Raw genomic sequence first — 72089 nt, 5'->3', positions numbered from 1 at the left:
AATTGTGGCAATCTGACACATCGCAGGAAGCCGCCACTAACAGTGAATCTGACGGCACCACTGACCTAACAGACCCTACTCGACATACCCCTTTAGGGGTTGGCAACCGTCGCAACCGTGGCGATCACGACACAGAACCCGCCGCGGGGGGGAGAAAGCGAGGCAGAGGACGCGGACGCGGACAATCCGGGCCACCCGGGAGGCCTCCACTACATCGGAAGGTGAAAGCCTAATATTTAATTTGTCTAACCATCCTCTGACTGACACGGAGGTTCGTGTATTACAACGGGGACTATCCTTTGTACCAACGGTACACACTGACAACATGCAATGGAATATTGAGAAATACAAACTAAATCGACAGCTCAAACTGCATGAATATTTCCGTGGTAACAAGGCCATTATCCGCACCCCCACACCCCCTGAGACCAGTGCACCCTTGCCCACAGCACTGCAAAAACTCCAAAAGAGATCAAGCTTTGACCCAACTTCTGCCAATCCCTCGATCAGGACATTCAATCGTCTCTTGGACAATCGTGTTGGGAGCCTGCTCCAGACTTCTGAGTATGGTAAGCACCCCAACCTCAGTAAAATGGAACTACTAGCCTTGAAAGATCTGTCTACTTATACAGATATAACCATCCGCCCCGCCGACAAAGGTGGGGCGATTGTTGTACAGAACTTGTGTGATTATCGCTCTGAAATACAGAGACAATTAAGTGATTCCTTGGTTTATCGCAAACTTGATTCTGACCCCACTGTATGTTTTGCCAAGAAATTGTCTGACCGCCTCAAACGGGCCGTCACGGAGGGACTTATCAGTGACACGCTTATGACAGCGTTGATACAGGAGATGCCGGTCATACCGGTTCTATACTCATTACCTAAAATACACAAGTCACTGGTAAGTCCTCCGGGGCGTCCTATAATCTCAGCCCGCAATGGTTTATTCCAAAAATTGTCTACCTATTTGGACGCGATATTACAACCGTGTATAGTCCAACACAGTAGACACCTTCTTGACACCACCAGTTTTCTTAATAAACTTAATGGAATCTCTGAGGTTCCTCCCAACACTCTGCTATGCAGTCTTGATATATCAAGCTTATACACTGTTATACCCAACCATGATGGTCTGACGGCAGTCAGGCGTTTAGTTACTGACAATCCATTGTATACGGGTCCTGATGTTAATCTGATCATTGACTTACTTGAGTTGGTACTCACATGTAATTATTTTATTTTTGATGGTATCTTCTACTTGCAGATGGCGGGGTGTGCGATGGGGTCCAATGTGGCCCCATCGTATGCCAATGCCTACATGTATATGGTGGAAGACGACATCATGTTGACTGATGACATGTTTCGTCAACATGCACTTTTTTACGTCAGATATATCGACGATTTGTTTGTCCTATGGACTGGTACACGTGACTCTCTTGAGACCTTTATCCTCACACATAACAACTCTGGACACCCTGTCCAATTTACATATGACATTAGTGAGGATACCGTCCACTATCTTGACGTAAGGGTAAAATTGACTGACGGGACTATCTCCACTGAATTGTTTCGCAAGGAAACTGACCAGAACACCTCGCTCCATGCCACCAGTTTTCATCCCCCCAAATTAAAATTTTCTCTCCCCTACTCGCAATTTTTACGGGCCATTAGGATTTGCTCTGACCGTAGTACAGCCATTGAGCACATTGACAGGATGCTCCACGACTTCATGATCAGGGGCTACGATGAGAAAGAACTCCTTAAAGCCAAACAAAAGGCATTATGCCAGGACCGTGCTGACACCCTCAAACCCGCTGGGACCAAACAACAAAGTAAAACCATGACGTGGGTCAACCACTACAATGTAGCAAGCGAAGGTATCCGCAAGATTAGCAAGCAACTTTGGACAGTAGTGAGTTCTGACCCTGAATTACAACTGCAAGACACCAGACTCATGCCCTGTTACAGTAGGGGTAAAAACATCCGGGACTGGGTGGTTAAGACGGACATTAGTGGACTTGACAAAAAACAGTCAGTTCAGGGAAACTTTCTACAACGCCGAAATGGCTGCTATCGGTGCATTAATTGTGCCGTATGCAGATCTCTTAATACGGGCAGTGATTTCCCGCATCCACACTCTGGTGTCCGCATTCCCATTAAGCATGTATTGACCTGTACCACCAGGTACATTATTTACTTAATTATCTGCCCATGTGGCTTAGGATATGTGGGTAAAACCACCCGCACCCTCAGGGAAAGGATAGCTGGCCATAAATCTGTCATTCGGGCTGCACTCATCAGTGGCAGCAGTGACCAACCGGTTGCTCGCCACTGGGTCACACATGGACACAGCATTGCTCAATTAAGATACACACTCATTGACCATGAACCTCAGAGGCTACGAGGAGGTGACAGGGGACTTAAACTTCTACAACGTGAGGCACGTTGGATCAATAAACTGAATACTTTAGCGCCTAAGGGCCTTAATGAGACTGCAGGACTCTACTGCTTTTTGTAGCATGTTTTCTGTTTTCCGTTTACTCTTTGTTTGATCCCATAGTCGACACAATGTGTCGACTACCATTCACTCTGACTTGGTACTTACGTCCGCTGACATACATACCCTTATTCTGACTTCGTATCTTATGTATTTACCCTACAGATCTTGCTAAATCCACGTGTGGTCTTTATGATTTTGCTATGGGTATGTGTGGATTGTTGCAATCCTTTTTGTAAATATTGTATATATAGTCCATTGTTACATTGTACTTGTTATGTATTCACCTTGTATCTATGTTGTTCCACTTGCCATGTCCATTTTTTATGTTTATTTTGGACTTGTCTTATATTACTTTCACTCTGTTTTCAAACATTGTCTTGTATTTACTTTGTCGGTTACCCTGACAACCTGTAACGGGACGATGACGTCATTCTAGGGCGCATCGCCCGTTCTGGGAGTGTGTGGGCACCTTCACCTGGTTTGACTCATGTATAAAGGTACGTTTTGTTCTGATGTGCACCATCCTGATGACGATGTAATAAACATCGAAAACGTTTGATCACGCCAACCTGCAGTTGTCACTTTATTTACTAAGCCTCCGGGTGCCGCCGTACTTGTCTATATTATTTGTGGGGTTCTCTCCCCTCTAGGAAGGCACCGGAGCCAGTTACTGAACTAAATGGACGTGCTGCTCTCCAAGAACTGTGTATATATATATATATATATATATATATATATATATATATATATATATTGTTAAAGAATGTTTAGAACACGGCGACTATAGTAAAAAAAAATAGACTTAATGATATAAAAAAAGAGAGAATTTATTTTTATATAAATAAAAATAAAAGTACAATGAATGAGGATAGGTCATAATAGTGATAGGAATGGGGATAGGAACACCTCCAAGGTCCCAAAAATTGGGAAAATAAATACTTTGGGAGACAAAAAACATGGTATAATGGACTACTATACTGTATGTATAAAAAATTAGCTGATCTCACTCCTTGACAACGGTCACTGCTGTGATCGAAACGTTGGAGATTGGAGATTGAACCAGCAAACAGGTTTTTTTTCTTTTTTTCACATACATAGTCTTTTCCTGTGGAGAGTGCTTTTTCCTAATTTTGATATTAGGATATTGTTTGTATTTTTTGGCCACAGGTTGTTACCTGTGTGCCAATAAGGCACCCCACCCATTGCATAGGTTGAAGGTGTGAGTGCAAGCTCTGTGGATCTTTATATATATATATATATAGATATATATATATATATATATATATATATATATATATATATATCTATATATATATATATATAGATATATATATATCTATAGATATATATATATATATCTATAGATATATATATATCTATAGATATATATATCTATATCTATAGATATATATATATATATATATAGATGATAGATAGATAGATAGATAGATAGATTTACATTTTGTTTGTGTATATTTTAAGATATGATTGCACATGAACCAAGATACTCATCTCACACAAAAACAAAGGTGTTAGATTTTAGGAAGGTTGATTTTGTAGAGATGGGAAACTCTGTAAGGAATTCTTTGGCAGAGTGGAGGAACTTGGAAGGGGTGCAGGAGAAGTGGGAAAAAATGAAAAAAGTGCAATACTGAAAGCAACAGAACTTTGTGTCAAAAGAGTTAGGAAAAACACAAGGAAAAGGAAGCCATTGTGGTTTGCGAAAGATGTAGCAAGTATTGTGAAAGCAAAAGAGTTGGCCTCTCTCCCATGCTTCGCACTTCAGTTATGACACAAAGTAGAACAATATTATGCTACACAATAATACCACATAAACCTTTTTTACTACACAATAGTGTCCCTTAAACACAAATCCACAGTAGTCTTGCCCCTAACACAAAATGCCCACAGTAGTAGTGCCCCTTTCACAAAATGTCACAGTGGTGCCCTGTATGAACATAATTACCAAAGTAATAGTGCCCTTTATACACATAATGCCCACAGTAGTGCCCTTTATGTACATATCTGTCTCTGTCACTCAATCATCTTACCACCTGTTTATCCCCAAGAGCTTTCCCTCCTCTTTGTGTCCCTACAACCTGCTCTCACTTTTTTCAGCATGCACAGAGCTTGCTTCTCTTGGTGACTAGGTGTTAGATTTTAGGGAGGTTGATTTTGTAGAGATGGGAAACTCTGTAAGGAATTCTTTGGCATAGTGGAGGAACTTGGAAGGAGTGCAGGAGAAGTGGGAAAAATGAAAAAGTGCAATACTGAAAGCAACAGAACTTTGTGTCAAAAGAGTTAGGAAAAACACAAGGAAAAGGAAGCCATTGTGGTTTCCGAAAGATGTAGCAAGTATTGTGAAAGCAAAAGAGTTGGCCTTTAAGAAATGTAAGCAGACGCAGAATAATGAGGACAAAGAGGTGTATCTTGTTAGACAGAAGGAGGCTAAGAAGGTAATCAGATGTGCAAAAGCACAGGCTGAAGAGAAAATGGCCCAGACAGTGGGTAAATGGGGGAAAACTTTTTTCAGGTATATAAGTGAAAGGAGAAAATTAAAAAGTGGAATAATAAGACTAAAGACAGAGAGTGGAAGTCTTCTTGAGAGGGACAATGTAATAGCAGATAATATTAATAATTATTTCTGCTCAGTATTCACTGCTGAAAGAGAGGGGAAGGGGCTACAGTTAAGTTGCAAGTATAGTCAGAAAACTGTGGGAGAAGCAAGTACATTTACATAGGAGAAAGTCCTCACAGAACTCTCAAAACTGAAATTGGATTAATCAATGGGGCCAGATGGGATACATCCAAGGATACTAAAAGAGCTTAAAGGGGAGCTGGTAAAACCAATAACAGAATTATTCAACCAGTCACTAGCTACTGGAGTAATCCTAGAGGAATGGAAAACAGCGAATGTAGTCCCACTGCACAACAGTGGAAGAAAGGAAGAGGTAAGCAACTATCGACCAGTGAGCCTTACATCAGTAGTAGGGAAATTGATGGAAACACTCTTAAAACAAAGAGTTGTAAAATATCTCAAAACCAGCAATTTACAGGATCCGAAACAGCATGGGTTTACTGGGGGAAGATCATGTCAAACAAATCTTATTGACTTTTTTGACTGGGTGACTAAAGTATTAGATCAAGGTGGGGCTGTAGATGTAGCTTATTTAGACTTTAGTAAGGCTTTTGACACTGTCCCACATTGCAGACTGTTGAAAAAACTTGAAAGCTTGGGATTGGATTTTAAGATAGTTGAATGGATAAGATCTTGTTTGCAGGACAGAAAACAGAGAGTTGTAGTAAATGGAGTACAGTCAAAGAAGGAAACATTACAAGTGGAGTACCCCAGGGATCTGTACTTGGACCAGTGATTTATTGGTGATATTGCAAATGGAATAGAGGGTAAAATGTTCCTGTTTGCAGATGACACAAAGGTTTGCAACAGGGTAGACACATCAGGAGGGGTAAAACAAAGGATTGATGATCAAGGTAGGTTAGAGGAATGGTCAAGAGCATGGCAACTACAGTTCAATGCCAAAAAATGCAAAATCATGCACTTGGGTCTCAATTATCCAAAGACTAAATATAGTATAAATGGCACTATTATGGAAACTACTGAAGAAAAGAGGGATCTAGGTGTCACTATTTCAGGGGACTTAAAGACAGGTAGGTAATGTAACAAAGCAATGAAGAAGGCAAGTCAGATGCTTGGTTACATATGGAGAGGTATCAGCAGTAGAATGTAATAAGTAAAAATGCCATAAATATTTTATAATCATCCGATCAGTTCTCTGGCGCTCTGTTATATATTCATTTATATATATTTTTTAGGTATATTCAATTTTAATCAATTTCATGTCAGTTAACATTGATCTCAATCAATGCTGGGCTAACAAGTAAAAAAAAACTCATTTACTACAAGATGATGATTTTTTTATATATATATATATATATATATATATATATATATATATTTAAATATTAGTAAATGTGAGTTTTAGCCCAACGCTGATTAAGATATATTCCAATTATTCTGAAACTGATTGGAATTAATCAAAATCAAGATTTAGTAGAATATGTCATCTGATCTCTGTCTAGTGCTTTCAAGTTTTATTTTAAGGGTTATTATTGGTTTTGATTGATGAATGTACAGCATTGTTCAAAATGGAAGGGATTTACTAAGAAGAGAAGAAAATAATAAATATGTACTGTAATTCCTCTTTAAATTAAGGTAATTGATTACTACATGTATATTTATAGTGTAGCTTTCTACATTGAAATAAGATAGTTCAGCAAAATAGGTGTCACATATACTGTACCTGCGATGATTCCTTGTAAATTGCAAAATGCTGTACGATGTGAATGGAATAGGTTGAGTCTATTTTTATTTCGTGTAATATCCATTTTGGAAAGTCTACATTTTATTTTTTCTGCGTTGTAACATGAAAAGGACAGTTTTCTATTACAGAGGAAGCTATGATTCTGGATTTCTTACACAGAGAAGGTTATTTCTCAGATAGGAAATAATATCAACTTGAACATGCTTTGTTAGCTCCTTGTTTTGATAAAAGTGTCTGATATAACAAATACATACTCTTCCTAGGGGTTTATTCCTATGTCTAACTTACAAAAAATATCTTGTAAATGCCATGGCATAGAATTACCGCTATGTGAACAACAACCACAACAAAAGTACAAATAGAAAATGGACACATCCAGGGATTAAAGTGGTCCTGAAGAGGTGGTGGAACAATTTTCCCAGCCACCTAACCCCCTTCCCCCATTTGGCGAAGCACAGTCCATTGCTTGGGTTTTCGACAACCTCCCCCCTGCAAGCGGTACACTTATGCCCTCTCTCCCATGCTTCGCACTTCAGTTATGACACAAAGTAGAACTATATTATGCTACACAATAATACCATATAAACCTTTTTTTTAAAACACAATAGTGTCCCTGAAACACAAATCCCACAGTAGTCTTGCCCCTAACACAAAATGCCCACAGTAGTAGTACCCCTTTCACAAAATGTCACAGTGGTGCCCTGTATGAACATAACTTCCAGTAATAGTGCCCTTTATACACATAATGCCCACAGTAGTGACCTTTATGTACATATACAGTATGTCTCTGTCACTCAATCATCTCACCACCTGTTTATCCCAAAGAGCTTTCCCTCCTCTTTGTGTCCCTACAACCTGCTCTCACTTTTTTTCAGCATGCACAGAGCTTGCTTCACTTAGTGAGTTGTCTTTACTTCAGTGGCAATGACAACATGACATCACATACACTGTTCCATAAAAAACTGCTGGGACAAGTTTTTTTCTGTTGGCAATACTGTGCAGGACTGTGGGGGAGGTGTAACTAGTTTTGCCTACCATTACAGGTGGTGAAACATAATTCCAACCAGACCCCACCAACTGTAACCCCCAGACACATTCATAGTTGGTTTACCCTTGTTTTTAACAATAAATGATAGTTATAGTTTAGCAATCTAATGGCTTCTAAAAACAATAGTTCTGGGACATAAAAATAAATGAATAAAAATAAACACATTTACTACAAGATGAATTTTTATTATTTATTTTTAGATATAAGTAAATGTGTTTTTTGCAGAACATTGATTAAAAAAACAAAACATTTTTAATCATTCTGAAATTTACTAGAATCAACTAAAATAAAGTTTTATTAAAATATACATTCTCATCCCCGTCTAGTTCTTTTAAGTTAAATTTTAAGGGTTATCATTGGCTTTAATTATTTCATTTAATTTGCTGTTGCCATCGAGCCCCTGGCATGCCTCATAAGAGATAGTACAATAATTAGGGGAATTAATATCGGAATGAAGGAGGATCGTATTGCGCTATACGCAGACAATATTTTATTGTTTGTGCAAAACCATCTTGAGGCAGTGCCGGGGGTGGTGGGGATGGTAGAGAGATTCGCTGGATACGCAGGCCTCAGTATCAACTGGAGTAAGTCATGTATTCTACCAATGGAAGGCCCATGCCCCCCGTCAGTAGTCGCTCCAGCCCCATTAAAATGGGTCGAGGAGTTCCTGTACTTGGGGATATGGGTTACAAGGGATAACTCCAAATTTGAAGTACTAAATATAACCCTGCAAATAGAATATATAAAATAGGGAATGGGATAGGAAAGGGAGGAGGGAGTGTCACTAATTAAAGCTGTAAGTTGTTGTATTTTTGCTATGTCTTTATGAAATTGCCTTTTACTGTGAAAATAAATGTAGATGGACTAGGGGGACAGAAATATATGATGCTATTAAGGTGAGGGTATCCTCCCTTGCGTCAAAATTTCTATAAGAACCCACTGATATGCATGGGAATCGTGTAGTGAGCTCCACCCCCCCACCCCCCCCAAAGAAGGGGGAGGGTAGGGGTTATACACTAAAGCTAAGTAACTTAAGATGAATATAAAACACCACTAAGCAAATGCGATACTAGAGTAGCTAAAAAGAGAATGTCACATCACAGAAACTCACAACAAGAAACTGATTAGATTAAATAAAGCTGGAATTAAATATCCAGATTGAAGCACGTTAAATAGCGTTAGGCAACGCAACACGGACCAAGTAATTTACAGAAAAGTGACAGTTAATTAGTAAGCACAAAACACTTGGATAATAAATATACAGTATAAGAGGTACTTATGTATTATCTGGGCTCCCATGTTAAATGCACCCCATTTTTTTCATACCCCTACTATCCAACTATGCATGGAGTTGAATTTATATAGTGTGGCGAGCGCAGCAAGCCACCGTGCCCGAAGCGTGGCGAGCCCCGCGAGGGGACGCAGTCTCATAAGAAAACCGGGAGCCCAGATATTACATAAGTACCGAAAGCTGTAATACAAAGCAATGTATAGAACAGAGATGTCCCTGGGGGAAAAAGTATATGGGCAATGTAAATAAGAAAATGTCAGTTGTCCTTTTTTTACTATACAAAAGAAAATGAAAAATAAAGTTGAAATTTAAAAAAAAAAATATTGAATGTACAGCATTGTGCAAAATGGAAGGGATTTACTAAGAAGAAATAAAAATAATAAATATGTACTTTAATTCCTCTTTAAATGAAGGTATTTATTTACTACATGTGTATTTATAGTGTAGCTTTCTACATTGAAATCAGATTGTTCAGCAAAATAGGTGTCACATATACTGTACCTGCACTATTTCCTTGTAAATTGCAAAATGCTGTACACTGTAAAAGGAAAAGGTTGAGTCTATTTTTATTTTGTGTAATATCCATTTTGGAAAGTCTACATTTTATTCTTTCTGCGTTGTAACATGGAAAATTATAAGACAGTTTCCTATTTCAGAGGAAGCTAGGATTCTGGTTTTCTTACACAGAGAAGGTTATTTCTCAGATAGGAAATAATATCAAGTTAAACATGCTTTGTTATCTCCTTGTTTTGATAAAAGTATCTGATATAACAAATATGTTATGCACTCATAATAGTGGTCTTTTCTTATGTCTAACTTACAAAATATGTCTTGTGAATACCGTGGCATAGAATTACTGCATTGTGAACAACAACCACAACAAAAATACAAATGCATAATGGATACATCTAGGGCATAAAGTGGTCCTGAAGTGGAACTCATTTTCAAGCCACCTAACACCGCTATTCCACCATTTGGCAGAGCACAGGCCATTGCTAGGATATTTTACACCCACCCTGCAAGCTGTACATTTGTGCCCTATCTCCCATACTTCCAATTCAAGTTATGACACTCAGAAACACAATATTATGCTACATAGTAATACCTCATAAAGATGTTTTGATACACAATAGTGTCCCTTAAACACATTTCCCACAGTGGTATTGTCCCGAACACAAAATGCCCACAGTAGTAGTGCCCCTTTCACAAATATTCACAGTGGTGCCCTGTATGAACATAATTCCCTCAGTAAAAATGTCCTTTAAACACATAATGCCCACAGTAGTGCCCTTTACATACATACTGTATCTGCTTCTGTCACTCAATCAGCTCACCACCTGTTTCCCTCCAAGAGCTTCCTTGTGTCCCGACAACCTGTTCTCACTTTGTTTTCAGCATGCACAGAGCCTGCTCCTCTTAGTGACTTGTCTTCACTTCAGTGGCAATGACAACATGACATCACATACGCTGTGCCAGAAAAGAAAACAGCTAGGACAAGTTTTTCTATTGGCACTACTGTGCAGGGCTGTGATGGAGGTGAAACTAGTTCTGCCTGCCAATGCAGGTGGTGAAACAGTTCAGGTCAGACTCCTGTTTAAATACCCTCAATGTTTTTAGCTTTAATGTACAATCTAACCAGCTCTATATCATCTATATGCAGAGATTGTTGAAATGGCTTTTGTTTACCCATCTAACGTCCAGGTAATTATTATTTATTTATTAACAGTTTTTTATAGCGTAGCGTTAGAGAAGCAAACACTGAAAGAGCAATCCGATAGATAAGATGAAAACTAGGAAAGGGCTGTATCATTAAGACCTAGGGAGTGCAGTGTTTGTATGAGAAGAGGAGGATCAACAGTGTCAAATGCAGCAGAACAGATCTAGAAGAATAAGTTGTGAGTAATGGCCTTTAGACTTGGCAGTTACTAGCTCATTCACTACTTTATTTAGTCTCAGTGGAGTGTTGGGAATAAAAGCCTGACTGAAGTGGGTCTAATAGGCTGTGAGAGTTGAGAAAGTGTGTGAGACGAGAGTAGACAAGTCTCTCAAGTATCTTGGAGAGGCATGGGAGCTGAGAGATAGGACGATAGCTAGAGAGAGAGAGACTTAAGGGCCCTACATACGCAGAGATTTGTGCCAGAGATTCATAACGGGAGATTCAGCACAAAAGATTTCACTCTCTCAGATAATGAGCCACATACAGAAAGATTTGTGTCAGAGATTTATAATGCGAGATTCAGCATGGGAGATTTCAAATATGTCACAACTGTCACAGAAAGTGCACTTCATCACACAAATAATGTTATATGGTATAGACAGTCATTTCCTAAATAAACTTATAAATAAATACATTTCTTTAATAAATAAACATTGGTGACATAGTGCCCCCCCTCACCCCAAACAAATAAACATTGGTGGCATAGTGTGTCCCCCCTCCCCCAACCAAAGAATCATTGGTGGCCGGTGGCATAGAACAAAAAAAATAATAATAATGGTGTGGTGTCCCCCCCCACACAAGCATGACCAGTCCTGGGCACTTTGAGAGGTCCTGGTTCCCAAAATAAGGAGGACAAAGTGAGTGGCGGTCCTCCGTATTTTGGGGACCAGCACCAGGTTTTTGAGCTGGCCCTGGTTTTCAAAATATGGGGGACAAAGTGAGTGGGGACCAGCACCAGGCTCCACTAGCAGGGGGTGTAATGCCATAGCCAGGGGACACACTTGATGTGGCCCCATGGCCAAAGAATTACCCACCCTAACTAGTCAGCCCAGGCCGGGAGTTTTTGGGGAGATGGGGACCCCCAAATAAAGGGGTCCCCCTCTCCAGGGCACCCCAGGCCTGGGCTGAAGCCCGGGGCTATCCCCTGCACCCCTGGCCGGTGGGCGCATTTTTGCTGTCTTTCGCATCACATTAAATATGCGAATTCGGGAAAAAGTGCGATTTTGGCTGTTTTTGGAGAAAAAAAATATTTTTGCATCTCATTAAATGTCACTCCATGTTTGAACAGAGATGGAAAAGTACGAGTAGCAAGAGAGATTGCAGATTTTAGTTAAGGTTGGGATAAGCGCAGGAGATAGAGTTTTAATGACTTGTGCAGGTATAGGATCAAGAGAAGAGGTAGGTAGAGTAGGAGGATAAGAAGAGTGTAGATACTGTACTTCCTTTTCCTGTGTGGGCTCTAATGAAGACAAAGTGCCAGAGGGTTCAAGTGGAAAAAAAGTGGGTTAGAAGTTGAGGAAGAGCATAACATTTCATCTTGGATGTTATCAATCTTGTCAGTAAGTAAGAGGCAAGTTCGTTTGCACTGATGGTAGCCGATAGGGGAGGAGTGGGAGGGTACAGAAGACACTTGAATGTGTTAAAAAGTCACTTAGGGTTGGTGGCATGAAATTAGATGAGAGAATGGAAGTATGTTTTTTTGTCAGTGTCCAAAGCATTGCAGTAGGAGTGGTAGCTAGTCCTATATGTGAGGAAATCAGTCATATTACGAGATTTATGCCATTGGCGTTCTACTTTATGTGATGATTTTGTAGTTGTCTTGTTATTTTGGAGTGCCACGGCTGGCATCTAAGCCTGAGTGGGATGAAATGGGAAGCTGGAGCCACTTCATCAAGGGCTATTTCCAGAGTCTGGTACATGTGGTAAACAGCAGAGTCAGGAGAGGTAAATGTAGAAATTTGTGAGAGCTGTTGTTTCACAGAGCTGAAAAGTTGTGGAAAATTAATAGCATTAGTATATCTGTGAGTTGGAGTAGGCATGCATTATTTCAGTGTTAGGGCGGGATGTATTAAAATACATCGCCGCCCTTCGCGCCCCCCCGCCGCGATGCCGCCGCATATGTACTAACATATGCGGCTGGCATCGCGATGCGGTGACGGAGCCCCCCCGCGATACCTGTACTGTGGTCTGCGGGGGGGCTCCGTCACCTCCCAGCCGGCTTTTGCTGCTTTCACGCCGGGGACAGCTAAGCAAGCTGTCCCCGGCGCTTCCTCCTCCCCCTGCAGCCGGAAGGACGTCCGGCTGCGTTGCTAGGGGGAGGAAGGGCTTACCTTCCGGGGTCCAGGAGGACCTGCAAGAAGGTAAGCCCAAGGGAGGGGGGAGAGGGGGGGTCGGCGAGGCGGCGGGGTTGCGGCGACGCGGCGGGTGGCGAAAAGAAGCCCATAGGCTTCTATAGGGTATCGCCACCCAAAGGTGGCGATACCCTGCCCTGCGGTGACGTGGCGAACGGGTTTTAGTACATAGGAAAATGCGGTAAAACGGGGGTTTTACCGCATTTTCCCTTTAGTACATCTCGCCCTTAGTGAGCTTGAGGTAATGGAGGAGAGCGAAAGGGTGATGAGATTGTGATCAGAGAGAGGGAAGGGAATGTTAGTAATATCAGAGACTGAGCACAGCCTGGTTAAGACATATCAAGGCATATCCTGCTCACAAGATACCATCAGTGATATATTGTAGATACTAATGAAACAATAGAGGAAAGTAAATATTTTCTTAAGAGTTAAGTACAGTTTATACAATACATTTAGGTTTTTAAAACATCAAATAAAATGTAATATAAGCAGAAACCTAATTTGATTTAATCTGAATAAGTTAACTGTTAATGTTTACGGCAGATTTCATAAAAAAATTAAGTAAAGACGATAATTGATATTGTTTGCACACAAAGATTAGCAAAGCAATTTGACTGTTTGTGAATCTCTGAAATTTATACCCCTTTCAGACAGAAAAATCCCAAAAACCCAGGTATTTCCCGGATACAAAAACCCGTGTACAACTAGGCAGCAAGGGGCTGACCCCCTTTCACACAGGAGCAAAAACCCGGGTATTTCCCGTGTCGACCCCTTTCACACAGAAGCCGGATTTTTCCTGCAAAACTCTGTGTGTCATAAGAAAAGGACAGTTTTAAAGGCACACAGAGATGAGATCATGAAAAGTGGGAGGTGTCTGGTCACTGCATTGCATTAAACATGGCTGACAAGTTGCAGAACCTGGAGGTCATGAGTGCTCTGTGTGTTTTGCTGCTTACAGCAAATCAGAGCATTATGCAGATGCTTACACTGTGCTACCTGGCACAGTGTTATGCCAGGAGGAGGAAGGCACAATTTTTGGTGGAGAGGGCTTCCACTCGACGCAGGTATTTGCACCGGAGGAGAGCCCTGATTTTGTCCAGTGTTACCTCTATCCTGAAGTCTACAAGTGCCTCAAACCGGTCGTTGTGGGCCAGAGACCGCAGGCATGGAGAAGCTTTCTGGGAGACTGTGGAAGCTTTTGCACCTGAGCAGTGGCTGGCACATTTCCGGATGTCACGAGCCACCTTCTACTACCTGCTGGAACTGGTCACCCCGGCACTTACAAGGGGATGCACCAATTATCGGAAAACCATTGAGCCATGCAGGAGACTGGGGATTGTGTTGTGGTGGTACGCAACACCAGGGGAATACCGTACCATCTCATGTCTGTTTGGTGTGGGCATTTCTACGGTGTGTGTTCTAGTGCGGGAAGTGACACAGGCATTGTTGGAGAGCCTTTACAAGCGTTTCATCTGCTTACCACAAGGCGACCGACTGGATGAGACCATAACAGGTTTTCTGCGAAGAGGCTATCCGCAGTGTGCTGGAGCCATCGATGGGACACACATACCCATTATTGCACCCCCAGATAACCCAGCAGATTACCATAACCGTAAAGGTTGGCACTCCATCATATTGCAGGCTGTGGTGGACCATAAGTATTGGTAAGTAGTACAGTATGCAGTATTTACATTAGTGATATGATTGGGCTGCACTGTATATTGTTAAACACAAATACATTTTCTGTTCAGTTTCACAGATGTCTACATTGGCTGGCCTGGTCGTGCTCATGACTCACGAGTACTTGCCAATTCGGACTTGTTCCAGATCGCAGAGGAGAAGAGAGGTGGCTGGTTGTTCCCTAGAGAGGTAACTTTGTCTATTTTTAAAAATGTGCTCTTTAACCACTACACTTGCCACCTATACAATTCTAATTTTTTTTTTTATACCGTTACAGTGGTCAAAGTTTGTATCCGGGGTGGAGATCCCAGTCCATATTATTGGAGATGCGGCATACCCTTTGAGGCGTTGGCTTATGAAGGGCTTCACGCAACATACCCCACTGTCTCCTGACCAAGTCCACTACACCCACACTCTGAGCTCGGCTCGAATGGTGGTGGAAAACGCCTTTGGAAGACTAAAGGGGCGATGGCGGTGTCTACTGAAGAGGAATGACATTGCCATTACCCTGGTTCCAGATGTGGTGGCAGCTTGCTGCATTCTGCACAATGTGTGTGAGCTACAGAAAGAGAACTTTTTACCTGAGTGGAATGTGGAGGACTATGACCTGGCTGATACCCCTGTCGAATCAGCAGGGTACGAGGGTGAGACAAGTTGTTCCACTGCTGAGGTTATCCGTAACACCCTCACTATTAACTTACAGAGTATGACACAGTAGATAGAAGGACACATTGGTTGGATGTTTGAAAGAACTTGTTTTATTTTTCACAAAATATGTTTTATGCTTGTTAGTTCACTTTTAAATATAAAATGTTTTCAAATATATCTTTAGTGGTCATAAATACCCTTTCAACACTGAAACAACATTGAACTATTGCAACACGAGGTAGAATAAGTATTTAGCATAGGTCTTCTATCAGTGGTGGGTGAATAGGTTGTGCTGCCATCCAAGCCGGTATTGTATAGGGGAGACACACACCAGTTTGACTGTCCAGCAGCCACACATTTTCATCCGGCACTGTATATATAGATAAACACTTGTATTTGCAATTTTTGGTACCTGTAAGGCACAGGTCTTCCACCTGTGGCCCTTCAGATGTTGTGGAACTACATGTCCCCGCATGCCCTGAGTTTTTTGCCATCCTACTATAGGAAAAAATGTGGCAATGTATGGTGGGACATGTAGTTTCACAACATCTGGAGGGCCACAGGTTGAAGACCTGTGCTGTAGGGCAATTCGAAACACTCTGGCTCCTGCCGGCCAGTGAAAACCCGCACGGCCAGGAATCTGTGCCGCACACAGCAGTTTACAATGATGGGATCCGGCTGAAACCAGGCGGCCTGGGTGAATGGTCACATCTGTGCCCATTATTAACTCCGGTGTGCGGCACGGCTTCCTGGCCGTGCGGGGTTTCGCCATCCGACAGGAGTCGGAGTGTGTGAAATAGCCCTTATTACACCCCAAAAACAATATAAATATATAAATATAAGCCCCAAACAGGGAATTTTTTTATTGCCTTAAAGATAAAGAAGAAGGCATACTGTGTACACATTATAGATTATGTTCAGCCACATATCTAGAGTATACTCTATTTGTACACATTTAAATAAAAAAAAAGTTTGAGAACTTTGATTCAGCTCCAAACTGAAGAACCAAATGAGCTTTTTTGAGGCTCATAAACTAAAGAACCATAATACTGTACTGTGTACATCAAAATGGAACACAGCATTTAACGGGCCTTGTAAGTGCCACTTTTTAAGCAAGAAAAATTGAACGAGCCCAGAAAAAAGAGAAAAAGAACAACCATATAGCAACATTACTACAAATGCCTGTAGGCAGTGCTGATTACAGTGCTAACAGGAGTGTTATGATTACTGGCATTCACTGAATCATCAGCATAATTTTTCATATTGCCTACTATATCCTGTGCCATTGACAGTATCATGCACTGTCTCCTGTGGACTGGTATTGGCATGTGGCCTACTTGGCTGTGTGGCATGTGAAAAATTATTGCCCATGTTTTCAGTATAACTACGCCCTTGGCCCTGCACAGTAGTTTGGCTTGAATTTGAAGGCATAAATGTATGGCCTCTGTGTGGAGGATTACAATAATCACCCTCAGCGTACGGACTACACAGCTTGTAAGGGTGCGGATTCTGTAATGTAGACACCATATTGGTAAGGAAGGTCATCTGTGCATCTCGATTTTCACGCGCTATGCGTTCGTGCAGACCCACCAACTGTGTGAGAAAGGAATCTTGCAACTGTCTCTCGTTGTCAAAGAAGCGCTGCAGTCGGGCATCCTCTTGAGTTTGAAATTCAAGATCGGACTCTCGGAGATGATCTACCAGGATTCTTGACATTGAGCGCGTAGCAAGCTCCATCTTTGACGTTTTTTTCTTCCTTGCAGGTACATCAAATACTAAAAATAAAGGAAAAATCATTACAATCCAATAGCGGCATGCCAGTGTATATATAGATATATATATATAGAGAGAGAGAGAGAGAGAGAGAGAGAGAGAGAGAGAGAGAGAGAGAGAGAGACTACTACTGGTTCCCACAATACCCCTCTCCAGGGCACACCACACGTGTGCTGTAGTAGTGGGTGTGGGGTTGTTACCTGTGTTACAGTGGGACTACAGGTCCCAGCAAGCCTGCAACACATGCTGATACTTGGGAGAACCACAGGTACCAGCATGTGGGGCATTAAAGGCCTGCTGATACGTATAGCCCCCTGTACATCTATTAAAATAGATACACAAACAATACTTGAAAAACTTACTGTTGCGACGCAACGTTGGGGTCTCAGTCTGTGCAGGAGTGGGTGTCCCAGATGGAGTAATGGTGCTGGCTCCACTGTCCTCAACCTCAGCCTCTAATGGATCAATTGTGTCCTCCATGGCAGCAATAGGATCAGGGATGCTGTTGTCTATGGTGTCTTCCAACTCCATTATAGGTGGGCAAGATGGGCTGCATTCTGGAGTTATGCTCCGTGATGAAGCTGCACTGGATGATGATATGGCAACAGGGTTCACCAGGGCAGAATTGCCAAAGACCTTGTTACATTGGTCGAAGTAAACCCATTCCATCCTCCCAGCACCACTTTTCCTCCTGTTGTTGTCACAAACTTTGTTGTAGTACCTGCGCAGAGCTTTTAGTTTGTTGACCACCTGCTGCTGGGTACGCACAATGCCCCTTGAAGTGAGGACCTTGGCAATATTGGTGTAGACTACAGCGTCCTTCACTGTGCCAGTAATCTGTTTTCGGATTTCTTCCTCCCCTCTGACACTGAGCAGCTCACGGATCTCCTCATCTTTCCAGTGTGCCATGGCCATTTACTGCTGCGCTGCACGCCTCTGCCACGTGCGCTCAGCCAATCAGGGAACCTGTAAAGATCAGCCAATCACGCAGCGCCATGCTGCACAGCCAATCAGCATGATTTTTCAATAGTCGGGAGAAAAACACGGGTCGGACCCTTTCACACAGCCGCAAACACGTGTCTGACACGGGAAAAACCCAGGTAAATACCTGGGTCGAAGTCCCGGAACTTTAGACCCGTGTTGACCCTTTCAGACAGAAGAAAAACCCGTGTCGACACGGCAAGAGCAGGGAAATTACCGGGTCTTTTTTTCTGTCTGAAAGGGGTATTAGTAGCAATTGGCAAAATATTTGGAAAAGATCAATAAAAAATGTAAATGGATACACAACAAATAATAATGCAGGAATTTATCACACGGTCTCAGATTTCAATATTGCGTCTTTGCTATGGATACCATTATTTATATGAGTGTGTTTGACAGAATGGAAAGCAATCCGTTGCTTGAGGCAAAATAAGGGAACAAGAAAAAGAGCCAAAGGTTGAGAATTGAAAAGTCTAGTTTGTCTACTTTCATCTGCTCCTACAGAACATTATTCATCTTGTAGTGATTTGTAACGCTATCCAACTGCCTATAACTTCACATGATAACCTCCATCATTTTTTTCTCACATAAATCAAAAAGGTTTTCATATCTTGTATTTATATTGCAACAGGAGAAAATTATTTTTATCCAACATATAGCAATGCACAGAATATTGTAAATGTTTTCCACTGTGTTAATACACAGGCAATACACAAGTGAATTATTATTCAGTATTTGCACACTTATTATGCTTATATTCACTTACAGCAGGGGCGGATTGGCCCAACGGGACATGTACCTGTTGGCTGGTCTAAAACCCCCTCCGTCTGGCCGTTAATCATCCTTCCGGGCTGGACCATCCTGTGCGACTACTGGCCGGGTAAAGCACATTGGCCATGCCCCCTCCACCGGAGGACCTCAAGAGACCATGTCACTTAGCAGCGGCTGCATGAAGAAAGCACCACAGACAGTACAGCACCTTCCTGGACTGCAGCCCCCACACATACAGTGAGTACTTCTGTACTCAGCGTACATCCCCTGCTGAAAGTGGCAAGGGGCAGGGGGGTGTTGGGGGGGGGGGTGCCTCTGAATGTGCCCACATGTCGCAGGGGGGAGGGGGTGCCAGCAAATTTGGGGGGGGGGGGCACAAATAGTGCGTGGGGGGCATGTGGTGAGAATGAATCAGGGATTCTTTCTCTCTCTGCAATCCCCCCCCCCCTTTGCATTTGGGGGAGGGGGTGAATCATGCGCGGGGGGGCATGTGGAGAGAATGAATCAGGGATTCTTTCTCTCTCTGCAATCCCCCCTCTCTCTCTCTATGCATTCCCCATCTCTCTCTGTGTGTTTCCTCTCTCTTTGCATTCCGCATTTTCTCTCTCTGCATTCCTGCTCGCTCTCTCTGCATTCCCTCTTGCTCTCTCTGCATTCCCGCTCGCTCTCTCTGCATTCCCTCACTCGCTCTCTTCGCTCCCTCTCTCCACATTCCCCCTCTTTGGGTGCCCCATCTCTCTTTGCGCGTTCCTTCTCTCTCCTCTTTATTCCCTCTCTCTGTGTTCCCCCTCTCTCTCTGCGCATTCCCTCTCTCTCTGCACATTCCCTCGTTCTCTATCTCACTGCACATTCCCTCTCTCTCTCTCTCTCTGTGTTCCCTCTCTCTCTCTCTGCATTCCCCCTCTATCTGCATTCCGTGTTCCCTCTCTGTTTCTGCGTTCCTCCTCTCTCTGCCTCCCCTCTCTCTCTCTGTGTGTTCACACTCTCTCTGCATTCCCTCTTTCTCTGCATTCCCCTTCTCTCTCTCTCTCTCTGCATTCCCTCTCTCTCTCTTATGCCTGCTCCAGTTCCACCTCTCTCATGGCCTTCAAAAGACTCCACCCCCATTATTGTCTCCACCCTTTTTGTAGGGCTGCTTTCCCACTCCACCCCTGACTTACAGTATATGGTGTTTTTAGTAGAATACTCCTCAAATTGCGGAAGTCCACAAAAAGTGCACTTTACAGTATTTTACTTATTGTGACACAATGCATAATATAAATTTATATTTACTATTTATTGTGCCTATACCTGTGAATTATAATTTCTTATTGCTGCTATTTATAGCACTAGAAAAAAAAAACCTAAGAGCCAGTGTAATGTAATGCTATTATTGTACATACAGATATAGCCTTGCTCATCATTGCTGCAGTAGCACCATCGAGGTATCATAGTTTTTTCCATAAAAGTGGCACGTTAAGCCGCACTAAAGGGTAAGAGGATCTTAAAGCATGTAAATACATTGCTTCATCATTGGGTAGCAGTTGCACGACTAATGAAAACTACAGTACAGTGCTAAGTAGTCGCAGATGGTTTTGCTATTACAGAGTACAATGTACACGTACAGCTAATTTACTGTATGTACCAAGACCTGATAAGTGGCCCAGTGCACTTAAGTACAGTAGATACAATTTTTAAAACAATAATATTGCATACATTGTGAAATTCTACAAATCCGAGTGTAATTTTCCACTTGCCTTACAGATGAATGTCGTGCTCCAGGATCCCTTTATACTGTAAATCAACAGCTCCAACATACAGTAGTGGTTAAGTTGACTCGTTACAGAGCATTGAACAGAACCCTCTTTTTTCCAAAAGTAGTAAAGAGGGTAAAATGTATACTGTACGTATAATACAGTAATGTATAGTTCCTGCTCAGGAGTGAATTGGTTCTTATTTCTACTGTATTGTTTTTAATTACAGTCACTATACAAATATATCTTCTCCCCTTTCGGGGCAAACCACACTGAGGCCTACCAAGCATAAACTACACTACTACCTCTTTTTATCCTCATAGTGCTTGTGGCATTTGCAAAGTTATCGCTCACTCTCCACCTCGGTTATTTATAACATGTGGGAAGCAGCAACATGCTCTCTACTAGCCACCACACTATACTAATTCTCTACCATCTCTATACTCCTATGGGTACTCTCATCCCTAGTATTCACACTTATGGGCCCCTCCACTTGTGCAACACTATCAAAGACTCATAGATGAGATAGAAAAGGACAGCAGATACCCTCTATTTTCATCCCAGTACCGGAGACCTGCACGCTCACTTCCCCAACAACAACACCCACCTAAAGGTCTATACAACTCTGGGAAGGTGCTGGGGAAGCAGCAGCTGTACCAATCACTGGTGGGAATGATCTATGTCACCACCATCTATCTATCTCCATTCACACTCTTGTTAATAATACATTTGTATCTCTATTCTAGTAAAATCTAGAAACTGAATTCATCTGTATCATTAACATAATACACATTTGGGATTGTGTCACCTGTAATATGTGCACACCTCATAGATGACACACAATGATATAATGATATAGAACACTGTTATGAAGTTCGAGGTTAGCTGCATCTGACTCTCTAGGGCTGTGGTTCCCAACCCTGGTCCTCAAGTTCCCCCAACAGTGCACGTTTTCCAGGTCACACGGCAGGTGCACTCATTATTCAGGCACATTTGAAAATATCCACAGGTGGAGCTAATCATAGCTCTTGTGATTCTGTGTGGAGACCTGCAAAACATGCACTGTTGGGGGTACTTGAGGACCATACTGTATACTGTACATCTGTAAAACCCACTGAACTATCTTTGTATTTAAACATTTAACTTTTTTTAATATGTGTATAACTACTATTACCTTACTTTTTACTGCTAAAGAAAATCTATACACAGAGATATTGTTATTGTGTTCACTTGACCTATTAATAGAATTATTTCAGACCAGTCAGATTGACTATAGCCAAGAGCAGTGATGGCTAACCTCGACACTCCAGCTGTTGTTGAACTACACATCCCAGCATGCCCTACATCATTTTTATCATTTCCAAATGGCAAAACTGTAGCAGAGCATGCTGGGATGTGTAGTTCAACAACAGCTGGAGTGTCAAGGTTAGCCATTACTGGTCTAGAGTCATTTTATTAATCTGTTTTTGGGACATTTTACAAGATCTAAATGCTGATCATAGTTGTCTATGTATTAAGCCATGGAAATAGATAAAGTAAACAGAGACAAAGAAACAGCCACTCAGCTCCTAACTGCCATGTTAAAGACAGGAGTTGGTTGGAACTTTATCTCTGGAAGATCCCTGGTTTGCCATCAAACCTGTGGAGCCGCCTGTGGCCTGGAGAGGGTAGAGGGTAACAGACTGATGGTGTGGGCGTGTCAGGGAGTAGAGATTGGCATGTTGGTGTGGATGTGTTGGGTGTAGAATGGGATAGGTTGGCAATGTGGGTGTATAAGGGTGCAATTTTTTTTCAGGGCCACATTAAATTCACAATCCACCCATGACACAGGAAGGGCATTGTAGTGGAATTAGCATAACGTTACCGACAAAACTGCAGAGGAAGTAATGAAATCTTAAATACAGAGGTGTTCTTATCCATCTTTTCCCATGATGAGTTAGCATCATAAGCTGTATGGCATGGTACAATGTGAGGCAGAGATAAGCATGCATACACACGCTCCTGCTACCCCTACAGTACACTCTTCTGTTACCCCTACAGCGCACATTCCCACTACCTATATAGATTTATCTCCTGCTTCCTGTTTAATAGTTGTATCAGTTGTGTAGTGTGGCTCTGTGGTGGGAGATTACCCGTAATGGGAATTTATCATAATTTCTGATGTTAATTGCACAAAAGTGACACATACTCTTCAAGCTGTAGGATCCACTAGTAAATCATTTAACATTGCACACAATACTGTGCTTGGAGGAAGATGAGTGACACAGTCAGTGAATTTTATAGGAGGTTAACTCAGATCCATGTGCCCACTGGATGATGGATTTGATTACAAATTGAACACCATCATTTACAGACTGCATATAAGACACCATCAGTGGTTAAATGTAACTTGTGAAGCAGCTCACTACCTCTAGGGACATAGCAGGGACTCTAGGTGTGGAGGAATAGTACAGTACACCCACACACAACACTGTCCCATTATTTAGTACCAAAATAAGAGGAAAATAACTTTGCCTTCTTTGTTTTATATACTAAGATTGTAAGTAATGCAGTAACCAGTAGAGGTTTTAAGGGCCATGCCTTTCTTAGGTACAACAGTATTGTGCCCCCCCCCCCCAATAAAAAAAAAAGATCTGTCTCTCAGGCCCACTATTGTTTCTTCTACTGCAGCTCCTTGTTTTTCTCTAGTCCACATCTGTATCTCCAGCAGATCAGCAGAGGTGTTTATGGTTCTCAGAGCCCCCCAAAAAACCACAGTAGCACTTGGAGACTTTTTTTACATCCTGGTTGATATCTTACAATTAATCATATAAACACAGATTATGGTAAAGGCACTAAATTAAAATTACAAGCTGCCAGGCAGATACATCTTGTGTTGGAAGCATCAGCTGTCTTGGCCTCTCAGACACAGAAGAGTTACATTTAGTAAGATGCCAGCACCTATACTGACAATGGTACTCAAGCTCTGTGTCCTTGGCAGACATATTCCTTTGAGTCTATGCTCCATATTTTTTCAGAGAGAGAGTAATTGCTTAGTGGAAGATGGCACTCCATGAGACAGTTCAGGGTGAGCTGAGGCAGGCCTGTGTGTGTAGATACAGAGAGAACAGAAGTGGCACAGCACTGTGAATTGAATTGTGCTCCTTGAGAAGTTCCACATATTGGCCTTTTTTGTTACTATAGATGAGTGTGTCCGGATTCCAGCAATCTGGACACACCCCTATCCGAACTCGATCACGAGCCTGTTTGGGTTTTCCCACCCAGACTCAGCACTCTCAAGTTCCCACTGTCGGATCTCACGAGATCTGGACAACGTCACTAAAATGTCACTATATGTATATAAGGACAGCCGGGCTCACTTTCCCGCCCTGCTGTGCAACCTGCATGGTGTAGTAGTTTTAACTACTACACTGCTGTCTGCTGATAGTGACAAGTTCAACCTGCATGGTGTAGTAGTAGTTCTACACTGCTGGTAGTGACTACCTGTGTGGTGTAGTAGTTTTCAACTACTACACTGGTGATATATTAGTGACAACCTGCTGAGTCTGACTGTTTTAGTGTAATGTAGTGTAGTGTGGTGGTACACTGGCAGAGTCTGTGCTGTGTATTTTATATTTATCCCTGTAGTCTGTGCCTCATATAGATGGATTTACCTGTCCTCCAGTGTCCAGTCCCACTTCCTACCACCAAATTCCTTAATAATAATCCTTTTAATCCTTTTACATTTTTCTGTGTCTGCTGCTGTGTGTGTGTAACCCGGGAGAGGGTACTACAAGTCTCACCTCACCGGTGCAGGCCACACGTCGAGGCAAATTGCTAAATATTTTTATATAATAAAAATATTTTACAATAATAAAGGGGTTACTGACTTCTTAATAATCCTTTTCAATTTTTCTGTGTCTGCTGCTGTGTGACTGCCAGCTTAGAGAGGGTACTACAAGTCTCAATTCACTTGTGTGCACACCTGTGCTACAAAATAATCAGTGCTGCAAAATAATAAATCTAAATTTTTTTGGACAATAAGGGTTAATGACTTAAATAAATTTCTTAAAATCCTTTTCAATTTTTTTTGTGTCTGCTGCTGTGTGACTAAGCTAGTAAAGGCCAGGGTACTAAAACTCACCTGTATGCCCACCGCACATCGGTGCTGCAAAATAATAAATCATTGGGGTTTTTTTTACAATAAGGGTTACTGACATAAAGAATAATCCTTTTAACATTTTCTGTGTCTCTGCTGCTGTGTGGCTGTACTCCAGAATGGTAATGGAGAACCAAAATATGGAAGCTTCAATAGTACTAGAACCACTTCCTCCAAGTGCTGAAGCCGCTGCCACTAATCAAGACATAGAACATGATGATGAAATGCCATCAACGTCTTCTGCCAATGCCAATACCCAATGTCATCATCGAGGGAGTGTGAAATCCAAAAAGGCCAAGTTGAGTACGTTTAAGAAAAACAATAAATGTAAATCCTTGGAGGAGAAACGTAAGCTTGCCAATATACCATTTACCACACGGAGTGGTAAGGAACGGCTAAGGGCCTGGCCTAAGTTATTGACTAGTGGTCCAGCTTCACATGATGATCACAGCCCTCCTCCTCATCCTCCTCTCCCCCCCTAGAAATGTAAAGAGAGTTAAGCTGTCAACAAAAAGACAGCAAACAACTCAGTCTTCTAAAGGCACGGCAAGGAGAGTCCAAGGGTGTTGGTGGTTTCGAAGCCTGACCTTCCGATCACTCTACTGGAAGAGGTGGCTCCTTCCACCATTTGCAGAACGCCCTCTGCATATGCTGGAAGGATCACCCGATGAGGAGAAGGATGCTGCTGATGGTGATGTGGTTTTCTTAAATGAGGTACCGGGCAAGACAGTTGTTGTCCGTGGGATGTAAAAGGCCATCACCATGCCTGAGCAGAAGACCAAAAAATACACCTCTTTGGTCTGGAATTTTTTTATCCAGATCCGGACAACAACTGTCTCGCCAGATGTAGCTTATGTAAAGCTGGAATAAGCAGGGGTAGGGACATTGGTCACCTAGGGACATCCTTACTTATGTGTCACCTGAAGTTAGTTCATAAAACACAGTTTAGTTCAAAAACTGTGGCTAGGACCGCAAGCAGTCCAGGGACACCTAAATCCCTTGATCAAGTTGTATCCAAGCACCTGCAAACCACACTAGCAAGTCACTCCTCCTCAATTTGCTCCTCCATTTGGAATGGAGGTGGTCCTGCAGGCAATGTCACCATCATGACTGACTCCTCTTCCATCCAGGATTCCTCCAGAGAATCCTGCAGTGGAACGCCCTCTACTGCTGCTGGGAGTCGGTCATCGTCCCAGAGGGGAAGTCGTAACCCCTTCGGAGTATCCTTCATTGGTATGCCTCCTACTGCTGTTGTTGCTGCTGGGAGTCGGTCATCGTCCCAGATGGAAGTCATAACACCACTATCTCTTTCACTCAGCAATTGACCATCCAACATTTGCCATGAGATGAAGTACGACAGCAGTCATCCGATGGCAAAGCGGATAACTGCGGCCTTGACAGCTATGTTGGTGTTAGATGTGCATCCAGTGTCTGCCATCAGTGGAGTGGGATTTAGATGGTTGATGGAGGTATTGTGTCCCCTGTACCAATCCTGTCTAGATTCCACTTCACTAGGCAGGCGATACTGAGGATGTACAAAGACGTCCGAAAAAGTGTCCTCGGTGCCCTGAAAAATGGGGTTGCACCCTCTGTCCACTTAACCATGGACAAGTGGTTCAGGGCAAACTAAGAACTATATGACTGACAGCCCACTGGGTAGATGCATCGCCTTCCACAGCAGCAGCATCAGCCTCTCCTGCACGTCAGCTCCTTCCAAGGCAGGCTACGCTGTGTATAACCGGTTTTAGTAAGAGGCACAGTGCTGACAACCTCTTAGAGAAACCATCTCGCTTACGCCACCTCTGGGATTTGTGGTGTCGGACAACGCCAGTAACATTGTGCGGGCATTACATATGGGCAATTTCTATCACGTGCCATGTTTTGCCCACACTATAAATTTGATGGTGAAGCATTTCCTAAAAAGTGACAAGAGCGTGCAGGAGATGCTTGCGGTGGCCCGCAAAATTGCTGGACACTTTTGGCATTCTGCCACTGCCTGCCAAAGGCTGGAGCAGCAGCAAAAACTCCTCAACCTGCCCTGCCATCACCTCAAACATGAGATGGTGATGAGCTGGAACTCCACAATCTATATGCTGCAGAGGATGGAGGAGCAACAAAAGGCCATCCGAGCCTACTCGGTCCCCTACGACATAGGCAGAGGAGCGGGGATGCACCTGACTCAAGCGCATTGGAGGCTGATTTCCGTGTTGTGCAAGATTCTCCAGCCGTTTGAACTTGCCATGCGTGAAGTCAGCTCCGATAATGCCAGCTTGAGTCAGGTGATTCCCCTAATCAGGCTGTTGCAGAAGCAGCTGGAGAAAGTGAAGGAGGAGCTAAAGCGTTGCAATTCCGCAAAGCATGTAGCTCGTGTGGATGAAGCCCTTCATAAACTTTGCCAGGATATGAGGGTGGTCAGTCTGTTAAAGTCAGAGGAATACATTCTGGCCACCGTGCTCGATCCTTGGTTTAAAGCTTATGTTGTGTCTCTGTTTCCAGCAGACACAAGTCTCCAAAGGCGCAAAGACCTGCTGGTCAGGAGAATGACAACTGAAGCAGACCATGACACGACAACAGCTTCTCTGTCATTTTCTACCACACCTGTGGCTGCAAGAAAAAACCTGCAATTTCCCACACAATTCCCACACAACCCGCTGGCGGGGATGCAGGGCAGGCAGGAGGGAGTTTGGAGTTGGACATCTAGGGGGAAATATACTAAGATGTGAAATACACTTCACAGGTCATGTTGCTATGGGCAACCAATCAGAAGCTTCTTTTTCACCCACTAGGAGATAGTAGACATGATCGGTCACCATTGAAAAATTGGTTAGGGATTACTTTGGTGACAGCATCCAAGTAGACATGTCAGACAGTCAATACCTGTACTGAGTTGTCCCACCTCCGAAAGAGTTTTTAGTGCAGTGGGTAACCTGGTCAGTGATCAGCGTAGGAGGTTGCTTCCGCAAAATGTGGAGATGATTATGCTTATGAAAACAAATGATCAATTCTTTAATGAAGACCAGCAATTGCCTCCAGAGACAACAGAGGGACCTGTGATTGTGGAGTCCAGCGATAATGAATTGATAATCTGTGAGGATGAGGAAGTATATGCTGGAGTGGGTAAGGAATCAGAGGAGGAGGAGGATGATGAGGAGGACATCTTGCCTCTATAAAGCCAGTTGTGCAGGGAAATGTGACTTGCTTTTTTTTTGTGGGGGCCAAACAAACCAATCATTTTAGTCACAGTCGTGTGTCAGACCCAGTCTCTGAAATTATTGGTTTGTTGAAGTGGGCATGTCCTATTTATGCAACATAAGGGTGGGTGGGAGGGCCAAAGGACAATTCCATTTTGCACCTTTTGTTTTGACCATTATGTGCTTTGTGGGGCCTAGTTTTTCAAACTGCCATCCTGTCTGCCACTGAAGTGCCACTCCTAGATGAGCCACGTGTTTGTGCCGCACACTTGTGTGGCTTAGTATAGTTAGCCAGCTTCCTCAGTGCATTCATTGCCTTGTCTTTTCCACCTGCGTAAGAAGCCCTTGGCCATTGACAATGTATTTATGTATTGCTTCCTCTCGCCTAACTTGCTAGAAAACAATTTATTTTGGAAGCTCTGAGCAGATCTCAGTGCGGCCCAAATCATCCGCTGCTCCTTGGCTATATGTATTTAAATACCCATCACCTAAAGATGTAAAATCAGCTAACATGGCATCCAACAGTGCTAGGCGCAGAACCAAGTGGTATAAGACTTCCAGAGCCAATTCTTTCAGCAAATGTGTAGACATTGGACGATCAAGCTATATAGTGGTGTTATCATTTATTAAACTGCTTGTAAGTCAGCTTGTAAATCTCGCCTAACTTGATGGGAAACACAAAGTTGCTAAGTTTCTTTTGGAAGCTCTGAGCAGATCTCAGTGCGGCCCAAATCACCCGCTGCTCCTTGACTATATGTATTTAATTACCCATAACCCAATGATGTAAAATCAGCTAACATGGCTCTGTGCCTAGCACTGTTGGATGCCAATCATTGGGAGCCAATTCTTTTAGCAAATGGACAATCAAGCCATATTGGGGTTATCCTTTAATAATGTTTGCTTGTAAGTCAGGAATGAAAACTGTGGAGACGGCATGTTGAGATGTCGAGTCATACATTCCTTAAGTAAACACATAGGATTAGGAAGGAAGCCTCCAGTTTCCATGAAGAACAGGTATACATCTCCTACCTGTATATCAAAGACATTGCAGAACCACCCCATATTGGTGGGAAGAGACATTCCCCAGCTAGCAACAGTCATGGACCACATTTAGAATGCTTTTGTCTTCAAGCACCATTTGTAGCCCGTTTCTGAAAACTCCAGGACATCAAAAAGATTAACACATCTTTTCATAGCCATCTGCAGCCAGCACAACTTTCCATGGCGACACAAGTTCAGTCCCACTGCACCTAAGTTCACGACATTCTGGCTCTGTAGATGTTGAATTGTAGGAACAAGCATAGGCTGAAACTGGTCTATCACAACATAGTAGGGAAAAGTGGCTCTAAATTGCACACACTCAGTAATGAAAGGTGCCATCTGCTGAGAATATAATGGTTTACACAGAGAAAGAGGGTGCAAATGCACTATGCGAGCATTACATTACAATATATAATAAGACATTGTTGGTATATCATCGGCCGGTGATTTTGGCCTACCCACCAATCGTCCAGGTCATCTCTTGTTGAGCAGGTCCCTAACACTATGGGGTCACCCACTATCACAACATAGTCTGCATCTTCATCCTCAACTGCCCGTTTAATGACCTGTAGGTCATGCATCCCATGCGGTTCAGGTAGATCAGCCTCTCTCACTTCCCCAGCATGTTTCCCAGAATATTCAACGCTCTCTTGTGATAAGGTTTTATCTCTTTCATTAGCGGTATTTTCTGGCTCTTCACTTGAAGGACCAGATGATTCTTCTTGGTTCCACTTTCAGAATGGTATGCCCAAAGAGGATTTTTGTTCCAGGCACATCTTTCCCAGTTGCTTAATCCTTAACTTTTCTTAAAGTGATTGTACAGCTCGCATCAATACTCATTGGCACGCCCTGAAAGCATCCATTTATGGTTGTAAATTTGATATTCTTCCCAATGACCTTTGTTAGGAAGCTGGTATCAGTTACTAAGTCCATGCTAAACGTATATTACGGGCACAGGACCAAGCACAGCACACATCCCTGGCAGCAACCGCACCCTCCTAAAGACATTTTATCACAAATCAACCAAGGAGAGTCAAAGGTTGTTGGTGGTTGCGATGCCGGACCTTCCCTTCACTGTGGTGGAGGATTACTTTGGTGACAGCATCCAAGTAGACATGTCAGAGTCCTTACCTGTACTGGCAGGACAAAAAAGGCAGTATGGAAGCCCCTGTACAAAGTTAAACCGGCTCTATTTTACCTGAGTTGTCCCCCCTCCAGTGTGTACTCTCAAAGAGTTTTTAGTGCAGCAGGGAACCTGGTCAGTGAGCAGTGTAGAAGGTTGCTTCCTCAAAATGTGGAGGAGATGATGTTCATCAAAATGAATAGGATGAGGCCGACATCTTGCCTCTATATAGCCAGTTTATGCAGGGAGAGGTGACTTGCTTCTTTTCTTGTGGGGCCCAAACAAAGTTGTAGAACAGGGAGGGTAGGTCCACACACTGCTTTTGTCAAAACCGTAAGTGTAGGTTTTATAGATCCACCTTTTATACAAATTTGGTAGTTAGGTGGGGGTGCTATCTAAGACAACCCCAAAACAAACCAATCATTTCAGCCACAGTTGTGTGGCAGACCCTGTCGCTGAAATGATTGTTTTCTTAAAGTGTGCATGTCCTATTTACGCAACATAAGGGTGGGTGGGATGGCCCAAGGACAATTTCTGACAAAGACTGAGACCACCCACTGCATTACAGTAACTGCTTACCAGTGGCGTAACTACAGAGGGTGCAGGGGATGCAATTGCTATGGGTCCCTACCATTTGGGGGCTCGAGGACCCAGCAGGCTATCCCCTGCGCCCTTTCAATTTTCTTTGTTCCTTCTTCCAAATACTGTAGTACTCACAGCCATGCAGTGCTGGGACCGGAGTGGTCAGCTTTATTTCTGAACCGGAATAGAAGCAGAAGGTGAGGTGCAGAGCAAGAGTGTAAAACAGCACACCAGAGGGCAATGCTCCCTTCTCTGTATTCAGGGCAGTCACTGAGATTACCATAGAGCACTGCAGGCTTCTCCTTCACAGCTGGGAGTCACATCGGAAGGGTGGAAAGAGCTCTTCCCCGGCACCATCCATGGAGTGGGCACGCTGCTGATAGCAGTTATCCCTGCAAACACTCGGAGCAATGCTGAGCACCCTCAGGGTGGCCTCTTATCTCAGCTAGATGCAGGTAACTGGCTGGGGGTTTGCAGGTCATGGGTAACCTAGAGTTTTACTTTTCCTACCTCAACCTGCCGACACCATCCCAATAGACATCCTCCCTGTTCCTTACTTGCAGTCTGCTGTAACTAACTGCTTGCTGCCCCACCCAAAGTGACAGCCTGTGCCCCCCTGCAATATACTTTATCTGTCTGCCAACCCCCACCAAGTGACAGTCTGCCCCCCCTTTCAATCCCCTATATCTTCATGCTGAACCTGACAAGTGACAGCCTGCCCCACTTATTCTATGCTGCATGTGCCTGTCAACCCCCCAAGTGACAGCCTGCCCCCTAGTATTTCCTCTCCTGCCCGCTACTCCTTCCTCGCCCTGACACACTTTTTCTCCCCAATAAACTCTCCTTCTACCCTTTAGGGGCAATATAGTGACAACAGCAGGGGTGGGGGCCCCTATCAAGATGTTGCTATGGGGCCTACAAACTTCTAGTTACAGCCTCTGCTGCTGACCCTAGCTGTTGCTGTTACCTGGGCAGCCAACTTTCTTGCTGAAAAAAATATATGTAAGGTTTTGTGTGTTGCGCAATTAGCAGCAGCTGGCACAGGGGTAGTCACTCCCCAATGTAAAGCTAAAGGAATAAAAGTATGTATTGTGCCAGCGCTGGCTGAATGCATTTGGAAGATGGTAAAAAATGATATATAAATTTTTAATAACTACACATGACATAAATACATGTATCTAAAAATACCACAGTGTGCATGAAAAATGTTAATCTAGAATATTGCCATTTTAAACTGACTGATGTCTCAGTCAGATAAGAAACAAGCACATTAAAGTTCCCACTGGATGTGAATGAATATTACCAATCCACACTGTGTTGGAGTAGATGCTGGATGTGAAAAGCCTTAGAGGTGAGAGATGTGAAATCTTGTGTTTTTAGAAGAAATGTCTCTCTTGTGTCCTCATGAGTGTCTCAGACAGTAGCCAGGAATCTCTAGGTTCTCATACCGTGGTAACTCTGTATGCTGGATAATTAGGAACAGATGCCAATGTCCCAAATGCAGTGTCCAGTCGGACTTAGGGCTTAATTCACAGTAATAAAATCGGTGGATGGTAATGCCAGTTGGGGGTAATTCAAGGCAAGCGTTTCCCCTGATATACTCTGGCTTCCTCAGGAGCAGAAAGTGAAGGATATATTTCACCATCTAGATCCTTTGCCTTCCTGGAGGAAGGCAAAGTGTGTCCAAACAGATTCGTTGACTGCCACACAGCCAAATACAGCCAGAATATGGATGGGTGAATATATTGTGTCCCACTATTTGCATGCTGTTAATTAACTTTTGTCACGCTGGTGGCTTTAAATCTAATAAAAAGGATTTTGTTCCATATTTCATCCATAAAAACGGAGTGCTGCCTTATCTGTACCTTTGTGGATATACAGTGTGTGTGTGTGGCAACAGGGCAACAGGGTCTGGGTATTTAAGCCAGAGAGGGCACTCACCACCACAGCAAGTAAAAATATTTATTCACAGATGATCACATCACATAGTCGACGTTTCAACCCCGAAGGGCCTTTGTCAAGACAGGTACAGAGCTTTCCAATGTGTCACCACCGCCAGCCAGGCACATACTGAGACCATCAGGATGTCCATATATACCATAGCCAATCACAAATAATCACCAATTACCAATTTCACAAGTTAAGTAATTCTCAGGTGTGGGTACAACCCACCTGTTAACCCTGTCAGTACGGCAGAGAGTACTCAGAACCTCCCAGCTCAACCCTATCCAGCCTGTTAGTGATATACATAAAACACACAGTACAGAGACATCACATAAGTCCATGCATACATCTGATGTTTAGTAGAGGCATTTCAAATACCTTGATCGCTTTGACAACCAGCAGTGGATCTGATCACTGACGGCGTCTGAGACTGCAGGTGTCCGCCTGTGTGTTCCAACTGCATGTCACCAGCCGGTTGGTCAGAGCATTACATCTGACAGGCCGCGCAGGTGCCAAAGGCAGAGCTCTGCGTGTCACCTGCATGCCAACGTTCTGAGGCAGTACATTGGATAATTATGGTCAGCTGACCCGGATCATTCCTGACCAAGGCCCCAAAGTGTGCGGGTCAGTGCGTGTCACCAGCATCGCAGCCGGATAAAACAACAAACTTATAACAGAAAAACGCACACCATATAACATATATAATGGGGACAAACTTATAAATGAAAAACGAACACCATATAACATGTAGTATCAGAAGGATATTGTTAACTCCTTATTTCACACAGATTTGTCCCTGTGCTGTGCATACATACAGCTGGTGTGACCGTCATTTCAACCCATAGATGGGAGTGTCCTGCCATCACAACCAACATATTTGACACATCCTGACAATCACTAATACCCAAATGGCACAAGGTTGGCTATATGAATATTCAGCGAGACCTCTACTCATACTCGACAATGGTGAAGGCTAGTTATATTCATCAAATAATAATCATAAGTCCAATAGAGAAATATGTACGGCATATATAGCACACCACAGACGGTATACAGATATTGGGTCCAGTCCTCATATTTTTAGACCATATATGGAATGAACAAAAAGAATAAATATACATATAGAAAAAAAAAAAAATATACAAAAAATATTTTAAAATCCCATGTTGTCCACCCCATTGTAGCCTCAGTGCTACTAATGCTGGTGGACAAACAGGGGGGGGGGGGGGTGTATCTCCTGAATTGTGTACATCTCAATCATATAATTAAATAGACCTTATTGTAGAAAGATATTCAAGGAGTTGTTTTCTTTTAACCAATTTGGGTCCAATGTATTTAGATCAAATATCCGGGCTTCTTTTTTCTTTAATATTAACTCGCGGTTGCCTCCTCTGGGCAATTTGGGTACATGGTCAATAAGCATGCATCGAAGTGTTGAAGTTTGATGTTTATGTTTTAGAAAATGTCTAGCAACTGGTTTGTCAGAGTTGCCAGTTTCAAACGCAGACCTAATAGAAAGTCTATGATTGGCCATGTGGTCACGAAAATTCCGGGTTGTCAGTCCAATATAGTAAAGTCCACAAGGACATGTGAGTAAATAAATCACGTGATCCATGGTACAGGTCAACTTGTGCAGGATCTTTATCTTTTTACCCTAATGGGGATGAGGGAAGAATGCTCCCGTAAGCATGGCTCTGCAAGTCGTGCATGAAGTGCACTTAAAACAACCAGTCTTCGAACTTCTTATCCAAGAGTCTGTCGTAGGTGATGGTTGGACTAGCGGGCACATAAGTAGCTGGCGTAGATTAGGCCCCCTCTTATAGGCAAACATCGGTGGTGGTGTGCGGTTAAGTTTGAGTGCCGGGTCGGTGGTTACCAATGGGCAGTATTTTTTTATGATTTTTTTAGATGTCGAAGAAGTGTGGTCATATGTGCTCACATAAGTCATCCTTGGTTTTTCTTCTCTCTGTTTTTGGGTCCCAGTGTTACTATATTTTATCCGGGCTTTCTCAATGCATCTGTTGATTGTGGTGGCAGTGTACCCTCCCTGGAGAAAGCGGTCCCGCATCTCATCCATTTGTTTTATGGCAATCTCATCTCATCCATTTGTTTTATGTTTTAAACGTACTACTACTTATGGCAAGTTCATTTGATGAGTTTATCCTCAAGACCCTCAGGAATTGCGACACAGGGAGGCTCTCCTTGAGAGTTGTAGGATGTTGGCTGTTAGCTCTAAGGAGGGTATTGCGGTCAGTGTCCTTTTTGTATAGGGTGGATCCTAGTCTATCACCATCACAAAAGACGGTGACGTCCAAGAAATTCATTTTAGCCCTATCAATATCAAAAGTAAACTTAATTGGCTCATTAAGAGCATTCAGGGATTCCACCATACAAACAAACTCCTCCCTCGTGCCTGACCATATGATGAAAATATCATCTATGTATCTAAAGAATTGTTGTAATTTGTCACCATATGTACCATATATGAATTTATTTTCAAACGCAGCCATATACAGATTGCCATACGCCGGAGCAATGTTACTTCCCATCGCAGTCCAATTACACTGACCATAGCACTGGTTGCCATATATGAAGTAATTTTTGGTCAAAATGATTTCCACTAGAGATAGCAAGAAATCAATCGGTGGTTTGGTGTGGGCAGCTGACTGTAGGCCATTACGGATCTCACCCATACCAGCATTGTGGGGAATAACTGTGTATAAAGATTGAACATCCATTGTTGCCAGCCAGGCATCGGAATGGATATTCTGTATATCACGTATTTTGGAGAGAAAGTGCCCAGTATCTTGAATGTAGCTAGGGATTCGGGATACCAAGGGCTGTAAAAATTGATCTACATATACAGCAAGCGGCTGGAGAACCGACCCACGAGCGGATATAATTGGTCGGCCCGGGGAGGTTCTCCAACCGCTTGTGTATCTTTGGCAACGTGTATATGATCGGTGTAATGGGATATTCAACTGACAGATAATTGGCTGTTTTCTCATCTATCATACCCATTATCAACGCATTATGTATCATGGTATCAACCGTTTTTTTAATAGAGTAAGTTGGATTGAAGGTCAATTTGGTATATGTATTAGTGTCAGAGAGCTGTCTGATAATCTCGGCATTGTATCTATCCCAATCCTGTATAACTACAGCCCCGCCTTTATCAGCGGGGCGTATTACAATCTGTTGATTGTTTTTCAGTGTGTTCAAGGCTTTCCTTTGTGGGTACGTTAAGTTATAAAACTGTGGTTTAGCTGTTGTAGATTTATACATATCGTTATTGAGCATTCGAGAGAATGTTTTTATGCTCTCATTACGTGAAATGGGATCAAATGTACTCTTTTTCACGCATTTGTTCACTATTAACATATCAGGTGTATTATCAGTGGGAAAACATTACCTTAACCGTAACTTCCTGCAAAATTTGTAATTGTCCACAGTCCAATCAAATATATCGTGTTTACAGGGGGGGACAAATGACATGCCTAATAAGAGCACAGATGTCTCAGCCTCCGACAACACATATGAAGATAAATTAAAAATCATGTTAGGTATTTCCGCGGTCTGCCCACTTTTCTTCCACCCGCCCCTCCTCGGGTGTTTTCTCTGCCTCTTCCTTTTTGGGAAGGGGGTAGGCCTGGGTCTATATATAATCACCCAGTTGTGGAATGGCGCCTTACAATTAATAAAAGTCCATAAATATGGTGGTCCAATCTCCAGTCAAGCGCTCAACACAGTTCTTTCGATATCTTTATTTTCAGAAAGTTGTTCCAGACACAAATAAAGATGTACAGAAACGTCCCTCTGTGTACATACATACATACATACATACATACATACATACATACATACACACACACACATCCCAGTGATAGCTAACTATATTGACATTGCCCCTAGTCTAGTGTGTATTATTTATTTATTAACAGTTTCTTATATAGTGCACACATATTCCGCAGCACTTCACAGAGAATATTTGAACAATCATAACAGTCCCTGCCCCAGTGGCACTTACAATCTATATTCCCTACCATATGTACATGCACACACAGACATTCTAGGGTTACTTTTTGTTAGGAGCCAAATAGCCTACCAGTATATTTTTGGATTGTGGGAGGAAACCAGAGTACCCGGAGGAAACACACGCAAGTATGGGGAGAATATACAAACTCAACGCAGTTAGGGCCATGGTGGGAATCGAACCATGACCTCAGTGCTGTGAGGCAGTAATGCTAACCGTGTGTATGGAGCTAAATGTTTGTAGAATGATCAACATATTAAAAAAATAATAATGTACAAATAGTCTTAGAAATACATTTGAAGATGTTGTCCACCTTTAACACTGTATATTATAAAAAAAAAATTAACAAAAACATTCGTTGGCTGAAATGAATACAGCCACACAAATAGTCAATACATGGAAATAGTTTATTTTGTCCATCCCAAAAAAATTGAAACACTATAATAATAAAATGGTGTGCCAATCCGGTGCATTTCAGTAATTCTTAGCCTTTTCACACTGGATATTAATTTGAATTTTGATCAAACTCAACCAAATATAATTTTGTATGATCAGGCGAGTCTTTCAAACTACTGTAATTGGACAAACCAGACTACTTCAAATGCTTTCTCCTACATTTGCAAAACTCATTTTTTATATAAGAAATATCACTCTGAAGACAAATAACTGCTTGAACAAAATGTATGTTTCTACCTCAGAAAATAATAAATTACATTTTATGTGCATTTTAAAAATACTGAAATGATTAGATAGAGTGTATATATTGCTGGGTACTGGAACAAGTAGAGGCACTCCAGCTGACTTTTTTACCAAAAATTTATTCTGCAAAGGATCCGCCTGGCAGCTCCAGATAATGGGGCAGATGTACAGCATTAAGCTTTAATAAGAGATAAATAAAAGGGTGATAAGGAGATAAATGCCCAGCCAATCACCTGCTAACTGCCATGTTACAGGCTGTGTTTGAAAAAAGTCAGTAAGGAGCTGATTGGCTGGATGTTTATCTCTCTTTATCACCCTTGTATTTATCTCTTGTTAAGGCTTAATACATCTGCCCCCATGGGTCTTACAGCACCAAACTCACTTGTATTTAACAGAAGACATTTATTCACTCGTTTGTATTGCACACCTTGAAAATGTTGTTGTGCCGAAATGTTGGATTCTGTTGCACAATAAATTTTATTTGTTCCAGTACCCAGCAGTATCCATTCTCCCTAGGAGGAACCTGCGGAAGCTGCTCCCCACAGCAGCAGTGCCAGGCAACTATATATAATAACATCAGTATCTGATGAAGGTTAAGTAAACCGAAAACGTTAATATTAGGGTTGCGCCAATATCTCTTTGGAGAATAACCTGTTAAAAAATAGTCCACTCACTTAATAGTGAATTGCAGAAATAGTCCAGATGTACTTCAAACAAACGGATGATAATACAACAACCCTGTATTGGGTTATCATCTGTTTGTCTGAAGTACATTTAAGCTATTTCTGCAATAAAGTAACTGGATTCTGTAATTCACTATTAAATGATTGGACTATTTTTAACAGGTTATTCTCCAAAGGAGATACTGGCACTACCCTACTATTGTATTGTCTTGATAAATATAGATATCCTCACAGTGGTGCAGCACAACAACACATACTCACGACACTGTTATGCTGGCCACACATCAAACCAACTTTCCTCCAACCATCCAACTAGTTGGTTGGATGGAATAAAAACCTGGTACTGGATAGGAGCAAATGTAGTTTGTAATTAAGTCATTTGTTTCCCAAATCTGAAAATGGACAACAACTATCACTCAGACAATGTAATGTAGTTGGACCTATTTGATTTCAACAATTTCACTGAATGTTTTTGTCCATTCTCCTGAGTTTGTGAGCAAATTGCTTATTGGCATTTGCCCCCATTCAGTACCAGATTTTCAGTCCAACCAACCAACTAGTTGGAGGAAAGTTGGTCTGATTTGTGGCCACCATTAGGATCTGGCAGACTGGATACCATATGTCAGTATCTGGAGTAAAGCAATGGGCTAGTAAAGAGACTAGACTGTGGCTGCAGAGGAGTTCAGACACGTTCAGGACTCTGGACCAGGTGTGGAAAAGTACTTAATGAGTAGGGACCAGGGATGCGAGATTAACCCCTTCTGTGCATAAAGTCTAAGAAACACCACAATGCCTGGGAACAGGGGAAAGCAGCATCTAGCAATGACATTGATCTAGCCAGGACCTGGATGCAGCTCATATGAATGTCCACAGAAATAAAGATGAAATACTTTATTCAGGCAGTAAAGAATAAAGTATACATTACACAGCACACAAAGTAACTTCCAGGGTATAAGAAATGCAGGTAGATAATTCAGAAAAATATGGACAATTACATACCTCCCAACATGACCCTCACCAGGAGGGACACACTGCTCTGTTCCTGGACTTCCCTGGTAATGTATGACTGCCAGCACCTGTGGTGAGCTAGGTAATTGATAAGAAAGGTGTCACCACAGGTGATGGCAATCATACATTAGGAGGGAAGTGCAGGAACAGAGCATTGTGTCCCTCCTGGGGAGGGTTGTGTTGGGAGGTATGCAATTGCAGGATACAGAGTACTAGGAGAATGCAGGCCAGCTACTCATTATTAGAAGAATGTTCACAGGAAACAGGGTTTTGGGAGGATGCAGGCCAGCTACTCAGTATATTGTAAGTATTAGCAGGAAACAAAGTACTTAACTGAAAAGTCATTTTGATAACAGGCATGGCAAATATCCAGGCAAGGTTGATAACAGGAACAAACAGACAAGGCAACCATCCAAGGCATATTTCCTGAGGAAGCTGGAGTACAGGACATGAACACATGAAGCAGGAACAGAAACTATGACCAGCAGGGTGGAGTCCTACTGATTCCCTTTTATACCATCAGCTGAGGTAATCACTGGATGCAGCTAAGAGCAACATGAAGCGCAAACTCCTAGATGCTTGCCGCTAGCAGATGGCCAGACAGGACAAATTGTAACATTATGCCCACCCTTGAAGTAGGCAGATTCCAGATGCCTAAAGTAACATCTTTTCCTCTAGAGGGTGGACTCCGGACACCCCCTTGACCTAGAAACAAAACAAAATACAAGAAACAAAATAACATCAAGATCTCCAGTGACAATGATTCTTTTTCTTCTTCTTGCAGGATTTTAGTGGTTTGAGCAAGGTAAGTCCCCATACATTATCTGTACTGATTAGGGTCGCCAATCCCGGGATCGGGATCGGCGGGATCCCGGGATTTTGCCCCCAAAACGCCGGGATTTCAATCCCGGGATTGGAGTTTCCAATCCCGGGATTGCACGACTTCTCCCGGCAGCACTGCGCAGCGTGACGAGATCAGAGGCCCAGCCAGCAAGCCTACCCGCCCGCCCAGCCAGCAAGCCCACTTGCCCGCCCAGCCAGCTTTGAACCCGCCCAGCCAGCTATGAACCCGCCCAGCCAGCTATGAACCCACCCAGCAAGCCCACTCGCCCGCCCAGCCAGCAAGCCTACCCGCCCGCCCAGCCAGCAAGCCTACCCGCCCACCCAGCCAGCGCAAAGCCAGCCAGCATGCCAGCACGCCAGCCCGCACCATGGACAACCCATAACCCCCACCCAGCAACCGGGCTCCTGGCAACCCTGCTGCACCCTCAAATGAAGGTAAATGTGGGGCAGCTAGGGTGTCTTTTTATTAGGAAAGCCAATCCCGGGATCCCGGGAATCCCGGGATTGAGCATTTTTCAATCCCGGGATTGAAAAAATGCCCCGGGATTGGCTTCCCTAGTACTGATGGTGCCTTCCAGCAAAGGAAACTCATTGGCTTCAGAATCATAATCTGTGTCAGAATCAAGATCTCTGGACAGAATTACAGCATTCTTATATAAAGGTATAACACTTGGCAGGTTTGACAGGTAATGACCTACAAGGACCAATCTCTTTGGACGACCCATTGTATGAAGAGGACAATGACGCAAAACCAGCAGTTATATATCTGGTTTTATGGTTATGCAAAGATTTAGAAAGGCAGCTGGTTTTATGAGGTTTACGAGTATTGAAGTGGTTTGATGACACTTAACTGGGCTCTATAATAAATTAGTCTTTAACTGACAATGCAGGAGACCCTTCAGGATTTTTCTTAGAAGCACCAAATCTTTTAATAACAACATCAGTGAAGGCTGGTAGATCTTCCAGAATATGATCTTTTGTATGAATAAGTGGCCCATTCCAAGGCCTACCCCTTGAAATCCATAAACAAAAACAACATTTTCTCAGCTAGAGAGTTAAGAAGTGGAGCCACTCCCTGAAGCTAAAGCAACAGATCTCTAAATTGTTCTAATTTACCATCAAATATGGGCAGAACGGAGTCTTGATCAGAAACACTGGCTTGAGAATCCTTATCCAGTAGAGCAGACTGGGATTCATCTTCCAACACTAAAGGCACCTTGGGCAGACTGGCATTTCTGGGATCTCGGGCATAACCGGCATCACTGGATCATCTGGCATGGCAAGCGTATCCTCTCGGACTTATGGAACAATAGGCGGAACCTCTTGGGCCACTGGAACAACAGATGGACCCTCTAGAACCTCTGGCAAGGTAAGTAGAACCTCACGGACCTCTGGCATAACAGATGGACCCTCATGGACCTCTGGAACAAAAGGCAGACCCTCACGGACCTCTGGAACAACAGGCGGACCCTCACGGACCTCTGGAACAACAGGCAGACCCTCACAGACCTCTGAAAGGACAGGCAGACCCTCACAGACCTCTGGAACAACAGGCAGACCCTCACAGACCTCTGGAATGACAGGCAGACCCTCACAGACCCTTGGCATGGCAGGCGCTAGAATACTAAAAAAAAAAACATTGCGACTGACAGCCGACATGGCGGCCCTCAACTTATGCCCAATGACATGGGCAATATCTGACTCAGGCTTGGAGGCCGTGGAGGCAACAGATCCAGGCCTGGAGGCAACAGACTCAGGCCCAGAGGCTGCGGAGGCAACAGACTCAGGCCCAGAAGCCACAGCATTCTCTTACCCAGAGGCCAGGGCAGTAGCATTCTCTGACCCAGAGGCCAGGGCAGTAGCATCCTCTGACCCAGAGGCCAGGGCAACTGGAACTCCCTCCTTGGGCTGGACAGAACCCCCTCCTAGGGCTGGATAGGCAGAACTCTCTCCTGGGGCTAGAAAGGCAGCACCCCTTGATTGGTTGAGGAATGTCACTTCTTGGTGATCTGCAAAGGAAGCAGTCCTGGATGAAGTAACTTGTATCTCCACAACACATACAAAGCAGATTCTTCTTTCGTCATTGGCGTTCAACCTCAGAAAGTTTTAAGCGCTGAAAACTCTGAATTACCCGATCACAGAAGAAATCACCCCTGGACTAGTGGTGCCCGAATCTTCAGTCTTTCTGCTTCTGCAGAAGGAGAAGCAATTTTTGTGGCATAAAAATAACTTCCATGTATGTCAGACCTCTTCTGACCTTTATCGAAAGATGATGTTATTAGCTGCTCCACTTGGGCCTGTAAGATCCTCAGCTGTTCAGGACTCACTACTGACAAACTTAGAAGGCAAGAACAATCATTTTGAAAGGTGCCTTTTATTTTTTGACCATATGATTGGCAAATATCTAAATTATCAAAAACTTTTTTATGTGCAGACATTGCTGCTGCAGAGCATCAAACAAACAAACAAACAAACAAAAAAACAGACAAGGCAACATCCAAGGCGTATTTCCTGAAGGAGCTGAAGTACAGGACATGGAGCAGGAACAGAAACTATGACCAGCAGGGTGGAGTCCTATTGATTCTCATTTATACCATCAGCTGAGGTAATCACTGGATGCAGCTGAGAGTAACATGAAGCACAAACTCCTAGCTGCTTGCCACTAGCAGATGCAGGGCCGGCTCTACCATTAGGCAGCTTTAGGCAGCTGCCTAGGGTGCCAGGATCTGGGGGTCGCCACCAAGTCTGCCTATCAAAAAAATCAAGGATGTCTATGAGGATCTTTGTTGTACTTAATATAGGTGTCTGCTGTGGAACTTTTAAGACCTCACCTCTATACTTTCCCTTGAGGCATTTGGCCCTACTTTGCTGCCTGCCCCCCTTCTTGTATTCTATTGTGGATGGCAAATGGGGCCTCCAGGGGACTTGCCCACTTGTTGCTGGGTGGACCACCCATTTGGGTGCCTCCCTTCCATTATGGAATGTTAGGTAAGTATGCCTCAAGGGGTTGGTATTGGTGGCAGTATGGAGGGGGGGGGTAGGGGCGCAGTAGACTGAAGTTTTGCCTAGGGTGCTGAGAAGCCTTACACCGGCCAGACAAGACAGAGTGTAACAAACACTGCGATTTGTCCAGATGCCACCCGCACAACCGGCCGGCCTCCCCCGCAAACCCCTGTATAGCTGCGAATGGATGATTTGCATAATTATCCATCTGCAGCCTCCTGTGCGGGGGAGAAATTACGTGCATACACTTAAAAAACAATTAAATTATAATAACCCCCAAAGTGCCCACTTTATAACAGACCACCACAGTGCGAAAATTACATATTCCTATCTGGTGGACCCCGGAAACCGGCACTGGTGTGTGACACAGTTGCGTTGATATTTTGTGATTTTATCACGCCTGTCACATTGTCCGAGTCAGCCAATCAGTGGACCCACCAGGAATAGCCCCACAAAAAGGCAAACACGACACTGAGTTCTGTAAATGATGGGTCAGTATTATGAACAAATGTTCCCTTGATCTTATTATATTGATCATAAAACAGAGCACTAAAGAGGTGAATAAAACCAAGGACAAAAAATGCAAACATTTGAAACTTTGCATAAACATACACTTGCAGATGACTCTACCAATAAATGACTTGAAAACAAGATATTATTTAATCTAAAAAAGAGAAACGTTTGAAGGTAGATGAGGATTACAAGTTTCATTCAGTATATCAATGGACAACTAATAAATCTAGACATAACAAATCCAGTATATCTTTCTTTAGAAGGGGACATCAGGGACAACAATATGGTGAATCATCAAGTGATTTTAAATCATCAGAGAGTAAATATAATAGACCTACAACATCATTCTACCCTTTGGGGGTTACCACCTGCTCCAAAGACGATGGTGGCATAAAGCCAGACAATTCACAAGGAAAGGATGTAAAAACAAAAAGCCACCCCACAAGAAGAGAAGTACAGTAATTATTAACCTCTCATCTCATGAATTATCCAAAACTGAAACACAGGGCCTATCATTTATCCCTATGACAAAGTTTACCCCTTTTTCAATGGCAAATTGAGTGCCACCAGCTTAACCGGCAATTCAAATTGCAGAAATTCTACTCTAAGTGCCCAAAAGATCCCTTTAATTATACTAATCCTATACCCGTACAACTTGAAAAGATTTTATATAGGTCTATGTTTGACCCCCAGTCCTCTAATGCCTCCATATACACAATCTTACTAAAGATGAAAATAAGGCATTGTTACAAATGGTGAATAATCATGAGTTAATCTTTTGCCCGTCCGACAAGGGGAGAACCCTTGTGATTAAAATCTTTGTGACTACAAGGTGGAAAAATCTAAACAACTCAGTGATACCAACACATACAGATTGCTACCTTGTTACCCTACTATGGCCTGTATACATAATCTTTTCTCTCTAATACAGTTGGAAGTATCCACTATTATTATTCCACTTAAATCAGGACTGGTTCTGATTCCACATCATTGTGTGGCATTGTGTTCACTAAATACAACTCTCAAGGTACACAAATCCCTTCAAAAACCTCCAGGATCATCATGGGACATTCAAGCAGCACCTGTTTATGTGGACATTGCTCCAACCATGCATCCGAAGTCACACAAGATATCTACTGGACTCTAGTACTCTGTTATGCAACTGGGATAGATTACCCACTCTAGATGGTGAAATATGGCTATTTAGCCTTGACATGTTATGCAAACTCTTGTATGATTTGAAAAGTTCTGATGTAATGAATTGATTGTAATTGTTATTACTTGTTTGGAGAAGTTGTTCAGTGAAGCATAGTTTAGTGTTGCATTCTGCCTGATGTCTACTCAAACACAGTGCAAATTATCTCCTTTGACCATTTGGCCATTAGTGTTCAGGTGTAACCTGACCTGAACTGACTCACTATATTCTTAGAATTAGTGACCTGCAGCTTTTCTGAACAGTAAAACAGAAAAACAGACATTGAACAACATCATCAAACTGGTAATTTCAACTTTAGACTTCGATTTTGTACTGTCTGAACATGGCTAGGAAGAGCTAGAAGCCTAGGAGACAAAATTCCTGATCTAATTGCAATAATGACAAGGGATGGCCTATACATTGAGGCTATCACAGAGACATGGTGTAATGAGAACCATGGCTATACCAGAATACAATTTATTTAGGGAAGAATGGGAAGAATTGGAGGAGGGGTAGCAATGTATGTAAAGAAAAGCATAAATGCTACTTTAATACAAAACATTGAATAAAAAACTGAGGCCTTTTGGGTGACCATAGAAATGGGGGAGAAGGACATTATTCGTACTGGGGTCATCTATAGGCCACCAGGCCAGGGGCAGGATTTGGACAGGATCCTATTGCTTGATGTCACTAAAATGGCTTTAAAGGGAGAAGTCATAATCATGGGAGACTTTAATCTACCTGATGTGAATTGGGAGGAGTCTTTTGCAAGATCATCTACAAGTGGCAAATTTCTAAATTCCCTACAGGGAGCATCCCTCAAACAATTGGTGTGGTAGCCTACTCGCAAAGACTCAATATTAGATTTAATACTCACAAATGGTGACAGGATATCAGACATATATGTGGGTGAGAACCTGGGATCCAGTGATCATCAAGCAGTATGGTTTAGTATCAAGGCAGGGTCCAACTCCAGTCACACAAAAACTAAGGTGTTGGATTTTAGGAAGGCTGACTTTGCAAAAATGGGGAGATGTTTAAGCGACTCATTAGCGGATTGGAGGAACTTGAAAGGAGTGCAGGAGAGGTGGAAAAATTAAAAAGTGCAATACTAAAGGGAACGGACCTTTGCATCAAAAGTGTTAAGAAAATTACCAGGAAAAGGAAGCCAGTGTGGTTTACTAAAGAGGTATCAAATAGTGTAAACGCAAAAAAGATGGCCTTTGGGACATACATGCAGACTCAAAATAATAATGACAAAGAAGTGTATCTTGCCAGATGCAAAGAGGCTAAGAAAGTGATCAGGCGTGCCAAGGCACAAGCTGAGGAGAAAATGGCTCAGTCGGTAGATAAAGGAAACAAAACTTTTTTAAGTATATAAGTGAAAGGAGAAAATCAAATGGAGGAATAATAAGACTGCGGACAGACACTGAGAATTTGGTGATGGGAGACAAGGCAATTGCAGATCATCCAAATAATTACTTTTGCTCCATATTCACTATAGAAGGAGAAGGGAAGGGACCACAGTTAAGTTGCAATGATATTCATAAAAAGTAGATGGAAGTACATTTACTAGGGAGAAAGTCCTAACAGAACTTTCAAGACTGAAAGTGGATAAATCAATGGGGCCAGACGGAGTGCATCCAAGGATACTAAAAGAACTAAAAGATGTGTTGGTAGCGCCATTAACAGATTTATTTAACCAGTTACTAGATACAGGTTCAGTTCCAGAGGACTTGAGAAGAGCAAATGTAGTTCCACTGCACAAAAGCGGAAGAAAATAAGAAGCAAGTAACTACAGACCAGTGCGCCTTACATCAGTAGTAGGGAAATTAATGGAAACACTATTAAAAGAAAGAATAGTGGAATATCTTAAATTAAACAATTTACAGGATCCAAAACAGCATGGTTTTACTGCAGGGAGATCATGCCAAACAAGTCTCATTGACTTTTTTGACTCCGTGATCAAAATACTAGATGAAGGGGGGGCTGTAGATGTGGCATATCTAGACTTTAGTAAGGCATTTGACACAGTCCCACATCGCAGGCTGCTAAATAAACTTGAAAGTGTGGGATTGGATTATAAAACAACTAAATGGATAAGAACCTGGTTGCAGGATAGGAAACAGACAGTTGTAGTAAATGGAGTGCATTCTATGGAGGAACATGTTACCAGTGGAGTACCCCAGGGATCTGTACTTGGACCAGTGCTCTTTAATATCTTTGTTAGTGACATTGCAAATGGTATTGAAGGGAAAGTATGCCTTTTTGCAGATGACACAAAGATATGCAACAGAGTAGACACACCAGGAGTGGTAAATCAAATGACTGATGATCTAAGTAAACTTGAGAATTGGGCAAGAGCATGTCATCTACAGTTTAATGCTAAAAAATGCAAAATTATGCACTTGGGACTCAAAAACCCAAAGGCTCAATATAGTATCAAGGGTACTATAATGGAAACTACTGAGGAGGAAAGAGATCTAGGAGTCACTATTTCAAGTGACTTAAAGGCAGGTAAGCAATGTAGCAAAGCAATGAGGAAAGCTAGTCAGATGCTTGTATGCATAGGGAGAGGAATCAGTAGCAGAAAAAAAGACGTAATAAGGCCACTTTATAGGTCATTGGTACGGCTTCATCTGGAATACTGTGTCCAGTTCTGGAGACCATACAGTATCTTCAGAAGGATATAGATACATTGGAGAGTGTACAAAGAAGGGCAACTAAAATGGTGCATGGCCTACATCACAAAACTTACTTGGATAGACTTAAAGATCTTAACATGTATAGTTTGGAGCAGAGAAGGGAAAGGGGGGGCATGATAGAAATCTTCAAATATATCAAGTTTTTTAACATAGTACAGGAAGGAAATTTTCTTCAAAGAAAAAGAAGTAATAGAACACGAGGACATGCACTGAAACTGGAGGGAGGTAGGTTCAGGGGAAATGTTAGAAAGAAGTACTTCACCAAAAGGGTAGTGAATAAGTGGAATAGCCTCCCATCAGAGGTGGTAGAGGCTAAGACAGTAGAACAATTTAAACATTTAAACATGCTTGGGATAGACATATGAATATCCTTACAAAGAAATAAGGATTAAAAAGGGTTGAGATTACCTAAAGGGTAAAAAGAGGGGCAGACTAGATGGGCCAAATGGTTCTTATCTGCTGTCAAATTCTATGTTTCTATGACATGCAGCATTTATATATGATCCTGGGAATGATAACAAGTTATCTATAGAGGGCACTTGTGGCAGAGGCTGGTATGCCAAGCTGCAGTAATAAAATACAGATGTCACTCCCAAACAGGTATATACGATCATCCCACACCACTTGGGACTCACAACTTTACATAGATTTCTTGGGAAGCATCCTCTGTATGATGGCCACATGTGGACTTCATCATCCAACTTGTTGAGAAAATATTAAACTAAGAATTTTTTTATTATATGATGGGCAACTGTTCTTGCTAGAGGGCATGGCCAGCCAAGGGGGAGGGGGTATTTATGCCTCATATATCACCCCCCCCCCCCCGCTGACCATGCCCCCTTGCAAGATTTCCCCATCACAGTTATGCTGCAAGCCGGGGTGTATGATAGAAAAGGGTTAGGCTGTGGGGGGTTTAGACTACGGCTGAGTTTGTGTATGGATAGGGTTAGGCTAGGGGTGTATCGGTGTGTATGGACAGGGTTAGGCTGTGGCTGTGGCTGGATGTGTGTATGGATAGGGTTAGGCTACAGGTGTGTGTGTATGGATAGGGTTAGGCTGCACCTGGGAGTGTGTATGGATAATGTTAAGCTATGGGTGTGCATGCGTGTGTGTATAGGGTTAGACAGCGGCTGTGTGTCTTTATGAACAGGGTTAGGCTATGGATATTTGTGAGTGTCGATAGGGTCCTCTAATTAAATCTGCTTAAAGTCCCTGCAGCTAAAGAGCCAAACTTCATGAGCTCCATAAAAGACCAAGGGAGGATCTGCGTGTGGCCGAAGATGAGCAGCAGCTCTCCCTGAGCCATTTGGATTTGGAAAAAATGCTGCACCCATGGCCACTTAAAACTCAGATCACAGTTGCATGGTACAAAGCCCAGCCTGTGTGGAAAATGGCCCAGTTTTCCAAGGGTGCCGGATGACGCTGATCCAGACAGCCACTATCCCGAATTTGAGATCCTGACTGCCGGTGCTCCGACAGGGGGATCCTGACTCACAGGGGCTATTCTCCCTTGCGGGGGGCCTGCAAGGAGCTTCTTGCGCCCCCCCCCCCCTGTCAGAGCACCAGCAGTCAGGATCCTGTCAGCGGGATACTGACTGTCGGGACCCCATACCACACCCATTTCCCACCGCGGCCAATCCATCCCTGTCAACCTAATATTTATGTAATGACTATACTATAAGACAAAATATGTTGTGCTCACATTACAAGTATACATGCATTACATGCTTTATATGCAAGGTAGTATCCTTGTATTAACCTTTTCAGTGCCAACATCTTTGTGAGAGATGTTCAAAACAAACTTTTAATTGCATGTTCTGTATATGGCGCCACTCATAGTTATTTATTAACCACCATAGACAAATAAGGCAATAACTTCCCTCGTATTGATTTTCAGGCAGTACTCTTTTTGTTCCTTTTGGATTCTCTCTAAAAAATACTCCATAGAAAATTTGACATGGTGCAATATTGTCTGGTAACAGGAATTACTTTGTTACTCAAAGTTCCACTCACATATAGAGGTGCTTAAAAATCACATTTAAATCTACACATATGGATGATCAGGTTTACAGTTTACTGTATCTCTGCATTCAATACCTGAAAAGAATTTAAAGTGCAGATAGTCAACATTGCTTTTCATCAACATATACATTTATTATCAAATTGCACTCAAGTTAAAACAATTTAAAATTGCATATCACCATAAACTTATGGTACCATCCAGATGTTATGAACAAAGCTAAAATAGATCCAGTCCCGGAAACTGTCAGCATGCTTCTGAGGACGGACCAAGCTGTCCAAAAGTGTTTAAGCAAAGACACATTTTTATTTGAGATCAGATGGCTGGAGAGTCAGACCATAACAAAGGAGGGACTGTTTATGATGAATAAAAACTTGACTGTAGTAAAATACCCACTGCATTTAAATCTACATTTTAGATTATCAATTTTTTTATGCTCGTGCGTGACAGGAAGAAATGTGTATATGTAAATATACAGTTACATAGATTACATAGAATCAGAGCTACAGTTTAAAACCCCAGCATATAACCCTTTGAAAAATAATTTCCAGTTTTAGAAATGATCTGTAGTGATTTTAACATACAGCAGCTTTTCAATAGCACTTAAGTTCTAGTAATATCCCTGCAATGTAACTTTCTTTCTAGATAGTCCCCATGAAACTGCATGTAGAAGACAATATTAGTGCTGCTGACCCAGTTTGACCATTGTGTTCTTTACTACTCATTGTACTACTTTGATACAATATAATTGCCATTCCCATGATGAAATGCTGCAGGACAATGTAACACTTATAACCACTTAACAGAAAAATGTCAGAGCAGAGCTCCTAAGGTATTTTTCACAGAAACCTTTTTATACTATAGGACTTAAATTATAGTCACATATATGTTACGTACAGAAGGTTCATACTTTCATATACTTTAGTAAGTTAGCTGCCTTTTAAAAGAAAACATCACTAGATTTTGCAATAAATGTGTTAAGTCTTTCAAAATTGGACCCAATTAGATTTGGGCAAGAATGTCAAATGACTGTTAAGAGACTGTAAAATATCTAGTCAGAAGAGCAAACACTCTTTGGGGGTAATTCTGGTTCACTCACAAAGGCAATTCCTTCTTAATTGGAAAAAAATCTGTACTGTAGGGGGGGGGGCAGATGTAACATGTGCAGATAGAATTAGATTTGGGTGAGTTATTTTGTTTCTGTGCAGGGTAAATACTGACTGCTTTATTTTACACTGCAATATAGATCTCACTTTGAAGAAAAACCCCACCCAAATCTTATTCTCTCTGCACAAGTTACATCTGCCCCACCCGCAGTGCACATGGTTTTGTCCATCTAAGAAGGATTTGTCAGAAAGAATGAACTAGAATAACCCCCATAGACTGGGGGAGGGACTAATGTGAATGGTCAAGTATTCTCTGTAAAGTGCTGCAGAATCTGTGTGCGCTATATAAGAAACTGCTAATAAATATAGTGCAATGCCAATTACACATTATGATACACACAAAAATGACACTTAAACATTCTGTCTCACACTGTAATGGCACATTTAACATTAAGTCAAGGACGTGCGGTGAGGTAAATGGCTGAGGAGTCCCTGACAAGTACCAGAGCCAGATTTGCACACAATACTGTATATGAGCCCAGGGGTACATGCCAGCATTATACACATGTGTAGCAGTATACACTGCTGGACATTTGCTGAGTTTTGATAAGAAATGTGCAGAAAAGGTAGCACTGCCTCACCTGCCATAAACATTTTACTCCAGAGTTTTGACTATAAAAATGATTAGAATAATAAAAATAAGATTTTTTACATATTCTTTGTATTGTTGACATACTTTGTAAACTCAACCCTCCGGTATATATGTTAGTATGACAGGAAAGGCTCTGCTTCACCTGCCTCACCCCACTGCATGCCACTTCATTAAGTACCTTTTCCACCATATTATGCCTCAATCATGAATGCACCGTGCAACATAATATGCCTCACAGTTATGCCCCCTGTACCACATTATGCCTACACAAATATGTTCCATACAGTTATACCACTCACATTATATTATGCCCAACAATTATGCCCCTGACATTATATGATGCCCCTAAACCATATTATACCCCACACAGTAATGCCCACAGAGCCGAATTTCCCATTAGGCACGTGAGGCACCGGCCTAGGGGCGGCACATGTTTGGGGGCGGCACTTGGATGCCTGTGATAGTACTGTCAGCCCAAAATGTACCAATAACGGCAAAATATCCACTGTACTGTACTATATTCCATCTTAAATAGAGTGTAAATGGATAGGACATGCAGATACTGCCCCTATAAACTGTCCTACTTAGTAAACATTATTGTTGTGCCTAGGGGCGCCCTCATCCCTAAATCCGTCCCTGAATGCCCATGACACTGTTTTATACCCCACAGTTATGCCACTGTCAACACATTATGCCTTACACAATAATGCCCCTATCACTATTTAATGTCACTGTTCACCTGCCTCCTTTCACACATTATGAAATGTCCAATGTGGCTGGAAATGCAGCTGCTTGCCCAAGGTGTGCACCAGCAAAAAAGGCCTTAGCTTCACAGGTAAGGTGTGGCGATTCAGGTAGGGTGCATGGCTGAGTGGCTTGGATCCCCAATTTCATAATTCCAATGTTCCTGGAGGCGAGAGCTAACCCCCCCAGTGGAAAACAGTCTGTGTGTAAGCAGTGATGGCTCCTACTCTGTGACAGGAGCCAAGTTCTGTACATAATGTTATAGTGCAGCACTTTGGTGTCACCTGTTTGTTTACGCATGCATTGTATAGATATATTTGTTGAAATCTTGATTTTCAGTTGCTGAGTGGAGCTAGTTATGATGTACACAGTAAAATCTATAGGGCTTATTCTGGTTCAAGGAAATGAAAATTCCTTCTCAAATGGACAAAACCATGTGCAATGCAGGGGGGCAGATGTAACATGTGCAGAAAGATTTAGATTTGGGTGAGTTATTTTGTTTCTGTGCAGGGAAAATAATGACTGCTTTATTTTTACACTGCAATATAAATCTCAATATATATATATAGGTAGGTAGGTCAGCACTCTGGTTGACAGCTCCCAATACCGTGTTGCCTTCCCAGCAATAGTAATATAAAGTAGAAAGGAAGAGGGCGGCACTCACGGATTTGAATGTGAAAAAATCTTTAGTGAAAAAGGTGTCACATAGACTGACGTTTCAAGGCTGTTGGGCCTCTTTTTCAAGGTGTGAACAAAGTAAACTGTGGACACAAAGTGATTTAAATAGGAAACAAATCAACACTCACCCGGGTTCAGGTGTCTCGCTCCCGCATGATGTCTCCAGTGGGCGCTTCCGGGTTCACCCCGTGCGTCACTTCCGGGTACGTGCATCGCGCTGACATCCATCTGGCGGAGAGGGCAGTCACCATAGCTACCATCTGGATGCTTGGATCTAGCGTCCGGTTGCCATGGATACTCACCTCATATACCGTTGACGGAGCGGGTGGCCTGTGTCGGGCATAAACAAAACAGAGTACAGTAATGCGACATACATGCTTAGCTTTAAGAGTTCACTTATACATTCCATTATAGTGAACATAGGTGTGTTAAAATGAATTATGTGTGGAGTGATGCAACAGGTTGTGACAGTGACAGAGGTGAAGAAAAGTGAACTTATTGATAAATTAAAAAAAAAAAAACCCAGCACATTGGAGGATAGCAATCGTAATACAAAGCCAGGCGGGTGAACTGAAGGGAATTTATTCCAAAAGATTATGCGGCTGGGTTGTGCGCTCAGTTGCATTGAACCCTAGCACTGTCTGGGCCATGTCTATACGGGGATCTAGTGTCTGGGTATGAAACTCATCAAAAGTTAGGAATTGGCAGTCCCGTGTGGGACCTGGGCGATTATTGCTCTGAGAAACGAATAATGAATAATTAATTCTTCAATCTCACTCTCAACTTTCATTCTTCCGCATCACTATTCTGTACCAATCCACACACATTTCATTTGCAACCTCGTTTCCACCGTTACTTTCAGGTTCACTTTAGTTCATTGTATTTAATTCTTCTTTCCCATCCCCGACCCCCCATTCTACACACACACTCCCTTCCCCCCTCCTAACGCTTAGCCAGGCCATGCCCCCGTTTCTTAGAGCAATAATCGCCCAGGTCCCAGTATATACCAACACATTTACTCACTACATCTACTGGGAGGACATACTAATACCCCTATTGATTGTTGGGACATCAACCTCTTTACTCTGGGACTGACAGAAATCTGTCTAAATCTGTGCACCTTAACCTGCACTAATCAGGACACAACAAAATCGGCTACCATTTGGATGTTTTGCATTTTATGTATATACTGATGTGATTAATTTAATCTAAACCCCCATTTTTTCCTTGTTGCATGAATGCGATTAATTCCCCTTATTGTTATTTATTTTATTCAATTGTTTTGTGTGTACCTACGGCACCCATTGGTCTCTTTTTCTCTGTTTCTCCAAATCACTGAGGGCGGCATCCCTCTACCAAAGGGCAGCCAATTGTACACAGCACTAAGCACTTGTCCCTAGCGCTCATACTTTGTTTTTCTGTTCTACGGGATCCATGATTAACTGCTTGTATGAGAAACCCTGTTTATCCCTTCCACATGTTGAAGTTTGGTTGCTATTAATCAGATAAACCTCTTGGGTATTTAAATGAGCATATGAGTGGGCATGCCATTTTGAGAGGACATGTTTTTGCCTGGTTCTGGTGAGTCTGCAAAGTAGCTTTCTATTTCTCTTCTAATCTTCTACTTGATTATGGCTCCTTTATCCACTGAGCACCAGCTAAGCTAACGAGCACCTTGTCTGTGGTATCTGACTTCTAGGGTTGTGATCGCCACCAGGTGGTCTGTACCTACTCTAAAGCTGGGAACCTGAGCAGCAATTTCCTCTCAACCAGAAGTTGAATTGAGCTGCTGCATACCGCAGTGCTTGCTCTATCCTGTACCATTGTGTCAGACTGGTAACTTTTAAAGTCATTCCAAGCTCCTAAGACACCATTAGTTGGAGTGTCTCCTGTGGTTACCATGAATGTGGCTGTACCCTTTCTTGCTACCAGTAGATGCTGTACACACTACAGCCCTTTCACTGCCAGGCTCAGCAAGTAGGACACATTTCCAGCTTAATGGTTACTGGATATCTTGGATCCTTATAGATACTTTTTTCAGTAAAGTTTTTTTTCCTATTATTTCCTTCTGTGCAGCTGGATCACATAATCACATGGAACCTAACAATTGCCAACTGTAAATATTTTGCTTTATACGTGAGGTATTTTCACCCTTGTATCTGATCTCCAAATTACACACGTGTTCATGACCCCACTACAGAATAAATTGTCTTTTCTTCATACCATGATTGAATTATAAGAACTGGACAATTCTCACTCTTTTTGTTTTACTTGATCCGGAACCAGTACAATTATTCCCTGATTTTGATCTGTCAATATCTGCTTCTTAACAATTTTATTTCATGCTGCATTGGACACATGTACTCCCACAGAGTTCTCCTTTTGAAGCATTGTTTTACCATTTTCATACATCAAAAAGTAAAATATATATTATCTTAACTGCTATTCTCTTCGGGTCAGTCCCTAAAGGAAACCCATATGTTGTCATTTGAAAGAAATATGCTGTAGCAGAAATCATGGAGTGATTTAATATACTAGGCCAAAACCAAGCAAATACATCTGTACCTGTATTATCACCCCCTACAATACACAATACAGAAAAAAGCAATATTACTGGAGAAAATAGAACAATGTTTGGGGTTAAATGATCAATGTTGGACCTCAAAAACAGAAACAGAGACAGAAAACTTTTATGGTGCTGATTTTGATACTTGTAAGATAAATAGATGTTGTAAATCAATGTCACATGTCAGGGCCTCATTCAGGCCAGAAGAAAGAGCATAGGTCGCGGGTCACACAATCAGATGGAAACTTAAATTCCTCTTTCAGTATCTTTCAGTAACATAAACAAAATATAGGGAATCCTCATAGCGTAAAAAGATAACATTTATTCAATCAAATATACCTGTAAAAGCAAGAAAACAAGATTAAAATATAAAGGCTGGTACTGTATCTGGCCTTTTGACAAAAGGCTAGCTTGAAGCGTATGGCAGTTAGATGTTATAACCCGAATTAACCTCAGTATAAAATCTTCAAATGATCCAAATTTCAGGTTCAGGTAAATGAGTTCCAGGTACCTCCAAAACCACCAACACATTTTAAACAAAGGCATCTTCCTTAGGGTGTATGGAGGTGTTCAAAATTGTCCAATATTTATACTTCCTTTTCCTGTTGGTGATTTGTCATATATCACAATTTACTATATCCTTATATATACCAACACATAAACAGATTCACACACAGTTGTTTTTTTTAGACAAATTACACTTGTGGATCAAAATCCAATATAAAATAATAAAATTATATTAAATAGACCACAGACCGGAAGTTGTCATGCATTCCATCTTAACTGAAACGTATGACACTTCCTGTTTGTCTGTATCTGCCCATTTTTATGTACCATATCACAGACCTTTAGAAAATGGCGGTATAATATCTTTATGGACTTTCTTAGTTAATTGAACTGCCAAAAGACTGCTTTTGTCTCTTGTCTGCTATATAGCATAAAAGTGGATAGGACAGGAATGAGGGTCCCCATCACCCCTTAGCAGAATAACAGCCTTGAAACTCTTCTGGGATAATGCACCAATGTAAATTGGACAACATCTTACACCACCCTTCATCAGAGGAGCCCCCTAAATAGATTATGGGGCTACCAGTCCCCGTCTTTTAAATACATGCACTGCTGACACAGCCCCGGATGCAACACTAAATAACCCCCTGCTCCGGGGCTTGTGCATATCTCCTTTGCCCCCAAAGGTCTAAAAATTACACACACTCAAATAAATAAAATATTACTTTAAAAAACCAAACAAACAAAAGCATAAAATCACCAGGGTGAAATAAAAGACATGGAATATACCAGGTTAAGACATTTTATAGACAGTCTGCCACCTAGCTATAAAACAATTGACCATTGAAAACTACTGTGATAGAAAAGACGTTCCAAAAAAATGTAAACTAGCGCAGCAGGGGGGGGGGGGGGGGAGTCGAATATCACACCAATGTCATGAGAAAAAAAATTGAATTATCCAGATAGAGTGGATTATTTTTAACAATACTGTATCATCTAACAAAGCTGGCGGCAACAACAAATGCATCAAATTGTAATGTCTGCTTTTTGAAGTGATAGATCATCTGAAACATATATGCTGCATCTTTCTTGACATACTCTTATTAGTTGCACACTAGGCACACCCAGCAGTTCAGAAGTAAAGGACATTGGAGCCATATTATTAAAAATAAATGTTAACATATGTAATGATATGGTATGGTAACATGTTAGTTATTTATGATTTAAGAGCAATACTAGTTTAATTGCTGGCCATATCTTCACACACCAGATGCACATTTTCCCACACTATGGCCCTTATTCTGATCGGTGCGGATATTCCCGCATTCTTACGGTGCGGTCCGCACGCCACGGTGTTTTGCCGCGTGCGGCCATCGTCCGTAGAAACGCCCACGGGTCCTCCGCATTCGGACGGACTCACTCTTTAAGAACAGGGCGTGTTTACGGACGACATACAAACCATGCGTGTGCGGGAGAAACACTCCGATTCGGCACGGTATTACAGAGTATTACAGAGTATGCTCGGGAATACCGCATCCGAACGGGAGCCAAGCGGTGCTACCGCACGTAAGCGGAGTATTTACGCCAAACAACCCACTATGAAGTATCTTCTGCTATACATCACATGACCCACTTATTCAATTACCTATCCTCATAAAAAAATGCTTATTTGGAATTGGAATCAATTAGATTCCAATATATCCTTACAAGCATGCCTAACACATGCATTGCACACATTAACCCTTACAGCAATTGAAGCAGCAATGGTTTCAATTAAAGCACTGACAAGCGTCCTATTAGTGAGTAATGAGTAAAGGAGTCGATTCTATTGGGTTCAGGTGTTAATGGTTGTAGTCATTAGGCGTACGTTCGCCTACCGCATGAACGAGTGGTGTCCGCAAAGCAATAGTACACTTGTGGACACCGCACATTTCTGCCCTTTTTGATCGCGTGCATTCGGAGTGGTTTCCGAATGTACGCCCCCCAACATAAGTGTACTCCCCCGTGTCCGCCCATGTTTCCGCCCCGTTTTGCCCACTTTGAAACTACGCCCATGTGTCATTCCGCATGACGCCCATAATACGCCCCTATTTCCCGACTGATAGCGGTGAACAGTTTTGGACGGGATTTGGCCGAACTGGTACCGAGTCAAGGCGTGGCACATGCGCGTAGCGTTCTCCACGCATGCGCAGACGCCATAAAGACGCGATCCGTAAGTACGCGGTAAAGTCCGCGTCAATCAGAATAAGGGCCTATGTAATTGGCCCATTCCATGTAATACTCTTAAAGATCTCCCTGCAACTCCTGTCCACTGTGATTATTCGATCGGCTTATTAAGGGGGGCATGCAATCCAGGATCACAGCTGTCGATCCCTCCCGCCAGCCATGATCCTGGCCCATTTGCGGTCTGATCGACTGCAGAACGACAGGAGGGATTCAATGTCCTGCCTGCCGATTGGTGCAAAGGGGGGCGTGGCCGTGAAAACTGGCGTGGATAGGTGATTTGCGGCCAGGATCGTGACAATCCATGGCCCTTATTGGCATTGCGGGCCCAACAGCTTCTAAAGTTGAGCCTGTTCTGCATCAGTGCTGTTGCTAAATACAGCATTGAATAGGGAGCCACAGCTATTTCCCCCTGTCGGAAATAGCGGCGGCAGATTGCATACCCCCCTAAGAATGAAGTTACAAAATGTGAATTTTGTCTCTTATGAAACATAAGATGATGGACAGTGATGTCACAGTAAGTCATGTCATTTGAAGTGAAGTCATATTGGTTAGATTTATTTACAGATGCAAAGGAAATAACAGGAGGGGTGATTTGCTTGGTTTAATTTTAAATTAAAAATTGTATACAATTTATGATGGTCAGCTACATTTTTAATGTGTGATTAGGAATTTCCAGGAACCTGAGTTTGAAACCAGGAAATCCCTTACAACAGCAATCAGATGGATCTTTTCTTGCAAAGCCAGAGTACACAGACCAAACGTAATTTCTTATACTGAAGTATATATAATTTTATTTTTAATTGGTCTTTTATAACATTTTTGTATGTGTCTGTTGCTATGGAGTCTTATAGCACTGACAGTACCAGCTTTACAACACTTTGTATTAATTGCTAATACTGTACAGTAGTTGCTATTGATTGCAGGTAGCACAATGCCAAGTTTTAATGATATATAATAGCAAAATATAGATAAGGGTACTTACAAAAAGGATCTATAGATTGCAAAATGTTCATTCAGAAAAAGTGTATAGCCGTTTTTGCATTCAATTTTAAATTGTCACGGAAAAAGAGTCATGGCTGTATTGCATTCTGACTTTTTGGATTCATTGTGTTATAGCTTTAATACAAACATTGAATAATACCATGGTATCTGCTTCTTGAAATCTTTTCTTTTTCTCCATAACAACATTGTGCTTTTTGTGAAAGTCCTAGTATAAAATCCTTCCCCTACACCCCTTGTGGAGTTATTGAAATGACCAGCAAAACAAACTATATTGATTTTACTCAACTTTGAATGTTGGAAAACAACAGGTAATTCTGACATTATCTTGGCATTCAACCTTCTAAAGTGCATAGTGCTTTTAGAGCCATGTGAAAAGGTCATTTCAATAATGGTATTGCTATAGCACATCAATTTAATCCAACAGCTGCATCACACTCTTTGAATGCCAACAGACTTCCATTACAAATAAAAATGTTATTAATGGCTTTTAGACTTTTATTATAATTAATGTTATTTATATGGTCAATGAATTCTTTCAAATTCTTTTAGTTTTATTACACGCATTGGATTTATATGCACAGTTTGAATTTTCTAGATTATAATGAAAATTTTCATTAAAATAATCTATTTTTAAAATACAGTATTCCTTGAATTATTTTGAATATCTGCAACACTTATCTATCATGATTAATGACCAGTTGTCCTCTTCTATCTATAATGTTTAGCAATTATTTATGGTATTGTATATGCCTGCAACAAACTGTAACTCATGTTTAAAGCTTTAGAACCACATAAAGCGGCTGCAGTACATGAGGAGGGGGTGAGGAGATTGGAAGTGAGAAGATTAATGTGATGCCACAATGACAGACATTGGAGCTTCATATCGGTCATAAAAACACTAATAGCAGATATAACCTTGATGTCTGTGAAAGAATGACTGCACAGAGCTATCTTCATGTATTTTGTGCGTCGAAAAAAATCTATACTCTAAAGCTCCAGAGGGTATTCCCCTTTTTCAAACAAGTGTACCCACATCTTTCTATTTATCATTGTATATATTTTTTACATTACTGTCCTGACAACCTGTATATGTGTGTTATGTGCTTCTGTTGGAGTCTGTATAAATGTGCACAACTTTTTAAATGACTATTGGAGATTTAGAGGCCTATTCCCACCTGTAGCCATAGATTTCTTTGCCGGATGCAATTTTGCAAAATGTACCAATATCATGAATACACAGCATTTCAGAGATTAGTTCTCACAGCCCATTGTATCAGGAATTGACCATTTAGACATGTTATTGGGCAGTTTAAGGCGAGTCATTTTGTAAAACACAGGCGTGTTTTGGATGTTTTGGGGGCATGCATCTTCTAAGAGCTGCGTGATCTTAAGTGCAATCTCTCTACTGCAAGGAATCAGGACATCTTTTTTCTTCTTGTCCATAACATTCACCTGCTTCTGCCAAAAGGTCTCATATCCCTAAAGGCTTTCCATGATTCTGGTAAAGATTAAAATTTTAGAATATTGGAAGTTGTGAGGAAATACAAACTTTCCACTGATCCCTTGCAAGTTCCCATTTATTTAATCAGTGTCAATGACTATAGAATTTCTGCAGCTAAAATACGAATGTCCCATCAATATGAATATGAATATTTGTATTTTTGGCATAGTAAATGCCAAAAATACGAATACACCCAAAAAATTCGTATTTTCCTAGGAAAATTCGAACTTTTTCTACAAAATCATATTAGTAAATTTCCCCCTAAGTATTTTTTTACCACATCCAAAGGTTATTTTGTGAGTCTATGGGGTAAATTTTACTAAGATGGGAGTTTTTATTTGGCACCTTCTAAAAGTCTGAGACCAAAAATGCAAGTGATGACCATCCACTGATCTGCAAATGTTACATCTGTCCTACCTTCAGTGCACATGGTTTTGCCCATTTGAGAACAAATTTGTACTGTGATCAGATCTGAATAAGGGTCCTTGTTTACTAAAGATTCTGTAGAATGACTGATATATAGAAGTGAAGAGTGACCTCTGAACAGGAGCAGGCAACTGTTTGATACGGCACTGAAAAACTACTTGCCATGAAAATGCTATTGTACTATAGAGAACACTAGAAAGGATTTGAGGTTTATGTCAATCCAACATGGGAGACTGTAAATGTTACTAGGGCAGTCCAATGATGGCTGGATTAATAATAGAGTCTGACAAAGGACATTTCTGATGCAGTTCTCTAACTTCCATGGATAATGATATGACCAGCAAGGTCATATCATTATCCATGGAAGTTAGAGAACTGCATCAGAAATGTCCTTTGTCAGACTCTATTATTAATCCAGCCATCATTGGACTGCCCTAGTAACATTTACAGTCTCCCATGTTGGATTGACATAAACCTCAAATCCTTTCTAGTGTTCTCTATAGTACAATAGCATTTTCATGGCAAGTAGTTTTTCAGTGCCGTATCAAACAGTTGCCTGCTCCTGTTCAGAGGTCACTCTTCACTTCTATATATCAGTCATTCTACAGAATCTTTAGTAAACAAGGACCCTTATTCAGATCTGATCACAGTACAAATTTGTTCTCAAATGGGCAAAACCATGTGCACTGAAGGTAGGACAGATGTAACATTTGCAGATCAGTGGATGGTCATCACTTGCATTTTTGGTCTCAGACTTTTAGAAGGTGCCAAATAAAAACTCCCATCTTAGTAAAATTTACCCCATAGACTCACAAAATAACCTTTGGATGTGGTAAAAAAATACTTAGGGGGAAATTTACTAATATGATTTTGTAGAAAAAGTTCGAATTTTCCTAGGAAAATACGAATTTTTTGGGTGTATTCGTATTTTTGGCATTTACTATGCCAAAAATACAAATATTCATATTCATATTGATGGGACATTCGTATTTGTATTTACAAATACGAATGTCTACACCATCGATAGAATACGACACGAATCACCATTCAAAAGAATGGTGGTTCCTGATTTACTAAGCAGCCGTATTGAAAATACGGTTGCTAATTAGTGTAAAACTGCCACGAATATACGGCAGTAAAATACACTTTATTTTCCTGTCGTATTTGGCAGAAGCCTGCACGGATCAGTCAGATCCGTGCAGGCTTTAGTGATGAAAAAATTGTAAAATAAATACATTTTTTTTTAAAACAGCGTGGGGTCCCACCCACAGCTGTAAACAGCACCAGGCTGAAAGAGCCGGGGCCGGTAATTAAAAATCAGGGAACCCGACAAATAGGGGTTCCCCGATTTTTAACAACCAGCCCCAGGCTCCAGGTCCGGGGCTGGTTCCCAAAATACTAGGGACAAAATGAGTAAGGGTCCCCCGTATTTTAAGAACCAGCCCCAGGCCAAACCAGCCAGCAGGGTAATGCCACAGCCGGGGGAGACTTTTTATACAAGTCCCCTCCGGCCAAAGCATTAACCCCCTGACCGGTCAGCCTGGCCAGGGGCCCTGGGGGAGTGGGGACCCCCCAATGAAGGGGTCCCCCCCCTCCAGGACTTACCTGACCAGGCTGAAGCCTGGTGCTGTCTCCAGTGGCCCTGTGCGGTGGCCACCGGGCTGATTGAGTGTAAAAAATTGATTTAAAAACTATTGTGTGTCAGTGTGTATTTATTTCACAATTATTTTTACTGTGGAACTACAAGTGCCAGTGGGCCCTTTAATGCCCCGCAGGCTGGGACTTGTGGTTCTCCAAGTCCCAGCTTGTGGGGGAGGCTTGCTGGGACTCATAGTTCCACAGTTTAAAACAATAGTTTTTTAATCTATTTTTTTACACTCAATCAGCCCGGTGGCCACCGCACAGGGCCACCGGGGACAACACCAGGCTTCAGCCTGGTCAGGTAAGTCCTGGAGGGGGGGACCCCTTTATTGGGGGGGTCCCCTTTCCCCCAGGGCCCCTGGCCAGGCTGACCGGTCAGGGGGTTAATGCTTTGGCCGGCGGGACTTGTATAAAAAGTCTCCCACTGGCTGTGGCATTACCCTGCTGGCTGGTTTGGCCTGGGGCTGGTTCTTAAAATGCGGGGGACCCCTACTCATTTTGTCCCCCGTATTTGGGAACCAGCCCCGGACCTGGAGCCTGGGGCTGGTTGTTAAAAATCGGGGAACCCCTATTTGTCGGGTTCCCTGATTTTTAATTACCGGGCCAGGCTCTGTCAGCCTGGTGCTGGTTACAGCTGTGGGGGGGACCCCACGCCGTTTATTTATTTTTCTCTTTTTTTTACACTCTGCAGCCTGCACGGATCTGACTGATCTGTGCAGACTGCCTCCACTAATTCGTATTATATACGGCCAGCTCATACGAATTAATACGACATTGGAGGGTTACAAAGCAGTCGTATTTGACTGTTTTGTAAATCCTCCTCCGGAACACGACTTGGCATACGACGTATACAGTCGTAGCCATTCATATTAAGAATACGAATGCAACTTTTTGCATTCGTATTCTTAGTAAATTTCCCCCTTAGTGTGTGCATTATTCTACATTTCCCAAGTAGTTCTATTTATAAAATAAATAACAGATATACCGACAAATAGTAACTAGAACTATAAATAAAACAAGTATAATCAGCAACAACATGTAATAATCACTACAACTAGCATACTTTTCTAAGCACAAAACTGGACACTTGAATACCATCAAATTCCAGAACCAGTCACAGGACCTTGCATTCTGGTGTAATCGATGCAATAAAGAATACAGTATCTATCCTTATGTATCAATACCTATTTCCCTATAGAGTGTAAGCTTGCGAGCAGGGCCCTCCTACCTTTTGACTGTCTGTAAATACTCTGTTTGTTGTATCACTGTCTCCTTTGTAAAGCGCAATGGAATATGCTGTGTTATATAAGAAACTGTTAATAAATAAATAAATAAAATAAATAATCAACATACTGGCAATGGTGGGTATAATATACCCAAACAACACATCCTCAATCTAAATCACAACCTAGTGCTGACTATTAAGGAAGGGCACAGCCTAGCATTGAAAATTATTTAGGGTATGCCTGGCCCAACTTTTAAGGTAGGGCATGGCCTAACACTAAATATTATTCCTGATCAATGGCCTATTGTAGAACCAATTTTTAATAATCCCGGGCTCAGGTCCAATCATTAATGCAACAGCTGGACACCAACAATTAAAGAGCCAGCTCAACTAGTGATAAGGTGGTTAGCTGTAACAGCAAAAGCCCCACCAAATGCACCTCTGGTCAGCAGACTACACCTGGTACTACTCTACATGGCTCTCCTTTTGCACTTAAAATGGTACCTTGTACAGATCTTCCATGAAGTATGGCAGTGGTTATTCCTTAGCTTGCCATGTGGAATGATAATGACAGGAAGCTTCTCCAGCATCATCTAATGTCAACCTGTGTATTTCTGGTGATGTATTCTGCAGGTGCATAGATCATCTTTGTTTGGCAGCATCATATCACAAACTTTTTGTACGCAGGATACTAAAATAAGCTTCCACACATCTACCTGGATTGATGATATGGTGATCTCAGATTTTATAACTGCATTGCCTGTTACAGTATGACAAAATGTATGGCATGGGAGCAATGAGTGATATGAGTACTGGATTGAGTTAAATTCTGCCTCTCCATACTGCTAAGCTTTACAGGAATGGAGATAACCTAATTTTCAACCGTGGTGTAGGCGGTCCATAGAAATATTTTTATTTTATTTTTAAATTAATGGTAGGCCAGGTTATCATTGTTCTTAACACAGTTTAGCCTAGTGATCACTTACAGTCGAACTGATGCCTTATCTCAATCTATTGACTCATCAGGTAAGGAAGTAACATGTAAATCCAAACCCATCCTTTCTGTAAGTCTTATGCTGAGTACTCAACTGGCTGACTGTCCACAGTCTCACTGACCGACTCTTACCAATCTACTGCTCAATATGTCCGGCCAAATATCACAAATGAACATGCATTCAAATTTGTCCACCCAACTGTGATGTCATTGTTAGTGGCATAGTACCTGCCCTTGTATATTTTACAGTTGACAGGTAGTTCCTTCAAAACTGCCTAGTACAGGATACCCTATATGCCTGCATTGGTCTACTCCTTTTTCCACTCTGACCATTGATGCTTTCCTATGGTGTCAATAGAGTGAGACTGTAAATCCGAACTTGGGAGTAAACTGGCTAAAGATCAGTGTTGGGTCCATTTAAAAACCAATGACTAGTGACAATTAATGATGTCAGTTTATAGTCTAAAATCCCATCATAATCTTACAGGAACTGTATCGACTTTAGTTTCTAATGACAGCCAAACATGATCTATAGTAAATACAGACATTTTAAATGAATGGTGTGCAACATGTTTCCAACTTTAAATGACAATGAATGTACATGTATCTCTTTGTAGCATGGTAAATTCATTAACCTTGTTTAATACATACAATGGTGTGTATGCTATTGGTTAATCAACAGCAGGATGAGTAGTGAAGATTCTTCTCTGTCCCAGACTAACAAGATATTCACAACATTCCACAATCGTTTTGCTGGCTGTGGGTCAGGTGCTCCGAAAACTCAGTTGTTTATACAGGCGTCAGGACCTGGCTGCCTTGTTTTATTGCATTATTTGCCATCCTGTTCCTGCATTTCAGTGAGTAAGTGCAAGTGGTGGGAAATGGCTGTGTTTCCCTTATGCAGTGCACCACTGGTTTTCTCAAAGGAACTGTGCTGTGGACATTATTTTGATAATGCTGAACGTGTCATTTTACAGTTTGTAATACAGATGAGTCCCTTTATGTCATTGCCATGATGCTTAGAAATGTTTATTTATCTGATTGTAGCGAGAACTAATAAAAGCTAATGTTTAACAGAGGTGGATGGGGTGGGGACATCCTTGGACCTTGGGAACGCCAAGCATTTTATGGGCATCCCCTTGAAAATGCTGGGCATTCCAATGGGTACGCAGGTGGGCTGATGCCTGCATGGGGTGAACGACTGATGTCACAGGATTTCAGCCGCCCTCCCCGTCTTCGGCGTTGTGGTCAAAAATATACAGGTAGGTTAATTGGCTTCCAACAAAAAATTAACCCTAGAATGTCTGTGTGCGTGTACATGTGGTAGGGAATATAGATTGTAAGCTCCACTGGGGCAGGGACTGATGTGAATGTTCAAATATTCTCTGTAAAGCGCTGCGGAATATGTATGCGCTATATAAGAAACTGTTAATAAATAAATAAAATAAATAAATAAAAGTCAGTTTTCACTGACTTCTATTTGGAAAGGAAGGAGGAATTATTTGACGGTCGGTGACCATTGAATGATTTCCCCTGCTAGTGGAGGTATGCGAGGATATGTAATTTAAAGAAGAAAAGGTTGGAATGTCACTGGGTGGCGCACATAAGAAGAAAATTTAAATAAAATGTAACTTTATATAAACTGTAAATTTATTAAATACTAGAATAAAAACATTGTGAAATATTGACATACAATACACAAATGACAGGACAATACAATGTGTTTAAAAAGGATACTTAGATCCTCACACAGCGGTTCCCCACCGCGCTCGCCTTCCCAATATATGTTTTACTATAAGATGATAGCAGGCGTTTGACAGGTAGAGGGTATAATGCCGGCTGCAACCGTCCCTTATTTATTTATTTATCCCTTATTAGGGTTTTTAGTAAGGAGAACAATAGTATGGTATTTATGAAGTGTTTTTGCGGTATTGGAAGTAGGATATGTGAGCACTGCTTATAATTCGGTGTACAATGTCTGGCAGTGTGCACTGCTCTTCGTACATAGATGGGCTATTATTGTGCTGAACACCATGATCCTACGTGCTGATCGGGCATAAGGTATGGATTGAATTTCCAATATCCTATCTACCCGCAGTTCAGAGAAGGGTATTTGGCCGCAACCCCTGTTTTTTGGCGGGGATAGAGTGTGTAACCAGGGACAATTGTCTCAATTTTTTCGGGAGAGGATGCAGTGTTTTGAAGTTTAGGTACGCGGGTACAAGTGTAAATCTCATGTACAATATCTGGCAGTATGTATTGCTCTGGGATTCCAGGTAAGTAGACACAATGTTAGTTGGTGCTGAAATGCTAAATGCAGAGATCCCTCGAGTCGGCCGGGCACAGGGTACGTATTGACTTTCCGACGCTGTGTCACCCGCCACTCAGGGGGATCTTTTGCCGCGACCGCTACTTCTCAGGCGGGGATCGGGGTGTAAACGTGTGTCACCTCTGATGCCTGACCGCTCTGGGAGCAGACGATGGTGGGGCGCCACAACCACCGCTGTTCTGAGGACACGGACCCAGTGTCGACTGGCGTCCGTGGATAACGCTGCTTTAAACTAAACACAAATCAAAATGCATTCATGGGGGAAGGAAGGCAGGGGGGATACACACTCTGTGGGTACAGTGGTCGGCGTACGCTTTGCAAACCCGCTTCGTCAGGACCTGGACCTGCAAAGCGTACGCAGACCACTGTACCCACATTGTGTCTACTTACCTGGAATCCCCAAGCAGTACATACTGCCAGATATTGTATATGAGATTGACACTTGTACCCGCGTACCTAAACTTCAAAATGCTGCATCCTCTCCCGACAAAATTGAGACAATTGTCCCTGGTTACACACTCTATCCCCGCCAAAAAACAGGTGTTGCGGCCAAATACCCTTCTCTGAACTGCGGGTAGATAGGATATTGGAAATTCAATCCATACCTTATGCCCGATCAGCACGTAGGATCATGGTGTTCAGCACAATAATAGCCCATCTATGTAAGATCTAAGAGCAGTGCACACTGCCAGACATTGTACACCAAATTATAAGCTGTGCTCACATATCCTACCTCTAATACTGCAAAAACACTTCATAAATACCATACTATTGTTATCCTTACTAAAAACCCTAATAAGGGATAAATAAATAAATAAGGGACGGTTGCAGCCGGCATTATACCCTCTACCTGTCAAACACCTGCTATCATCTTATAGTAAAACATATATTGGGAAGGCGTGCGCGGTGGGGAACCGCTGTGTGAGGATCTAAGTATCCTTTTTAAACACATTGTATTGTCCTGTCATTTGTGTATTGTATGTCAATATTTCGCAACATTTTTATTCTAGTATTTAATAAAGGTTACATTTTATTTCAATTTTCTTCTTATGTGCACCACCCAGTGACATTCCATCCTTTTCTTCTTTAAATTGCTTAATTTTGTGTCCGTGGTAGCACCCCCATTTTCTATCTACATCGAATGTAAAAACAAGCAAAATATAGATAAAAAATCTTCTTACGAGGGGTTATTAATTGTATTTCATATTACATATCCAGTGCGACTGGCACATCTCTGTTTGTATGCGAGGATATGTGTCCTCATATATACCCCTCACATGGTATTCTGCGGTAGGGGGGTATTCGGCAGGGCTGTGTCTCAAGTGCTCGATAAGCTGCAATGTTCACAGCTTACCGAGCAAACCTGAATCAGGGCCATTGTTTCATACAGAGTGCTCCAAAAACCTAGTTGACTTTTTCTCTTGAAAGAGATCAATTCAATTATCTACGATGAACTAGATGAAAAAATCACAGCAACGGCTTCAGTTTAATGAAGATAAGATTCGCAGAAAAATGCCCCATAGTGCTCCGAATATTTCTGTGTGAAGTCAGACTGATTTCTACCTGCAAAGGGTGCAAGTTTAGGTTTAATTCCTGATGATAAAAGATGCAGCAATGATACACTGCAGGCTTTGCACACAATAGGATTGACCACATACAGTAGTGCTTCTTGACTATTGGGAGTACTACCAACTTTAGGACACTACCCAGATTGACAAAATGTTAATATGTCAATATGTTAAATCTATAATTATTTTGCATTGATTCAGTTTCTCTGTGGAACCTTCCCTATTTTATTTGATGCTACATTATGCAGAGTATTGATTATTGTTTTCTGGTATGAAAATGCCTTTTTGTCTAGTGTGAATACCCAGCCAGGTATATTATCCTGTATTTAGTTGTCTGTGCCTCTATGTGACCTACAGGAAGTCCCAATGCTGATACCCAACATAGACCTCTCACTCATCTACCTCGCAGGAAGCCATGATCAGCTGAATGGCTTGTGATATCACAAATGACAACAAAGGATTGAGCTGTCTCATTCTATGGCCATTAAGGTGCTCTCCATGGGAACACTTAGCATTTTCATGGGAACACCTATGAAATGCTTTGCGTTCCCATGGGCATGTCTATCCACCACCACCCCACATATATGGGTGTGAATGGGATGGCAAACTTGCAGTTTGCTGTGCCCATTTGCAACCAGCATCTGGACATGCGCAGAAATGCATCTGCACATGTGCAGACGCCAAACATCGGTCCCCTGTGCGAACGTGCAATAGGTGAAAATAATGCATAAATAACGCAGCAGCCTCACAACAGGTGTGTTATGGTAGAGGTTATGGTACTTATATGTTAGTTGGGCGCCCACTATAGTTAGTACGCTCATACCCCCACTATCCATGTCCGCGTGGAGTTGATTTTATATAGTGTGGCAAGTGCAGCGATCCACTGAGCCCGAAGCGTGGCGAGCGGATGGGTAAAACTAACCAAATAGCTTAGTGGGCGCCCAACTAACATATAAGTACAGAGGTTACTGATACCAGTCTTGTGCAAATAAATTGGACACATGGCCAGTTCATTAAACAGGATTAAAAAATATATATTTTAAATAAAATCAGGGTAAGAAAAGCCAGGATACTGTTAAAAACTAAGGCTGGTATCCAATTACTGTAGTAAAATGTATCTTAACAAATAGCACAATGGGGCTATCTTATTAGCTAGGAAAGTCAGCATTATTGGGAGTTTGGTTTGCCTGCTTCTGGTAGGCAACACTAAATCTGTGATAAGCTGGCTTTGTTTTTCATCCATTGTGGCCCCAGAAATACGAAGGTCTGCATAGCATTAGGCTAGATCCCCCCCTGTATAATAAGATACCAGTTATTCCTCTCATCCAGCACATAGCATAATGGTTATGTTAGGTCTCATGTATCTCTACAGCTTTTCCTAAACATTATTAATATCAGTTACATCAGACTCAGACACCTCCTAGAGCACATTATTTAATACAGTAATTGTAGCAGGGGGGTATTTCATTTAAATTTAGGAATTTTCACCAATGTACATTTAACTTTAATAAGAAGTCAAATCTGCATTGACAAAAACAAAGCCAAATTTGCGGCTGATTTCATTGATCCACATCTGCATTTAATAGGTGTCTGCCGATATTTTTGCCTTTCAGAAATATCCGCAAACATTATACACTCCCACAGTTTGACAAACAGCAGTGCATACACTGGCCTATCTATAATAGATATAGTGCACACACATCCCTAGGTCCAGGGTGCCCTTCACAACCTGCACCCATATAATTATACTCACCCCTCTGTCGGTCCATCACTGGCTGCACAGTGACAAAAATAGCTGGGAGAATTTGATTGCTTCGATTACTGCACAAATATAATAATAACAGAAATCTCTAAACATATACAAATGAAAATGCCACCAAAGTGTACAAACATAACAAAAAAATGTCAGCTTTATTTGAAGTAATTATACTGTACATATTTTTTTTTTCATTTTAGCAAATCTACTAATTGCTAAACATTGCAAAGCTATTTGTAAAGTTAATGGTTGATTGATATTCAGAATTGATATGATCAAATTAGTGTGTATAGGACACAATGATGAATGACAATAATTAGTTACCACTCAGTCCACACCGTATTGCACAAAGCAATGTTTAGTGATAAATTACAAGCAGGTCCCTAACAGTTCTAAAGATACCTGACTTTTTCATAGACATAAATATCAATGACCTTAAAAGCAAGTATTATGCACATATTAATTTCTTGAGAATTATATTTGCATAATAGCATTATAATAATATATCAATATTGTAAGAATCTAGACTCTTTAATTAGATGTTCCATATGAATCAGATTGTCTTACTGTATACAACAAAGGCCTCATGTACACTGGAGCTAATTTTTGGAGCAGCAAAAACTTTAGGAGCTCATTTCCAGCAGCAAAGAGTTTGTAAATTGAAAGACCTTCAGCATTTATTCTCACATATAAATGCATCAAAGAATGAAAGACCTTCAATGTTTATACTCAACGCTGTAAAATGGCATGGCAAAAGAAGCAAAATAACTAAGTTCATGAAGCACATGATATATATATATATATATATATATATATATATATATATATATATATATATATATATATATACTTTCCAAACAAAAAGAGCACTCAGGAGACTTGTTCAGCGGTACAACATATAACTGTATTAGCGGTATAAACAGCCGTTTTCGGGACCGCAGCCCCTTCGTCAGATACCTACAGCAGTTAGGCACATACACAATCCCCCCTACATATACCCCATCACTCACCTGGTCCCGGCGTCTCTGCACGCTGACTCCGTCCCGCCGGAAGTCGTCAGATGCCGCACTTCCGGTTACGTCTAGCGCGTAACCATGGTGACCACATGGCTTGCGTGTCACCTGGCTTGCACTGCGTTTCACAGACTGCCCCATCCGCCTTGACTCAACCAGCGTTACCCGGACAGCGGAGCAGCACAGAACCAGATGGCAATCTACATATAAACAAAGGGAAGCACATTACACATACAATAATAAAAAACAGATACATGTAAATACACATATAGAAATACATATAAATGGACAATGCAGAACACAACCTACAGAAAAAGTTAATTAAAAGAGTTCCAATTTATCTTATCATTCAGGCCCCCCGGTCTAGTGGTGCCCAAGCGCAAGATCCACTGGGACTCTCTGATAATCAATAATTTAGCACGATCACCCCCTCTCAATGACAGAGGGACATGATCGATAATGAAGTATTTCAAATCTTCAAGAGTGTGACCTGCCGCCTTGAAGTGACGCGGCACAGGTTGATCTACCTCCTTGCCACGTAGAGTCAGACTAATGGCAGACCTATGTGCGGCCATCCTCTCCTTAAACTTGCGAG

The 72089-nt window shown here is 42.0% G+C and overlaps 1 protein-coding gene, 1 long non-coding RNA gene and 1 pseudogene across 2 annotated transcripts; 1 reads left to right on the top strand and 2 right to left on the bottom strand.

Moving 5' to 3' along the window:
• The first annotated feature begins 15090 nt into the window (after positions 1-15090).
• Positions 15091-15758, top strand: LOC146027049 (uncharacterized). Its single transcript, XR_014454641.1, has 2 exons — positions 15091-15122; positions 15211-15758. It is a non-coding gene; the product is annotated as an uncharacterized LOC146027049 (long non-coding RNA).
• Positions 15759-16377: 619 nt separating this feature from the next.
• On the bottom strand, positions 16378-17979 carry LOC146027048 (uncharacterized). The gene is made up of 2 exons (XM_083158056.1): positions 17717-17979; positions 16378-17356 (listed from the first exon to the last, which is right to left on the bottom strand). Exons 1-2 carry the CDS (start codon positions 17883-17885, stop codon positions 16827-16829), a joined length of 699 nt encoding a protein of 232 aa, XP_083014182.1. The 5' UTR covers positions 17886-17979; the 3' UTR covers positions 16378-16826.
• A 10498-nt stretch (positions 17980-28477) lies between these two features.
• LOC146027252 (piRNA biogenesis protein EXD1 pseudogene) lies at positions 28478-30142 on the bottom strand (annotated as a pseudogene).
• Between the last annotated feature and the right edge of the window lie 41947 nt (positions 30143-72089).

The sequence above is a fragment of the Crinia signifera genome, chromosome 8 (genome assembly GCF_055691185.1).
Source record: "Crinia signifera chromosome 8, ASM5569118v1, whole genome shotgun sequence".
In the NCBI taxonomy this organism is placed as follows: Eukaryota; Metazoa; Chordata; class Amphibia; order Anura; family Myobatrachidae; genus Crinia; species Crinia signifera.
The sequence above is the reverse complement of the archived record's forward strand: the minus strand, read 5'-3'. Positions and strand labels throughout refer to the sequence as shown.

Bases quoted from the DNA above. Each gene is read 5' to 3' on its own strand.
- LOC146027048 (XM_083158056.1), bottom strand. From the start codon at position 17,885: ATGGAGTTGGAAGACACCATAGACAACAGCATCCCTGATCCTATTGCT. The intron at 17,357-17,716 runs GTAAGTTTTTCA...CTTTATTTTTAG, and splicing joins CCCAACGTTGCGTCGCAACA to TATTTGATGTACCTGCAAGG.